The following is a 72,089-nucleotide window of genomic DNA, read 5'->3' as shown; positions in this document are numbered from 1 at the left end:
ACTGTAATCTCATTACTTTAATAAGATTACTGTAATCTGATTACTTTAAAAAATATTACTGTCATCTGAATACTTTAATAAGATTACTGTAATTACAGCAGATACAGTCATGAAAAGAGCTGCATCTGGCAGGCCAACGCCTGGATTAGGGTATGGAATCTTCTGAGTACGTGACACACGGACAGCGTATGTGGCCCCAAATTAGAAGTGCAGGAAGACTTGTTGAGCTTTTTTCAGTAGTTATTTCTAAGTCATCACTGATATGTTTTCAACCCAGTAACTCTGCTGGGTCTCCTGAAAACGGTCGCTGCGTTGGTGAACGTACGTTGTATGGGATGTATTTTCATGTCAATAATGCTTTTGAGCTGTGGGGTGCTTTCACTCTGATTGGCTGATCTTTATATTATTGGCTGATATATATTATTCTTTTCATTATTTATCAATAATATAATATGTATTATTTATAGTAATAACAATAAATATATATTATTATTCTTTTTGTTTTTCTTGGCACCTTGATTATTTCCTGAGACCCGCAGCTGATTCTGTGAGGCAATGGCAGTGGTTCAGTAATACTTCTTTGTATGGAAACACACTTCAGTGTGTGAGAAGTTTTATAAGATTACTGTAATCTGATTACTTTTAAAAATACTACTGTAATCTGATTACTTTTAAAATAATTACTGTAATCTGATTACTTTGATAAGATTACTGTAATCTGATTACTTTAATACAGATTACTGTAATCTGATTACTTTTAAAAGATTACTGTAATCTGATTACTTTAACAAGATTACTGTAATCTGATTACTTTTAAAAAATGACTGTAATCCGATTACTTTTTTAAGATTACTGTAATCTGATAATCTGATCGTTAAAATGTCATTGGAATTTTTCCTTACTGGCCGAGTTAAGAAGTTTCAGCCTAGATTTATCTGCGAGCCAGATACAGTCATGAAAAGAGCTGCATCTGGCAGGCCAACGCCTGGATTAGGGTATGGAAACATCTGAGTACGTGACACACGGACAGCGTATGTGGCCACAAATTAGAAGTGCAGGAAGACTTGTTGAGCTTTTTTCAGTAGTTATTTCTAAGTCATTACTGATATGTTTTCAACCCAGTAACTCTGCTGGGTTTCCTGTCGATGCGTTGGCCGGGAACCTAACTCCAGTCAACTGCTTGGAAGGCAGCTATGCTCACCACTATACCACCAACACTGTGGTGCAACACATCTGGCCCATCTGGAGTGAGACCGACAGCTAAGTGCTTCAGGGTCAGCTGCGGTTACATCATCCGGCCCATACTTCACACCAGAGGTCCATCAAGCAACTTCGTGTGACTCTGTGGCGCAATGGTAGCGCGTCTGGCTTCAGATCAGAAGGTTGTGAGTTAAAATCAGATTGGTGCCTTGATTATTTCCTGAGACCCGCAGCTGATTCTTTGATGCAGTGGTTCAGTAATACTTCTTTGTATGGAAACACACTTTCAGTGTGTGAGAAGTTTTATAAGATTACTGTAATCTGATTACTTTAAAAAAGATTACTGTAATCTCATTACTTTTTAAAGATTACTGTAATCTGATTACTTTAAAAAAGATTACTGTAATCTGTTTACTTTTAAAAAGATTACTGTAATCTGATTACTTTTTAAAAATTACTGTAATCCGATTACTTTTTTAAGATTACTGTAATCTGATAATCTGATCGTTAAAATGTCATTGGAATTTTTCCTTACTGGCCGAGTTAAGAAGTTTCAGCCTAGATTTATCTGCGAGCCAGATACAGTCATGAAAAGAGCTGCATTTGGCAGGCCAACGCCTGGATTAGGGTATGGAAACATCTGAGTACGTGACACACGGACAGCGTATGTGGCCACAAATTAGAAGTGCAGGAAGACTTGTTGGACTTTTTTCAGTAGTTATTTCTAAGTAGTCACTGATATGTTTTCAACCCAGTAACTCTGCTGGGTCTCCTGTCGCTGCATTGGACGGGAATCGAACTCCAGTCAACTGCTTGGAAGGCAGCTATGCTCACCACTCTACCACCAACACTGTGGTGCTACACATCTGGCCCATCTGGAGTGAGACCGACAGCTAAGTGCTTCAGGGTCAGCTGCGGTTACATCATCCGGCCCATACTTCACACCAGAGGTCCATCAAGCAACTTCGTGTGACTCTGTGGTGCAATGGTAGCGCGTCTGACTTCAGATCAGAAGGGTGTGAGTTCAAATCAGACTGGTGCCTTGATTATTTCCTAAGACCCGCAGCTGATTCTTTAATGCAGTGGTTCAGTAATACTTCTTTGTATGGAAACACACTTCAGTGTGTGAGAAGTTTTATAAGATTACTGTAATCTGATTACTTTAAAAATACTACTGTAATCTGATTACTTTTAAAAAGATTACTGTAATCTCATTACTTTTGAAAGATTACTGTAATCTCATTACTTTAATAAGATTACTGTAATCTGATTACTTTAAAAAATATTACTGTCATCTGAATACTTTAATAAGATTACTGTAATTACAGCAGATACAGTCATGAAAAGAGCTGCATCTGGCAGGCCAACGCCTGGATTAGGGTATGGAATCTTCTGAGTACGTGACACACATGGACAGCGTATGTGGCCACAAATTAGAAGTGCAGGAAGACTTGTTGAGCTTTTTTCAGTAGTTATTTCTAAGTCATCACTGATATGTTTTCAACCCAGTAACTCTGCTGGGTCTCCTGAAAACGGTCGCTGCGTTGGTGAACGTACGTTGTATGGGATGTATTTTCATGTCAATAATGCTTTTGAGCTGTGGGGTGCTTTCACTCTGATTGGCTGATCTTTATATTATTGGCTGATATATATTATTCTTTTCATTATTTATCAATAATATAATATGTATTATTTATAGTAATAACAATAAATATATATTATTATTCTTTTTATTTTTCTTGGCACCTTGATTATTTCCTGAGACCCGCAGCTGATTCTGTGAGGCAATGGCAGTGGTTCAGAAATACTTCTTTGTATGGAAACACACTTCAGTGTGTGAGAAGTTTTATAAAATTACTGTAATCTGATTACTTTTAAAAATACTACTGTAATCTGATTACTTTTAAAAAGATTACTGTAATCTGATTACTTTTAAAATAATTACTGTAATCTGATTACTTTGATAAGATTACTGTAATCTGATTACTTTAAAACAGATTACTGTAATCTGATTACTTTTTAAAGATTACTGTAATCTGATTACTTTAACAAGATTACTGTAATCTGATTACTTTTTAAAAATGACTGTAATCCGATTACTTTTTTAAGATTACTGTAATCTGATAATCTGATCGTTAAAATGTCATTGGAATTTTTCCTTACTGGCCGAGTTAAGAAGTTTCAGCCTAGATTTATCTGCGAGCCAGATACAGTCATGAAAAGAGCTGCATCTGGCCGGCCAACGCCTGGATTAGGGTATGGAAACATCTGAGTACGTGACACACGGACAGCGTATGTGGCCACAAATTAGAAGTGCAGGAAGACTTGTTGAGCTTTTTTCAGTAGTTATTTCTAAGTCATTACTGATATGTTTTCAACCCAGTAACTCTGCTGGGTTTCCTGTCGCTGCGTTGGCCGGGAATCGAACTCCAGTCAACTGTAATCTGATTACTTTAAAAATACTACTGTAATCTGATTACTTTTAAAAAGATTACTGTAATCTCATTACTTTTGAAAGATTACTGTAATCTCATTACTTTAATAAGATTACTGTAATCTGATTACTTTAAAAAATATTACTGTCATCTGAATACTTTAATAAGATTACTGTAATTACAGCAGATACAGTCATGAAAAGAGCTGCATCTGGCAGGCCAACGCCTGGATTAGGGTATGGAATCTTCTGAGTACGTGACACACGGACAGCGTATGTGGCCCCAAATTAGAAGTGCAGGAAGACTTGTTGAGCTTTTTTCAGTAGTTATTTCTAAGTCATCACTGATATGTTTTCAACCCAGTAACTCTGCTGGGTCTCCTGAAAACGGTCGCTGCGTTGGTGAACGTACGTTGTATGGGATGTATTTTCATGTCAATAATGCTTTTGAGCTGTGGGGTGCTTTCACTCTGATTGGCTGATCTTTATATTATTGGCTGATATATATTATTCTTTTCATTATTTATCAATAATATAATATGTATTATTTATAGTAATAACAATAAATATATATTATTATTCTTTTTGTTTTTCTTGGCACCTTGATTATTTCCTGAGACCCGCAGCTGATTCTGTGAGGCAATGGCAGTGGTTCAGTAATACTTCTTTGTATGGAAACACACTTCAGTGTGTGAGAAGTTTTATAAGATTACTGTAATCTGATTACTTTTAAAAATACTACTGTAATCTGATTACTTTTAAAATAATTACTGTAATCTGATTACTTTGATAAGATTACTGTAATCTGATTACTTTAATACAGATTACTGTAATCTGATTACTTTTAAAAGATTACTGTAATCTGATTACTTTAACAAGATTACTGTAATCTGATTACTTTTAAAAAATGACTGTAATCCGATTACTTTTTTAAGATTACTGTAATCTGATAATCTGATCGTTAAAATGTCATTGGAATTTTTCCTTACTGGCCGAGTTAAGAAGTTTCAGCCTAGATTTATCTGCGAGCCAGATACAGTCATGAAAAGAGCTGCATCTGGCAGGCCAACGCCTGGATTAGGGTATGGAAACATCTGAGTACGTGACACACGGACAGCGTATGTGGCCACAAATTAGAAGTGCAGGAAGACTTGTTGAGCTTTTTTCAGTAGTTATTTCTAAGTCATTACTGATATGTTTTCAACCCAGTAACTCTGCTGGGTTTCCTGTCGATGCGTTGGCCGGGAACCTAACTCCAGTCAACTGCTTGGAAGGCAGCTATGCTCACCACTATACCACCAACACTGTGGTGCAACACATCTGGCCCATCTGGAGTGAGACCGACAGCTAAGTGCTTCAGGGTCAGCTGCGGTTACATCATCCGGCCCATACTTCACACCAGAGGTCCATCAAGCAACTTCGTGTGACTCTGTGGCGCAATGGTAGCGCGTCTGGCTTCAGATCAGAAGGTTGTGAGTTAAAATCAGATTGGTGCCTTGATTATTTCCTGAGACCCGCAGCTGATTCTTTGATGCAGTGGTTCAGTAATACTTCTTTGTATGGAAACACACTTTCAGTGTGTGAGAAGTTTTATAAGATTACTGTAATCTGATTACTTTAAAAAAGATTACTGTAATCTCATTACTTTTTAAAGATTACTGTAATCTGATTACTTTAAAAAAGATTACTGTAATCTGTTTACTTTTAAAAAGATTACTGTAATCTGATTACTTTTTAAAAATTACTGTAATCCGATTACTTTTTTAAGATTACTGTAATCTGATAATCTGATCGTTAAAATGTCATTGGAATTTTTCCTTACTGGCCGAGTTAAGAAGTTTCAGCCTAGATTTATCTGCGAGCCAGATACAGTCATGAAAAGAGCTGCATTTGGCAGGCCAACGCCTGGATTAGGGTATGGAAACATCTGAGTACGTGACACACGGACAGCGTATGTGGCCACAAATTAGAAGTGCAGGAAGACTTGTTGGACTTTTTTCAGTAGTTATTTCTAAGTAGTCACTGATATGTTTTCAACCCAGTAACTCTGCTGGGTCTCCTGTCGCTGCATTGGACGGGAATCGAACTCCAGTCAACTGCTTGGAAGGCAGCTATGCTCACCACTCTACCACCAACACTGTGGTGCTACACATCTGGCCCATCTGGAGTGAGACCGACAGCTAAGTGCTTCAGGGTCAGCTGCGGTTACATCATCCGGCCCATACTTCACACCAGAGGTCCATCAAGCAACTTCGTGTGACTCTGTGGTGCAATGGTAGCGCGTCTGACTTCAGATCAGAAGGGTGTGAGTTCAAATCAGACTGGTGCCTTGATTATTTCCTAAGACCCGCAGCTGATTCTTTAATGCAGTGGTTCAGTAATACTTCTTTGTATGGAAACACACTTCAGTGTGTGAGAAGTTTTATAAGATTACTGTAATCTGATTACTTTAAAAATACTACTGTAATCTGATTACTTTTAAAAAGATTACTGTAATCTCATTACTTTTGAAAGATTACTGTAATCTCATTACTTTAATAAGATTACTGTAATCTGATTACTTTAAAAAATATTACTGTCATCTGAATACTTTAATAAGATTACTGTAATTACAGCAGATACAGTCATGAAAAGAGCTGCATCTGGCAGGCCAACGCCTGGATTAGGGTATGGAATCTTCTGAGTACGTGACACACATGGACAGCGTATGTGGCCACAAATTAGAAGTGCAGGAAGACTTGTTGAGCTTTTTTCAGTAGTTATTTCTAAGTCATCACTGATATGTTTTCAACCCAGTAACTCTGCTGGGTCTCCTGAAAACGGTCGCTGCGTTGGTGAACGTACGTTGTATGGGATGTATTTTCATGTCAATAATGCTTTTGAGCTGTGGGGTGCTTTCACTCTGATTGGCTGATCTTTATATTATTGGCTGATATATATTATTCTTTTCATTATTTATCAATAATATAATATGTATTATTTATAGTAATAACAATAAATATATATTATTATTCTTTTTGTTTTTCTTGGCACCTTGATTATTTCCTGAGACCCGCAGCTGATTCTGTGAGGCAATGGCAGTGGTTCAGTAATACTTCTTTGTATGGAAACACACTTCAGTGTGTGAGAAGTTTTATAAGATTACTGTAATCTGATTACTTTTAAAAATACTACTGTAATCTGATTACTTTTAAAATAATTACTGTAATCTGATTACTTTGATAAGATTACTGTAATCTGATTACTTTATACAGATTACTGTAATCTGATTACTTTTAAAAGATTACTGTAATCTGATTACTTTAACAAGATTACTGTAATCTGATTACTTTTTAAAAATGACTGTAATCCGATTACTTTTTTAAGATTACTGTAATCTGATAATCTGATCGTTAAAATGTCATTGGAATTTTTCCTTACTGGCCGAGTTAAGAAGTTTCAGCCTAGATTTATCTGCGAGCCAGATACAGTCATGAAAAGAGCTGCATCTGGCAGGCCAACGCCTGGATTAGGGTATGGAAACATCTGAGTACGTGACACACGGACAGCGTATGTGGCCACAAATTAGAAGTGCAGGAAGACTTGTTGAGCTTTTTTCAGTAGTTATTTCTAAGTCATTACTGATATGTTTTCAACCCAGTAACTCTGCTGGGTTTCCTGTCGATGCGTTGGCCAGGAACCGAACTCCAGTCAACTGCTTGGAAGGCAGCTATGCTCACCACTATACCACCAACACTGTGGTGCAACACATCTGGCCCATCTGGAGTGAGACCGACAGCTAAGTGCTTCAGGGTCAGCTGCGGTTACATCATCCGGCCCATACTTCACACCAGAGGTCCATCAAGCAACTTCGTGTGACTCTGTGGCGCAATGGTAGCGCGTCTGGCTTCAGATCAGAAGGTTGTGAGTTAAAATCAGATTGGTGCCTTGATTATTTCCTGAGACCCGCAGCTGATTCTTTGATGCAGTGGTTCAGTAATACTTCTTTGTATGGAAACACACTTTCAGTGTGTGAGAAGTTTTATAAGATTACTGTAATCTGATTACTTTTAAAAAGATTACTGTAATCTCATTACTTTTTAAAGATTACTGTAATCTGATTACTTTAAAAAAGATTACTGTAATCTGTTTACTTTTAAAAAGATTACTGTAATCTGATTACTTTTTAAAAATTACTGTAATCCGATTACTTTTTTAAGATTACTGTAATCTGATAATCTGATCGTTAAAATGTCATTGGAATTTTTCCTTACTGGCCGAGTTAAGAAGTTTCAGCCTAGATTTATCTGCGAGCCAGATACAGTCATGAAAAGAGCTGCATTTGGCAGGCCAACGCCTGGATTAGGGTATGGAAACATCTGAGTACGTGACACACGGACAGCGTATGTGGCCACAAATTAGAAGTGCAGGAAGACTTGTTGAGCTTTTTTCAGTAGTTATTTCTAAGTAGTCACTGATATGTTTTCAACCCAGTAACTCTGCTGGGTCTCCTGTCGCTGCATTGGACGGGAATCGAACTCCAGTCAACTGCTTGGAAGGCAGCTATGCTCACCACTCTACCACCAACACTGTGGTGCTACACATCTGGCCCATCTGGAGTGAGACCGACAGCTAAGTGCTTCAGGGTCAGCTGCGGTTACATCATCCGGCCCATACTTCACACCAGAGGTCCATCAAGCAACTTCGTGTGACTCTGTGGTGCAATGGTAGCGCGTCTGACTTCAGATCAGAAGGTTGTGAGTTCAAATCAGACTGGTGCCTTGATTATTTCCTAAGACCCGCAGCTGATTCTTTAATGCAGTGGTTCAGTAATACTTCTTTGTATGGAAACACACTTCAGTGTGTGAGAAGTTTTATAAGATTACTGTAATCTGATTACTTTAAAAATACTACTGTAATCTGATTACTTTTAAAAAGATTACTGTAATCTCATTACTTTTGAAAGATTACTGTAATCTCATTACTTTAATAAGATTACTGTAATCTGATTACTTTAAAAAATATTACTGTCATCTGAATACTTTAATAAGATTACTGTAATTACAGCAGATACAGTCATGAAAAGAGCTGCATCTGGCAGGCCAACGCCTGGATTAGGGTATGGAATCTTCTGAGTACGTGACACACATGGACAGCGTATGTGGCCACAAATTAGAAGTGCAGGAAGACTTGTTGAGCTTTTTTCAGTAGTTATTTCTAAGTCATCACTGATATGTTTTCAACCCAGTAACTCTGCTGGGTCTCCTGAAAACGGTCGCTGCGTTGGTGAACGTACGTTGTATGGGATGTATTTTCATGTCAATAATGCTTTTGAGCTGTGGGGTGCTTTCACTCTGATTGGCTGATCTTTATATTATTGGCTGATATATATTATTCTTTTCATTATTTATCAATAATATAATATGTATTATTTATAGTAATAACAATAAATATATATTATTATTCTTTTTGTTTTTCTTGGCACCTTGATTATTTCCTGAGACCCGCAGCTGATTCTGTGAGGCAATGGCAGTGGTTCAGTAATACTTCTTTGTATGGAAACACACTTCAGTGTGTGAGAAGTTTTATAAGATTACTGTAATCTGATTACTTTTAAAAAGATTACTGTAATCTGATTACTTTGATAAGATTACTGTAATCTGATTACTTTAATACAGATTACTGTAATCTGATTACTTTTAAAAGATTACTGTAATCTGATTACTTTAACACGATTACTGTAATCTGATTACTTTTTAAAAATGACTGTAATCCGATTACTTTTTTAAGATTACTGTAATCTGATAATCTGATCGTTAAAATGTCATTGGAATTTTTCCTTACTGGCCGAGTTAAGAAGTTTCAGCCTAGATTTATCTGCAAGCCAGATACAGTCATGAAAAGAGCTGCATCTGGCAGGCCAACGCCTGGATTAGGGTATGGAAACATCTGAGTACGTGACACACGGACAGCGTATGTGGCCACAAATTAGAAGTGCAGGAAGACTTGTTGAGCTTTTTTCAGTAGTTATTTCTAAGTCATCACTGATATGTTTTCAACCCAGTAACTCTGTTGGGTCTCCTGTCGCTGCGTTGGCCGGGAATCGAACTCCAGTCAACTGCTTGGAAGGCAGCTATGCTCACCACTATACCACCAACGCTGTGGTGCAACACATCTGGCCCATCTGGAGTGAGACCGACAGCTAAGTGCTTCAGGGTCAGCTGCGGTTACATCATCCGGCCCATACTTCACACCAGAGGTCCATCAAGCAACTTCGTGTGACTCTGTGGTGCAATGGTAGCGCGTCTGACTTCAGATCAGAAGGTTGTGAGTTCAAATCAGACTGGTGCCTTGATTATTTCCTAAGACCCGCAGCTGATTCTTTGATGCAGTGGTTCAGTAATACTTCTTTGTATGGAAACACACTTCAGTGTGTGAGAAGTTTTATAAGATTACTGTAATCTGATTACTTTAAAAATACTACTGTAATCTGATTACTTTTAAAAAGATTACTGTAATCTCATTACTTTTGAAAGATTACTGTAATCTCATTACTTTAATAAGATTACTGTAATCTGATTACTTTAAAAAATATTACTGTAATCTGAATACTTTAATAAGATTACTGTAATTACAGCAGATACAGTCATGAAAAGAGCTGCATCTGGCAGGCCAACGCCTGGATTAGGGTATGGAATCTTCTGAGTACGTGACACACATGGACAGCGTATGTGGCCACAAATTAGAAGTGCAGGAAGACTTGTTGAGCTTTTTTCAGTAGTTATTTCTAAGTCATCACTGATATGTTTTCAACCCAGTAACTCTGCTGGGTCTCCTGAAAACGGTCGCTGCGTTGGTGAACGTACGTTGTATGGGATGTATTTTCATGTCAATAATGCTTTTGAGCTGTGGGGTGCTTTCACTCTGATTGGCTGATCTTTATATTATTGGCTGATATATATTATTCTTTTCATTATTTATCAATAATATAATATGTATTATTTATAGTAATAACAATAAATATATATTATTATTCTTTTTGTTTTTCTTGGCACCTTGATTATTTCCTGAGACCCGCAGCTGATTCTGTGAGGCAATGGCAGTGGTTCAGAAATACTTCTTTGTATGGAAACACACTTCAGTGTGTGAGAAGTTTTATAAGATTACTGTAATCTGATTACTTTTAAAAATACTACTGTAATCTGATTACTTTTAAAATAATTACTGTAATCTGATTACTTTGATAAGATTACTGTAATCTGATTACTTTAATACAGATTACTGTAATCTGATTACTTTTAAAAGATTACTGTAATCTGATTACTTTAACAAGATTACTGTAATCTGATTACTTTTTAAAAATGACTGTAATCCGATTACTTTTTTAAGATTACTGTAATCTGATAATCTGATCGTTAAAATGTCATTGGAATTTTTCCTTACTGGCCGAGTTAAGAAGTTTCAGCCTAGATTTATCTGCGAGCCAGATACAGTCATGAAAAGAGCTGCATCTGGCAGGCCAACGCCTGGATTAGGGTATGGAAACATCTGAGTACGTGACACACGGACAGCGTATGTGGCCACAAATTAGAAGTGCAGGAAGACTTGTTGAGCTTTTTTCAGTAGTTATTTCTAAGTCATTACTGATATGTTTTCAACCCAGTAACTCTGCTGGGTTTCCTGTCGATGCGTTGGCCGGGAACCGAACTCCAGTCAACTGCTTGGAAGGCAGCTATGCTCACCACTATACCACCAACACTGTGGTGCAACACATCTGGCCCATCTGGAGTGAGACCGACAGCTAAGTGCTTCAGGGTCAGCTGCGGTTACATCATCCGGCCCATACTTCACACCAGAGGTCCATCAAGCAACTTCGTGTGACTCTGTGGCGCAATGGTAGCGCGTCTGGCTTCAGATCAGAAGGTTGTGAGTTAAAATCAGATTGGTGCCTTGATTATTTCCTGAGACCCGCAGCTGATTCTTTGATGCAGTGGTTCAGTAATACTTCTTTGTATGGAAACACACTTTCAGTGTGTGAGAAGTTTTATAAGATTACTGTAATCTGATTACTTTTAAAAAGATTACTGTAATCTCATTACTTTTTAAAGATTACTGTAATCTGATTACTTTAAAAAAGATTACTGTAATCTGTTTACTTTTAAAAAGATTACTGTAATCTGATTACTTTTTAAAAATTACTGTAATCCGATTACTTTTTAAAGATTACTGTAATCTGATAATCTGATCGTTAAAATGTCATTGGAATTTTTCCTTACTGGCCGAGTTAAGAAGTTTCAGCCTAGATTTATCTGCGAGCCAGATACAGTCATGAAAAGAGCTGCATTTGGCAGGCCAACGCCTGGATTTGGGTATGGAAACATCTGAGTACGTGACACACGGACAGCGTATGTGGCCACAAATTAGAAGTGCAGGAAGACTTGTTGAGCTTTTTTCAGTAGTTATTTCTAAGTAGTCACTGATATGTTTTCAACCCAGTAACTCTGCTGGGTCTCCTGTCGCTGCATTGGACGGGAATCGAACTCCAGTCAACTGCTTGGAAGGCAGATATGCTCACCACTCTACCACCAACACTGTGGTGCTACACATCTGGCCCATCTGGAGTGAGACCGACAGCTAAGTGCTTCAGGGTCAGCTGCGGTTACATCATCCGGCCCATACTTCACACCAGAGGTCCATCAAGCAACTTCGTGTGACTCTGTGGTGCAATGGTAGCGCGTCTGACTTCAGATCAGAAGGGTGTGAGTTCAAATCAGACTGGTGCCTTGATTATTTCCTAAGACCCGCAGCTGATTCTTTAATGCAGTGGTTCAGTAATACTTCTTTGTATGGAAACACACTTCAGTGTGTGAGAAGTTTTATAAGATTACTGTAATCTGATTACTTTAAAAATACTACTGTAATCTGATTACTTTTAAAAAGATTACTGTAATCTCATTACTTTTGAAAGATTACTGTAATCTCATTACTTTAATAAGATTACTGTAATCTGATTACTTTAAAAAATATTACTGTCATCTGAATACTTTAATAAGATTACTGTAATTACAGCAGATACAGTCATGAAAAGAGCTGCATCTGGCAGGCCAACGCCTGGATTAGGGTATGGAATCTTCTGAGTACGTGACACACATGGACAGCGTATGTGGCCACAAATTAGAAGTGCAGGAAGACTTGTTGAGCTTTTTTCAGTAGTTATTTCTAAGTCATCACTGATATGTTTTCAACCCAGTAACTCTGCTGGGTCTCCTGAAAACGGTCGCTGCGTTGGTGAACGTACGTTGTATGGGATGTATTTTCATGTCAATAATGCTTTTGAGCTGTGGGGTGCTTTCACTCTGATTGGCTGATCTTTATATTATTGGCTGATATATATTATTCTTTTCATTATTTATCAATAATATAATATGTATTATTTATAGTAATAACAATAAATATATATTATTATTCTTTTTGTTTTTCTTGGCACCTTGATTATTTCCTGAGACCCGCAGCTGATTCTGTGAGGCAATGGCAGTGGTTCAGTAATACTTCTTTGTATGGAAACACACTTCAGTGTGTGAGAAGTTTTATAAGATTACTGTAATCTGATTACTTTTAAAAAGATTACTGTAATCTGATTACTTTGATAAGATTACTGTAATCTGATTACTTTAATACAGATTACTGTAATCTGATTACTTTTAAAAGATTACTGTAATCTGATTACTTTAACACGATTACTGTAATCTGATTACTTTTTAAAAATGACTGTAATCCGATTACTTTTTTAAGATTACTGTAATCTGATAATCTGATCGTTAAAATGTCATTGGAATTTTTCCTTACTGGCCGAGTTAAGAAGTTTCAGCCTAGATTTATCTGCAAGCCAGATACAGTCATGAAAAGAGCTGCATCTGGCAGGCCAACGCCTGGATTAGGGTATGGAAACATCTGAGTACGTGACACACGGACAGCGTATGTGGCCACAAATTAGAAGTGCAGGAAGACTTGTTGAGCTTTTTTCAGTAGTTATTTCTAAGTAGTCACTGATATGTTTTCAACCCAGTAACTCTGCTGGGTCTCCTGTCGCTGCATTGGACGGGAATCGAACTCCAGTCAACTGCTTGGAAGGCAGATATGCTCACCACTCTACCACCAACACTGTGGTGCTACACATCTGGCCCATCTGGAGTGAGACCGACAGCTAAGTGCTTCAGGGTCAGCTGCGGTTACATCATCCGGCCCATACTTCACACCAGAGGTCCATCAAGCAACTTCGTGTGACTCTGTGGTGCAATGGTAGCGCGTCTGGCTTCAGATCAGAAGGTTGTGAGTTAAAATCAGATTGGTGCCTTGATTATTTCCTGAGACCCGCAGCTGATTCTTTAATGCAGTGGTTCAGTAATACTTCTTTGTATGGAAACACACTTCAGTGTGTGAGAAGTTTTATAAGATTACTGTAATCTGATTACTTTAAAAATACTACTGTAATCTGATTACTTTTAAAAAGATTACTGTAATCTCATTACTTTTGAAAGATTACTGTAATCTCATTACTTTAATAAGATTACTGTAATCTGATTACTTTAAAAAATATTACTGTCATCTGAATACTTTAATAAGATTACTGTAATTACAGCAGATACAGTCATGAAAAGAGCTGCATCTGGCAGGCCAACGCCTGGATTAGGGTATGGAAACTTCTGAGTACGTGACACACGGACAGCGTATGGTGGCCACAAATTAGAAGTGCAGGAAGACTTGTTGAGCTTTTTTCAGTAGTTATTTCTAAGTCATCACTGATATGTTTTCAACCCAGTAACTCTGCTGGGTCTCCTGAAAACGGTCGCTGCGTTGGTGAACGTACGTTGTATGGGATGTATTTTCATGTCAATAATGCTTTTGAGCTGTGGGGTGCTTTCACTCTGATTGGCTGATCTTTATATTATTGGCTGATATATATTATTCTTTTCATTATTTATCAATAATATAATATGTATTATTTATAGTAATAACAATAAATATATATTATTATTCTTTTTATTTTTCTTGTATACACACACAATTTTTCTTGTTTCAATATTTTTTTTAATAAAATCTTGTTTATTTAACAATGTTTGTACCAGTCATACTTATTCCAGTCCATCGGTTGTAACATTAAATATTTAATATTCAAGCCTAATTAGTGGTTGTTTCATAGATCTGGTACATGGCTCAGTCCTGCTCATCTTAAAATCTCCATGGTTCTGATACATATCCTTTCAAAATAACTAAACTTGGTAATAAAGATAAAAAGTACTTTGGAAAAGATGACATTTCACAAAACAGGTAAGTGCTGACAGTGCTTAGAGTCCAATAATGGTAAAAAATCAAATGGTAACTTGTTGATCTATTTGCAAATGCAGAACAACCAACCTTGTAAAGTTAGCATCACTCACCTAAGTAACCTAAGCTACACGAACTTTTCCCTCTAAAAATGTATTATTATTATTCAAGAGTAATCAAAACACTTTCAATTGTTTCAGCTCAAAATTATTGACACGAAAATACATCCCATACAACGTACGTTTACTTCGATATTTACTCACACGAAACTATGACAGTTTGCCGTTTGGTTGGAACCGTTGGAACCACGTGACAGCCCTAGTGGCGACAACTCTGTATATACTCTATAGCTCTATATACAGACTGACCATTGACCATACTCTGATTGGCCGATCTTTTGGTGCGGTCTGTACTCTCACTCTGATTAGCCAATCTTTAGCTGCGCTCTGATTGGTCGGTCTGTACTCTCACTCTGATTGGCCGATATTTAGCTGTGCACTGATTGGTCGGTCTGTACTCTCACTCACTCTCACTCTGATTGCCAGTCCTCTCTATCTGATTGGCCAATCTTTAGCTAATTTCTGATTGGTCGTTCTGTACTCTCGATTTTTAGCTGCATTCTCATTGGACGGTCTATATTCTCACTCTGATTGGCCAATCTTTAGCTGCGCTCTTATTGGTCGTTCTGTAATCTCTCTCTGATTGACTGATCTTTATATTATTGGCTTATATATATTATTCTTTCGATTATTTAAGCTCTTTTCAGTAGCTATTTCTTAGTCATCACTGATATGTTTTCAACCAAGTAACTCTGCTGGGTCTCCTGTCGCTGCGTTGGCCGGGAATCGAACTCTAGTCAACTGCTTGGAAGGCAGCTATGCTCACCACTATACCACCAACACTGTGGTGCAACACATCTGGCCCATCTGGAGTGAGACCGAGCGCGTCTGACTTTAGATCAGAAGGTTGTGAGTTCAAATCGGATTGGTGCCTTGATTATATCCTGAGACCCGCAGCTGATTCTGTGAGGCAGTGGTTCAGTAATACTTCTTAGTATGGAAACACACTTCAGTGTGTGAGAAGTATAATAAGATTACTGTAATCTGATTACTTTTAAAAACATTATGTAATCTGATTACTTTAAAAAAGATTACTGTAATCTGATTACTTTTCAAAGATTACTGTAATCTGATTACTTTAAAAAAGATTACTGTAATCTGATTACTTTTAAAATATTAATGTAATCTGATTACTTTTAAAATATTACTGTAATCTGATTACTTTTAAAATATTACTGTAATCTGATTACTTTTTAAAAAAAATTACTGTAATGAAACACTTTTGATAGTGGCTGATGTTGCGTAGGTTAACATCTGTCTGCTGATGAACATCTGGTGAAAGAATATTTAGCGCAGCCACCAACATCTTCCTGCTTAGCCAAATGGCTTAAGCCACAAACCTTCTCACACACAGAAGTGTGTTTCCATACAAAGAAGAGTTATTGAACCACTGCCATTGCGTCACAGAATCAGCTGCAGGTCTCAGGAAATAATCAAGGAGCCAATCTTCCCATGACCTAAACTCTCTGCTGCAGAGACCCTTTCTTACTTTCCATCTACCCAGTTCAGTGTAACTGCAAACTTCAGCATCATCTCAGAGCCTCGGGTAGGAAACACATCTTCTACAGGGGGTGCAACTAACTACTTTCTGAGGGGTGTGCAGACACATGACTGGCACGCCCCATTCTTAAATCCCCACATCCTTTTCCAAAACCCCTTAAAGGCTCGAACCAGCTTAAATTTTTTTTAAAAAAATTTAAAAATGACTGTAATCATGTAGCTCTGAGGATTTCCCCTGTTTTTCTGTCTCCTCTTTAGCGCTTTGTTTTTTATTTTTTACCTTTTTCTCCCACTGTAGTTTTCCTGCTGTTCTATTTATTTTTAATGTATTTTGTCAGAACATGAAATGACCTATATTAGCACACAGTGCAACACATTACAATGAAGGGTCAAATATATATAATTACAATGTTTCCCTTGCTCTACTCCCTACAAAGATATAGCTTAAGTTAGCATTCGTTAGCATATCAGTGTCTTACGTCATCATACCTGTTCCTATGCCATGATGCACACTGTGTTTACTTAGCAACAGTTAGTGGAAAGTGCTAATCCATGAACATTTGAAACACTCTGAATGGTGTCATGCAAAAGGTTGCAATGTCATTGTACTTTTCTACTTTCCTGACCACTTAATCCTCTACTGCACTCCTAAATTGTTAGAATTAGGAGGTAAAAGTACGAAGGCAGGGATAGAATCTATGCTCATGGTTGGGTCTATATATTACAACATACCTGGTTGAACTGTTACAAAAATCAACACGGGTACATCTTACATATTTCTGGATTCATGCACTGTGACTCCTGTCATGTCATGTGAACATTGCCCATCAGAAAGCAAAGAACCAGTTTAGGGAAACGTTTACCATCTCACAAGAGGCAGCCTGCTGCAGTAGCTCTGAGCATTGTTGGGTAACTGGCACTTTTATTTACATCTGCCATAATGCATAACCATGGCAACAGGAACGTTTTTTTTGCACATAGAGCAGCTAATTGAGCTTTCCAAATCCCAAGAAAAGAGAATATGTCGAGGATGCAGAGTAGGGAAAAAAAGAGGAGGAAGTTTAAACCATTTCTTTCTTGTGAAGTGTGAATAATGTTTAATCAGCACCAGCTCTAACACATCTCTACACAGCTTTAAGACTATACGGGCAGACAAATACAGGGATTTAACAGTAAAGGGGGGGGAATTACAGTGCTTGTAAATGACAGGTGGTTTAATCCTGGACACTGAGTTGGAGTGTCTCTGCACCCAAGATGATGAACTGTTGGCTGTGAGTTACTCTCCATGTTGTTCACTGAGAGTTCATCTGTGTTTCCTGATGACAAAAAGTGAGTGTATTCATCAGCCAAGTTCTTATCAAACTACAAAAAATACTCTGAGGGTTTCTAACACACCTCTTTCTGCTACATTTTTATTTGATGTTTTATTTTGTTATCCATCTATGATAATAGCATACATTTAATGGTTAATTTACACAGGGGGTGTATGATTTCTTGTTGTGGATTAGTGAAGTAAGTGTACAAATGTCCTATGTCACATTTTCTGCTGAGATTTTACCCCGTTCTCTTCCACTCTCCCTCCTCCTACTGTTCTCACCTCTCTCATCCTGCTACTGAGCTCTTTGAACTCAGGTATCTGCGTCGCATTCCTAACATGACCGCAAGGTCGGAAAAAGAAGAAAGAGAAAACTTTTTCAGCTGTTTCTATGGTGACCCTCAGCTCAAAGGTTCCAGGGAAGGGTCAAACTGAGATGGGGGTGATTCAACATATCCTCTCAGGCTTCAAAGCTCTTCCTGTGTTTTCTGCTTTGCAGGAGTTGATGTTGATGGCTTCATTTTCTCACTACATCTGTTTTTTTCTTTTTTACACACACATCAACACACTGGTGGGCCAAGCGAAGGAAGATTTTACTTTATTCTGTCCTTCTACAGGGATGTCAAACTCCGGTCCTCGAGGGCCGCTGTCCAGCAGGTTTTAGATGTTTCACTGCTTCAACCTGAATCAGATCAATGCATCATTAGCAGACTTGTGCAGAACTTAACAATCTTTCGAAGAGATCCATTTAATCTGAATCAGGTGTGTTGAAGCAGGGAAACATCTAAAACCTGCAGGACAGCGGCCCTCGAGGACCGGACTTTGACATATGTGTTCTATCAGGTCTTTGCCCTTAACATGACATGAATGAAGACTTTAATGCATTTTTTAAACCTATCTGATGATACTATGAGTTAACAAGAACTCGTTTGACTCGTATCTAACTCCTTTATGGCTGAATAAAGAAGTTCAGACACAGGCTATGTTTACATGCACAGCAGTTTTCAAATATTTAAGACCTCATTCATAACAGAAACTATAATGTTAACAGCACATTTTGATCATCTTCTCATATTGCATTTTGCAGACATGTTTGAACATTAATTCCAATATTATGTTTCACCAGAGTTTTCAGAACAAGAAAAAACAATCTTATAGGTAGTGGTTTAATGTCCCACTACTTTTCATCTTGTTCAGGGAGTCATGACATTTCTTTTAGATGAATTACAAACAAGTGACTCTATATTTCAGGTTAACTTTCTTTCTTTAAACGAGCAGCAACGTGTGCATGTGTGGTCTTGACCCACAGCACACTGTCTGTGGCTGAATGTGTGTGTGGCTCTCATGTTGTGAAACATGGATTATTTCTTTGTTAGACAGATCTGCAGTTTTTTTTCTTTGCACTGAAGTGTGTAGGGGCCACTGTTTGAAAAGCTCCCTTCAGAGTTTGTTATTGCAGGTTTATGGTGAGTGCCATGTTTATTTATGCTGGTTGCTGTATTTTTGATTTATTCCAGGCTGAAGATGTTTATTTGGGGCCTCCTTTTTTTCTTCGGGGTTATAAAAGCTCGTTTTCTTGATGGTTGCACATGGCAAACATTCTGCAGTGGCAGAGAAAAATGAAGAAAGGCTTTTCTCGCTCAACAAAAGCCTGCATTGACAAAGACAATAAATTTCTTATTAACTTATTTTGATGTTTCATCAGTGTAATTCATTTACAGATTTCAGGTTGTGGGAGTAAAATCAGCTGGTGAGTGGAAAAGTCTGTTCTGCAAGTAGTTTAAACCGTTCAGTTCCTATTTGGGGGAATTTTCTGTTGTTCTTCCTTCAAAATGTTATAGTTTTGTGAGATTTTTTGGGTTGTCTAAATTGTTTTAGGTCTGGGGGAAAACATTTCACTCTTGTGTGTTGATGTTCTCTTGTTCTCTATTGTAAACTAGTTATTGTAAGTTAACGACCACTTAGGTGTAAAATATCACACTTAGAGAACTGTTTTTCTTTTTTAAGTTGGTCTAATAAGGTCTTAAAATAACAAGTTATCCAAGAACTTTTTTCTACCGAGATGCCAAAAATCGTTAAATGTACTCCTTTGCTCTTCACTCTCTAAAATTGTACAAAACAAAAATAATATAAATAAGCTTCATCTTAAACAATATGGCTTTTTGAGTTTAGTTCATCCTCTACTCATTCTATGTTAACTAATGTTAACTAGTACTGCCTTGCAGCAAAGTGCAGTACTGACAGCATTACACTGGGGGGAGCCATTGACACAAATTTGACTTGGTAACTCAGCATTGCACCATACATGACAGGAAGCAGTAAACAATAAAAATGTGTGGTAACAAAGGGTTATTTATTAAATTCAACACATATTTTAAAAAAAAGAAAAAAAAGCTTTTTCATCGTCACTTTTTAGAACCGCGTTACTTTAAAATATGGTATCTGCAGAGAGTTCAGTGTTTAATAAGAGCCCTCTAGGGTTTGAATGAAAATTTTTACCAGCTGTTAGCAGAGGGGAGGAGGTGAAATATCAGGTCTCACATTTCATGACAAAATCCCCTCTTTTTTTTTTGTTTACAACTGTTTTGTCCTTGAAACTCATAATGCAGACAAAAGTGTTTGGGGTGCTCAACATATATCAAGCAGTCATAACATTAAAACCACTGCCAGATGACGTGAGTGACAGTTCTTATTAAAATGCAGTTATCTGTTTGGAAAACCTGCTTTCTGGTATTTGTGTGGATATTACTTTCACACTTGTCAAGCTGCCAAAACATTTATGCAGAGCAGTCAACCCCATTTCCTCCTATAAGGCAACAGTAGCCTCCCCAGTCAGGAAAGTGTTGGATAAAACTGTTCCCAAAGGGCCCAAACTCCATAGATACCAGTCTGATGGGATGAAGACTCCACTCCACAACCCACAGAGCTATTTCTAACATGATGGAGTGAAACACTGCAGGGTGTCCTAAAATGCCTTGACTGGTCAGAGCTTTTTTTTTGTGGCATGAGGATCACCCACTGAATATTAGGCAGGTGATCATAAAGGTTTGGGTGATCAGTGTGAATTTTAACAAAGTTATCTTATAGCATTACTTAATTTATTCCAGAACTGATAATGAACCAGGTCCATAAGCTGCAAACTGTGCCTGTTAAATGAGATTTAAGAATACTTTCTGTGACGTGCGTGTAATTCAGAGAGAGAGGTGCTCCAAAAACAAAACATATAGACCATGAGATTCCTGTTTATCCATTAGATTATGTTTCAGACAAATTGTCTTGCTGTCATCCATTTTTGAACAGCGATCTTTAGATCCAAAATGCAATTTCAAAGCATTTTCATGTCATGTCTGGCTCTTTTTCTTCAACCCTGAGACGTCGTTCGACTTTGACCATCTCCATACCGTGGCCCTTGGTGACTGTGTCCTGGCTCCTTCGGTTCATCTGATGGAGGATGAGCAAGAACAAAGCTGAGACGATGAGAGCCACTCCGGACATGAGAAAACCCGTCCCATAATTGTCCATCTTGTCAATGAAGAATCCTAAAAGGAGAAGCACAGCTGTTAATAATACTGGTCAGTTTCAACCTTTAGAAGTCTCTAAGGCTTTTATATGAGGTGGATTTTATAATCCACAGGTTAAAGAGAATGTTCTGGAAGTATTAGAGAACTAAGTAGGTTTCTCCAAATCCACCATGCCAGAAACAAAGGACTCCTTTGGATTTATAGACACTGAACAAAAAGAGATTGGTTATCAGAAAGTGCATGTAGTGCACATCCTTAAGCCTGGAGACTGAGATTCCCTTCCCATATGGGCCAACTAATCCATTACCTTGTTGTTCAGTGTCAGAAAAGAAAAGCAGTCTGTTACACCTCGAAATACTCTCATTCTGCTTTTTTTTTTGCTCAACTCAACATATCAGTCTTCTTGGATATCCATAAATGGCATCACATGAACTATCCAAACTACAAGTGTGAGAAAATGTAATTTTCCACAAAGTTGGAGCAGTGTCCCCAGCCGATTTGATAGCTGAATGTGGCTAGAGGCAGTGCACTTTCTGCATCAATGCTAATTCAAGCTGGGTGTTTTCAGGCTGTATTTACTGTTATTATTTAGACTTTGGTATAAATGTGGGTCTTCTAATCAAGTTCCAATACACACTGGTTTGTTAGACTTGTTTGTTAGTGGTGAGGGAGCAGTGTGTTGAAAACATATTAGATATTATTTTTACAGGAATAGATTAAAGGAGATTATTGTAAATGTATTTTCCCCTGTCGTCAACATGTATGAGACACTTTCAAGCCAGAATAAGTTGTCTAATTACTCTGCTCTAGCATGGGTGGTAATAAATTAAATGTCAAGACACCTTCACTTAGAATTAAGTGCACAGATAAGCCTATAAATAATCTATTTAACTTTATATAATTTGATATGCCTGCATTGTGTTTGCTGATTGTTTGTGCCAAGAAAAATTTAAAGAAAGTTTTCTTCTTTACTATTTTCCCATAATGTTGCTCTAATTTTCTGTTGGACATGATATATGCAAATGTCAAAAGTAACAGAATCCAGAGTCAGCTGGGAGGAAACTCGGGTTTAACAGGAAAAAATAAAGAAGTAAACAGCCATGAAATTAACTATTTCATAAAGAGTGTCATGATGTCATAACATTTAGTATGTGAACATTAAATTAGGATCCTGTGGAACGAACAGTTAACAAAAGCCATCATTAATTGAAAGGTGGTGCTGTATGTCAGTGGTATCAGAATCTCATTTTGCTTGAATGAGGCTCACTGGGCTGCAGTTACTAGACTGAATGATGCATAAGCACTTCTATTGTGTGAGATTTAATGTGTTGGAGAACACCACCAGGAAAATGATGATATACACTGTAAACTTGAGATTTTTCCACAGCTCTGCAAGTGAAGATTTTAGCAGGGAGTAAATGCAAGCTGCTGCATACTGAGCTGCTATGTTTCTTTCTGGCTTGCACTAGAGTGGAGGACCACAAGGGATTCTACAGTAACGTCTCAAAGCGGAGTTCAATTTCTGTTTGATATGCACATTAGGATGACTGTTTTTGCAGTTGACTCTCAAAGCTCACCAGCTATGGGGGGCCCAAGCAGGCCTCCGCTGCTACGTATTAGCATGAAAAACCCCAGTGCGCTCCCGAACCTTTCGACGCCCACAATCTCAGGCAGCACTGTGATATGGATGGCAACTGTTGCTCCGTACACCAACCCATGAGCTGCACTAAAAGCAACCAGTTCTGAGAATGAGGAGGCCAGCGGGCACAGAAGCAGCACAGTACCGAGCAGAATCACTGTAGCTGTCAGCTGCTGCACCTGGTAGGAGGAGAAAGAGTAAATAGGCATTCCATCAGCTATTGCCTACACACACACTTGTACAGAGCCCATGCTTTGACATTTTATTCTTTTTTTTTTTCGCTTGGAGTTGCATTCGCTGAGAGTAATATAACTCATAAGGCAACATGAATCTGAAACCTGCTGCCGGTTAGCTTATCTGTAAAGACTGAACCTGCAGGGAAGAGGGTGGCCTATAAATAAAATATCTGCCCAGCATGCAGTGGATTATTTCTTAGAGTTTTATAGTCCCAGAGGCTGGACATTAATTTGAGTTTACCAGGAAACTCAACAGCCAGGCTCCAGGAGGTTGCTGCTGCCCAACAAAAAATTGTCTCTGTATGTATACAAGTCTATGTGAGATGAAACGCTTGATCAAATTGAATTTTCAGTTGACCTGAACTATCAATAACCCTAAAATAAGTAATGTTATGTTTCTGTTAAATATTTAGAAGAATCTTTTCAATCATTGCTCTATCACTACACAGAACTTACTGTCTCCACAAGTCTCAGGTTTGCTACCCAGCCAAAGAAGACCCTTCCAAAGAGGTCCAGCACTGCAGAGATGGACATAAGTGCAGCTGCCTGGTACTCCTCGATCCCCTTACTGCGAGCATATGGCACCAGGAACAGAGATGGGGCAAAGAAACCGAGTGCAGCAAACACCCCAAACATAGAGTAGACCATGAATGGGGCATTTGTGATGAGGGTATAATCTACATACTGAAGGATTTTGGTCCTTAGTTTTGTCCTCCTTGTATAATCTTTGGTCAAATTAGGGTTCTCCTCGTGGTCTTCATGAAATGTCTCCATTGGGTCCTGATCACACCCTCCAGATGTGTTCAGTTCTTTGTCCACTTGAAAGCTTGGTTTGATCTCATCCAAGTCCTCTTTTGGGAGAAGTTGCAGGGACAAGCCTTCCTCCTCTGCTTTGACCTCACTGATAACCTCTCTTGTGGTTTTTAGGGGCCTAAGCAGCATACCACACACACACAGGTTAAGCTGCAGTCCCCCCAAGATTAGCATAGCACCCCTCCAGGAGAAGCTGTCGATCAAAAACTGGAAGAGGGGTGTAAGGACAAAAGTGAGGATGCATTCTCCAGAACTGGCCAAGGCGTTTGCCAGAGGACGCCTCCTCTCAAAGTACATGCCCACCATGGTGACTGTGGGGGTCCAGGTCAATGCATACCCAAAACCTGTAAGAAAGGGTGCAAGTGCAGAATATATTTTTGTGTGCATGTTTTGAGCTTGCTTTGTATGTGCGCATGTTTGAATGGAATCACTTACCATTTAGAAAGCCTACTGTTAAGTAGAGTTCGATGAGGTTACGTGCAAAAGCCCCCAACACGACTCCTACGCTACATATCAGGGCACCCATGATCACTACAGAACGATGGCTGTAGCGAGCGCTCAGTGCAGATGCTATCGGAGCTGCAGACAGAGAAATAAATGGGACAAATGATTCTGTTCAGCATATATCAGTTCAGAAAAGAAAAGGTGAAAGTAAATAAGTGTTAGTTTAGACGTTATTCAATGTTTTTTTTTAAAAAACTTATTTTTAAGTTGTTCAGAACTTTAAGAAGTATGAGTTTGTGCTGAGTCAATTGTAAGATTTAACATCAAAGTAAAAAGAGATGACACCTTTTTAAGAAATAAACATAATTTGCAACTAATGTGGCTGAAAGTGAGAGCTTTAATGGATGCCATGATGCTCTACTGTGTAAGCTCTTCATTTAAAAGGGGAACTCCGGTATTTTTAAACCTTATTTCTGGCATGAAATACGATCATCTACTCACCGAGAACAGTTTGGTGAAAGTCGGCGTCCTTCAGAAGATATTTAGATAACTGGAGATCCATATAACGGAGAGAACGGGGCTTAGAGGATGCAGCCTCTAAATAAGGCATTATCTGTCTTTATTTCACCGCGCCCCCTGCAGCACAGTTTATTCACTCCGTGCTCTGTGACAGTCAGCTAACTTCACACGTAGTTTGCTACTGCTAGTTTTGTGCAACACGGCAGGATATTTATCAGATTTTGATGACATGGACGACAACTTTGAGTACGATGGACGTTCTTACCGGAGTGAATGAGCTGTGCTGCAGCGGCGGGCGTCGATGACATCATCCCTGTAGACGAGTGTGTAGAAAGCCCTCTATAAGCCCCCCGATAGCCGCCAATAACAACAACACAGCAGCTATGAGCTAACAGAGCTATAGCACACGTTCATTCATTCATTCTTCTTAAAGTATTGGTGAAATAAAGACAGATAATGCCTTATTTAGAGGCTGCATCCTCTAAGCCCCGTTCACTCCGTTATATGGATCTTCAGTTATCTAAATATCTTCTGAAGGACGCCGACTTTCACCAAACTGTTTTCGGTGAGCAGATGAACGTATTTCATGCCAGAAATAAGGTTTAAAAATACCGGAGTTCCCCTTTAAGTGTCATGGCGACATGAAGTAGAAAACAGAACTGCTGATATTTACCTACAACATGAATGGTAGCCACTGCAATAGAGGTGATCCATGATGTTCCTGCTGCTGTGGTTTCAAAGTATTGGTGTATCTCAACATAAAATACACCAAAGGCTTTAATCACCCCAAAAGTCAGACCAAAGACATTGAAGCAAGAGAGCAGGATGAACCAGCCATAGCCCCCATCAGGGACTGAAGCTGGGTACACGGCTACCCTTCTGTTGCGAGTCTTCGCTGGAGAGTCCATGTTGACTTGCACTGGCCTCTGCAACACTCAAATATCTGTAGAGAAACATAAGGATGCTATCTTTTTGACATTTTGTACAGCAGTCACCTGTTCTATTGATATTAAGACCCAGTCCCCCTTTTGCCCCCATCACCTGGCCCTAACCTTCCATTTTCCTGTTGTAGAGTGTCTGTTTCTTTAAAGATCAAATGGGGGAATGGTCATCTAGCTCCCCAAATGGTGTGTGGGAGGCCATCAGGAGGGATAACTGACAACTACAGCTTGATTGCCAAAAGAAACAGGACACCTTTTTCTACGTGTCAGCCTGCAAAACAGGAGTAGGAGCCAAGTAGGGCCAAGGGGTGGAACTGGGATTGATGCCACGTCTGTTTTTAGTCGCCTGGCATTTACAAAGTATTATATAAGGGGAAGAGTTCATGTTAATGCCATAGTAAAAGCATACAGTCATACTTTGAGTATGTACTCAAATCTATCAAAGTAAAAGGTTTTCAGAAGTATTCAACTTCAGCCATCACTTATGAACAATTTAAAAAATGTGGCTGTGTATTTATCTGCAAATCTTCACCCAGCCTTTACACTTATTCTTCTCTTATTTCTTTGTTGTTTGTGATATTTGTGGGCTGCAGTGTTTGAGCAGTGGCTGTGTAGCTTCCAAGCAATAACTGCATGCTGGATAGGACTATAAAAGATAGTGCTCAAGTTACATCCCCGTCTCTACTCTCTGCTCTGTTATGGAGTTACTCTGTGTTTATTATACGATCAAACTGAAGAAATATGAAACTGAGGTGATCACTTTACAGAAGGCTCCCTGTGTTTTAAGCAGAAAGACGAATAGACTTTACAGCTGGGTTCCACAGAGAATCTTGACCGAAACACATAACAAATAATAAACCCTAGGAAAGTTATTGGTTGTTTAAAGATTTATCACATCACCCAAACACAACATTGGTGCTTACAGAAGGCTACAGATTTTTCTCCTTCCACAAGTACTCTATCACCTCAAAGCTGAAAAGGTTTTACCAATCAGAACACACCAGTCCTATCTGAGTTTGGCCAATCTGTTCAAACAGGAAGAAGAAAGTTGCTGTGACTCACTTAACTTAGGCTGTAGGCATAGACTATCACCAAGGTCAAACTTTAAGTCCATAACCTCTGTCTAACTTCTTTAGACCCCTTTACCTGCTCTAAATGGTACAGCTGCACAACTAGCTTTGCTTGTTTAGTTTTCTGCTCTCTTGTGTCATTATCCCTCCTTTTTGTACCTCATACAAACTCTAATTGCTGCTTCAGCTTGAAAATCCAACTATTTCTTCTGTTGTTCAAAGGTTAAACTACCTCAGCTAAGCACCACAGTACCTCCTCGGCTGGGAGAAGGCTGGCCACAGCTCTCAATCGGCTCCTTCTTCAAAGCTGCTTTCACCTAGTCTTTAAGCTTCTTATCTGCTACTTATAATGCTCTGCAAGTTTCAGGAGCTGCTCTTTCGTGCACTACTCCAAGGCAGACTCCAAGGGACCCAACTAAAACTATACAATGAAACTATGTAATTAACAACTGAAGCCAAAACTGAGGTGACAGGAAGCAAGAAACCCCCTCGTCATGCTAATACAAGAAAAACTAAATCCCTAACTCACCCCTGGTCTTTGTGCTGTGGAGTGAATATGGCAACCAGGCAACTGCAAACTGGGAACCTCTCATGGCCACTGAGGTGCTCCCATGCTAATAGACCTACTTATTAACATCAGCCAGAAGTTAAATACCACAAGTCCTTGAGGGGGACATGCAACAAAGCCTAATGGAGATAAGGTACCCATGCTCAATTTACATCATAGCTAAAACCCAAGTTCAGGCCATTATCATTTAAATCAATCAGCTAATCCACTAACAAAAGGGAACAAAGACCTCCGTCTACCAGGAGAAATAACTGGGATACACAAACCTGTATTTTCCACCCACTAAGTTGATTTACAAAATACAGAATCTGAACATTACAGCCAAACAAACCCAAAACAAATCAAGTTAGATAGTTGCTGTGTTTATACCAAAAAGAAACAAGCCCATTCAAACTGGCCACCAACTGGGCTCAAGCAAGCTATTTACTGAAAACATTAGCACAACCCCCCCGCTTACCAAAGGCTGGCTTATTGTCAGAGAGGGGAGAGAAGATGGGTTTAAATGCCAATCCAAAGTTAGATCCTGACAGTATATAAGACTGTAAATCATATTAACGGATCATATTAACTGAAAATGAATGTAAAATCCATGTATGAGTGGCAAACAAATCAAAACCTGGAAGCCTTTTGCTCCTAAGAGTGAGAGGGACAGAATGGTTGGGGTTGGCTTAAGCTCTTTGTGAAGGCCTAGACATAACAATCCCAACTCGACCCAGCACAGATCAGAAATGGGGAAGGGACACATGACAGCGACTGGTGTACGCAATGCCAGTTCAGTAGGTAATGATTTTTCAGATGATTGTAGAGGCCATTAAATGTCAAGTGATTTATTAAATCCCAAAGTCATGTAGGAATTTAAACGATTCAAAAGAACATGGGATGAATTCACAGGTAACGCATAGTAATTATTACTGGAGAGTTTAACAAGTTGGTATTGTTTTGAAGTTATTATGAAACACCCAGAAGAGTAATGTTTGGTTAAAAGTATTTTTAGATACCAGGGAGATTGCCCCTCTTTCTCAAAAAGCCCGGTCCTCTCTGAAAGGTCCTTTCCAACGACCTGAGCGGGCACCACCCTCTATTCTGCAAGAGTTCTGCCAAGGTGTTTACTGAACTTCATAATCATGGGAAGAGAAACAGAAAGTAAGAAATTAGACCCCTTGAGTCAGTCTTTGTCAGGATATGGCAAATTTTGAAATACTTTACTTGTACTCTTTTTAAATCACTTATTTTGGCCATATCCACATACGTGACTTAAATATCAGAACTGATTTCATGGAGACTTTAAGATGTCTGCATCTTTAGATTTACTACTACCTTAGGTTGTAGTTAGCCTTAGACTTTCAATTTAAACCATTGTCCCAAACAATATTGACTAATCAGTAAAGTAATACTTAGTTTTTGCTTTTTTATGACTGTGTATAGTTTTACTCATGACCTATTCCCCAATCATTTGCAGTATATTACAGCTGAATCTCAAGCAGACAGGAAACTTGCAAAGCACTGAGATCTGGCGACTTGGATTAATCTTGTTAAAGTTAAACCATCTTCATTTACCATGGGGTAGATCATTTACTGTATGAGCAAAGGTCTTTCCCAGACATCTCAAATATCATTTGAGACATTTGAAGAGTCGACACAAGTCTAGCCACGTCAATTTAAAAAATAATTATTATCAGAAGCTAATTGTCATCCCTTTTGACCACAGTCAGTGAGAGCAGATTATATTTACTATGCCTGATCAGATTTAGCTCAGTCCCGTTTTCTGTTGCTGGAAAATGCGTCACACACATAACTATAATGAAGCCACACTTTGTGCACAGGATCCTGTTTACACAGAGGACTTTCAGGCATTTGAATTATGGGGATTACACACCTTCTCTCTGTTTAAAGGTCTCAACTTAAGCTTATACTATGCCTTCAAAAACATATAGTGCCAGTCAGGGTGACTCACAACAAAATTCACAACAAGTCATGCATGTCTTATCATACATCCGTGTATATCAAATTTCCTCTTTACCTTTCGGGGTCAGTCTGAAACCATCATGCTCCTCCTACAGGCCAGCAGCTCTCTGGACTTGATGCGGTCTGATGTGCAGCTTGTTACATGCATCGGGGGCAGTGGTGATCACACAGCAAAAGATGCAACATGTCCTAACAGGCGACAACAAATAGTGTTCAAAAGATCCTCGAGTAAAACGCTGATGTGACATGTGAGCAGCTACCCTAGTCTGACCTTTGAAACCTATTTTCTCTGGATTCCTTAGTGTGTCGACATGTTGAACACAATGACACAAACAGGGCAAAGTTTCGCTGAAGTTAAGCGTCTGCACATGTGAGTGTGATTCAGGGCCAACGCCAAGCGCAAAGAACAGATTTGAACAGAGATGTTGTCTTATCTTGTATTTGACACGATGAGTTCCCACACTAAATATAGCCTGATTGGAGTCTCAGTGAGGAAACTAACCTCTACGACACTAAGAGCAATTCTATAAAAGCTGACATAACAGCACTGGCAACATAAACTGAGGTATCTCTGTGTCAGAAGCTTCTGTTCAAATTCTTTCAATGTTTTCACTAACTTAAACCCATTCACATTGTATTGTACACACACATATATTCACATTGTAAAAGCCGATATGAATATAATCCCCTTCACAACTTCCCCGACCCTGAGAAAGAGTCCAGTTCCCAATTACTGGCAGCCAGACATGAATGTGCCGACTTATCCTTTCCTGGTCATGCTGCCCTCCCAGAAGCAACCCATCTGCACTCCTCAAAAAAGCATCAAGAGGACGTAAGCTACAACCTTTTTAATATATGAAATGCCACTAAATCTGCATGCCTGGATTCGTCTGCTCTGTTACAACTGACAGCTGTAACCGTCAAAATGGAAAGCACAAGCGTGATCTTCACTGATACAAGACTTCTGACAAGTAGAAGGTCCAATTATCACACAACCCGTTGGTGGAAATAGTTTAAAGAGTTAATGAAACTGCTACTTATAGTACTACAGCCTGCCCATAAACATTTACTATTTAATCATCACCGTAACATCCTCTTTTATGAGCTTTACAGATTACTAAAGAAGTCAAGTGCCAAGTTTTTCTGTGGTAATCAGTTACTTAAGATAGGCATGTTTACAGCAGTAAGTGCACAGGGTTTGGGCTAAGTTTGAATGGAATCCTTAGTCAGCAGTCTGCAGCAAAAACAGCTCATGGTGTTCCCTACGTAAGCCCCTCGTTCTCTATGGTCAATTGATCACACCACAGCTCCTGGAACTGTCAGCATTTTCGCCAAATTGATGTAAGATGCATATGTCTGTAGTGTATTGTTTGTTAAGTTTAACATATATCCTACTAGTACCCCTGGTTTCAGCATTGTTCCAAATAGGATGTTTTAGAAATTCAACTGAGCTACTGCTGTACTGGTCACATTAGTGAGGCTGCTTACACAATCTGTGGAGAATCAGGTCCTAACATTGCCCATGGCTGCCCTTTTACACATTTACCAGACAGCAGGAGACTGTCCATGTGATAAGTGGGAATACTGTGGTATGACACCTGCATACAGCACATAGGAGGAAAGATATACATCAGTAAATTGGTCCATTAAAAGGAAAAAATGTACACTAGCTGTTTTCCTTCTGCAGTTCTCTACTGTGATAGAACTTCTGTTGCACTCCTAATGACGTTTCCACTCCTGTCGCAACATAACAATGTGATGATGTTGACAGATGTTACTACTGCGTACAAAAAAATATTGTGGAGTGAGTTTAGATGGGTTTGGTAAGTGGTGCTAAACCCCTTTCAAGCATAAGATTGCTGGTTCAAACACCTGCAAAAACTTCCAGTCTTTTCGGTTTTGCTCCTGCCAGCTCATAATTATAGTTAGGAGTTAAAAGTGCACGCCTAGGGTCCAAATAATACATGTTTAGATGTTCAAATATACATGGATACATGATACTAAGCTATGCACCTTTCATCATGTATCTTTTACAGAAAGAGTTTTTATTGTTTTTGTTTGATGCTATAAAATCAAATCCATTTAACCAGCAAAATGTCTCACATGCCACAGTTGCCCCCCCCATACCTAACAGTTGGAGAGCTGTTTGTCCTTCGAGAAAATGGTTTACCTTTTTCTCTCCTCTAAACTTTATTTTGTTCATTTTGGCCACAAAGGTTCATAAGGTTCCTGAACAAATACAAATAATCTGCTCAGTCTTCAGTTTCTCCAGTAATGGGATTATATGATGACTTTAACTTTTCTAGGCAACAAAAGTGTTTTTTGGGGTGCTTTGTTCAATACGGAGGCATTTTGGATTTGCAGTCATCAAAAGTGGCTTTCGGGAGAAAATAACAATGGTGGGTGGCGAGGAACCTGCTCCTTCATCGGGTGGATCTGTTTACCACCTGAGGAGCAGCACGTACAAAAGAGCTGCAAGCCTGGATCATTCAGAGATATCTGACCCATTCTTTGGCAAAAGGAATGAAAACAAGAGGTGGCATTTTTTCCGGTGAGTCTTGGGGGTAAATGGGCTGGTTTAATGTAGCACTTTCCTAGTTTTGCCGACCCCCCCTCAAAGCATTTCACAGTAGCTACAAGCAAAATTCACCCATTCAGACCCACATTTACACAGCCCTTCTTATTATGGAGCCCATTTCTTTTCCAGTATGCAGATGGAAGAAGCTGGGAATCAAACTACTGATGTTCTGATTGGTGGACCAAGCTTCCCTCCCAAGCCGCTGTCTCCCCCACCGGTGTTTCCAATAACCGGGGACATGCTGTTAACCTTGAAAACATTTTGCATATATCTTATTTTAAATGACAGTGCTGAGGTGACTCATTAGTCTACATTTGCATACTTTTAATAGAAATTTCCCTAAACTTTGACATTTTGGAATTACATATCTCCTAATTTTACAATAGGATTGCTTAGATGCTCAGTTTTAGTGATATCAAACTTCTGCTTGCCTCTGTATGCTGATGAAGGTCACCGTGTAGCAGCTCAGATTAGGTATCAGAGCCATGAGAAAACGACAGAGGGTGAATAAAAGAATAAATCTTCTTTCTCTGCATCTGTCAAACACCCAGGGAATAATTTAGACTACTGTCGAAACCCTGGATATTTTCATGTTGCATAATAAAAGAAGAGTGCGCTTCAAGGTGCATCTTCCTTGTCACTGATCCGTCTCTACCGTGTAAATGTGAACATGATCTAGTTCTCTGCCAGATCCATCTCTTCCTCATCTCATAAGGTTTCAAAAAGAAAACAAGGCAATAGCAAAAAGGCTTAACTCAAGGCTCTGAATCACAGCGCTACCCGCTTCTCACACAATGCAGCTGTGACACATGTTCAGTTTGTGTTTCAGTTATGCTAAGATTAGTTGCTTCCCCACCTCTGAAATTCTGCCGGGACTACCTGGTGGGATTTGAAGTCCTAAACAGACATGAAATAAGTTTAATGGCACCCTGCTGAATGGGGAAAGAAAATCAAAATAAATTTCTTTTCACTGACAACAAATTAGCAGACAGCTGAATAAATACTGGCCTCTAGCTGTGTGAGCGTGAACCGGTGGGGTGCCAAATTTGCATTTACAACCAGACATATTTGTAGATGAAACAAGCACAAAACAACAGCAGTGGTCCACATAACAAACACAACTTCTCTGAATACTAATTTGTCTTGATTGTGTCCAGCAGCCACATGCCCCACAGGCATCATATAAGCTAACATGACAGTCTATGTGTGCGCACGTGTGTGTGATGCAATTAGACACTTGATTGTGTGACGAGCCAAGGTCATTGTAAAAGGACAATGAGGTGGTAATCATACAGGGAGCGAGTCAGCTGGCATTGGCTGCTCTCAGACTGGTTGTGGAGCCAAATGTTTGGTAAATCACTGTTTATTACAACTGATCTTTGTTTAGTTTTCTGTGCCAAAAGACATCTCTTATTTCAGATCATGACAGACACAAAGATTCATCACATCGAGGATTTCATTAGCAATTCAATTAATTCTGGTGGGTTTTTTTTATTTTTCTCAGCCATCTCTAAATGACTTGAATAAAACTAAATATTCTTGGCTTTAATCAGAGGAAATGTGTTAAATCCATAATACATATATTGATGTGTAACATGACGGAAAATGATTTGTCTCTGATCCTTTCATTAAAAGACCTATAAAGCTGTGAACTCTGCATGACTGGTTCATGGACTGAGGGAGGTAAAAAGATGTTTTATGAGCTCATTCATAGGCCAGTCAGGTTCTGTAAAACTGCCCCATGACACCATTTCCACTCCATTTTTCCCCTTTTCAAAGTCCTAGTCAATAATCATTAAGGATTCAGCCTTGCTTAAACACCAAATCACTCACACCCTCCCACACACCTGTGCACCCTTATAACTTACACCCATTTCCACACTCAGCCCCCCAAACTGTCTTGTTTTTAGCTGAATATGGGATACTGTAGTGAATGAGGAGGGGAGCGGCACAGTGGGGGTTGGAGCAGGCTCTCACCAGAGAGTTGCAAACAGCCTTGCCTGAAATCCTGCAAACGCACATGAACTCAATCCAAATTGGACCAGGGGTAAAAGCTTTGACCTTTGACCTCTGATGTGGATAACTGCTGATTCATGGCACACAAACAAGCGCATTGCTAACCATTCCTCCTTCTTTTTAGCAAGAATCAATTCAAGAATCACTTGAATGGTCAGAATGAGTGTAGGAGATTATTTAGGAGGCTATGTTAGAAAAAGTTTGTTGAATCAGAACAAAGTTTCTGTAACACAATATTTTCAATTTATTCTATGCTTCTTCTTCCCAGTTTACTGGGTGGAAACATTATAATCCGAGCAGGTGAAATCCTCGATGGAACTGAATCCTAGTCCGGATGAAGGCAGGCACATTTTAGCTGTATCTGGGATTGAAAACTTCTTCTTGTCTCTCTGTGGTCAGGAGCGATTCCATTCCATGATAGAAATGGTCCGAACTCTTCTGATCAGGGCTCTGAGGCACTGAATCAAAGTTTTAAATTCTGCCTGCCTTCCTTCAGGAATTTTATCCCTACTACCTGAGCAGGGATAAAATTGCTGCTTTCACCCAGCAGTTGTACTTTAACTTATTCAAAGAGTGGTACCGTGTGAACTCTTTTAAGTATCTCCTTATTATTGGTTGGTTGTTTTATAATCTGTTTATAATCTATTTGATGCACTCTCTCCTTCCACAACCATTTTTTCCAGCCCCACATCCTGTATTCTGCCCTCCACCTCTCATCTGCCTCCTTTGAATGCCTTTCTGTGGCACACTCCCAGAAAGCACAGGTGTGTGGAGGCTTCCCCAGATGTTATTGATGCTGACTGGAGAAAGCCAAACAGCTGACTGTGCTTTGGTCATCCACAGGTCGTGCAAAACCTTTTCTAAAATGAGAACATCAGACACATCAGAGCACTTCTAAAGCTCACTGAAACATCATATGTATGGTCTTTGGTTTGATAGCATGTCCTGTTAGGAACCTTTTTTCTGCAAGGTCCCTCTGGTGGCTCAAAACGATCGATGCATTTAAAATGTGTCTTTGTTAAAGCTCTTTAAGCACATGCTGTCGGTGTGTTTACATACAGAAATCTTGGCACTGCTTTGATTATGTTCACATAACTGTGTGTGAAACACTTCCAAACAGCAGCGGCGCAGCAGAAACTAGCTTGTTAGCAAATAGTGACAGATTTCAACAGACATTGACATTAACTGCAGAACTTACAGATGTTGATATTGTTGAAAGGCAGATTCCTTTGTCACACACTCAAAGACGCATTTTCTAGGTAGCAGCAAACTGAGATAAATGAATGTTTCAATGCTCTGAAACAAACAGGAGAACAGCACCAGTGGGTCCATGCCAGCCTTGTTTGCCTCCCAAAAATTGCTTGTTTTATCAGATCATTTAAATCATAACCAGAGATATTTGTTATCCTTTGGAAAACTGTGACAACCATGTAGCCATTCAAGCTCCAGTGTGTCTATCGCCTGCTGAAGTAGTCTCTTGGTTTTCTCTTTCTTTTGGTCTCCTAGAGAAAGGAAGTTGTCTCCAGGGAAGTGTATAGGCGTCACAATCCAAGAGGGAGGAAATGCCGCGGCCTAATGAGCGGGATCAGCTGGTGTTAGTGTGTTTTTTTTTAAATTGCTAAATCTAAAAATAGAAAAACAGCTCCAGAGTTTTTGTATCTCCTCACAGAATAGTTAAAGGGGAGATTATGCTAAGAGAAATCTGTCAGCAGTAAACTGTCAGTGGCTTTATTTAACCAAAAGGATGATGCATGGCTCCATCTGTCCAGACTATGTTGAAATATCTCATTATGCAGAGCTAAATTTGACCTTGTGCTACAAGAATGTCAAAGGATCATTAAAAAAATCAGACTTCCTCCTGTGGAAACCTATATATCATATGTCATAGATCATGGCATTTTAGACAATAGCTGTTAAAACATCACAGTAACAGTCCAAATTACTATATGTAAAACGTCACTAACATGGATAAAATGATGACTTAATAATGGACAATAATCTAGAACAGGTATTTGGACTTTTTCTGAGATAGCTACAGTCTCAGCGAAATTTTCTGTCAACTTCTATGCAGGACAGCCAAACACACACAAGTGATAACAAAGACATTCAGACATTTGTCATTGGTACTTTGTCAAGGAACCGATTTGCATCAACTGAGCACCTTTGGAGCTGTTAAATGACAATACAAAAAAACAACAACTTTCAGGCCAGTGATGACAATTTTCCTTTGAATTTTCCCCTAAAATTGAGCTCAATTTTCCAACCTTCTAAAAATCCCAATTTTCCACAACCAGTGCCACCACATCACCTTAAACATCTATCTTTTTAAATTCCCCTTCCCTTTCTTCTATGGAAGAGACAGTTTATCCTCAGTGTTTCTCTCATTCCCTGCAAACCATTGTGATGATTTTGCCAAAGCAAGAAACATTTAAACGTTTAAAGAAGCCAGTATATCTGAAACGTCAAAAGAGTACCTACAGTATATGACATCAAAACGACCCAGAAGCGCTTCCAAATGTATTGTTCTCCATGTTTGAAGGTGCTAAGCTGGGATTGAAACAGGGCTCCATTTTTACTACTGTCTTTTATTCCTTTTTTGCAGAAAAGAGAGCCCCAAAAACTGCAGTAATTCTTGTCCTGGGGGAGTTTTAAAACCATTACATGCCATTTCCATCATATAATTTGAATCTCCTGAGTTTCAAACTTTGTCTGTAATTTCTTCTCCAGTGAGCCTCATTCCTAATAGCCATCATTCATAATTGAGGCAGACCTCAGAATCTCCCCTACAAAGGACATGTGTGTTTATTATGGATTTTGTTACGGTATCTTGAGAAGTCATAATGTTTTGCCTCTCTGTGTGTCTGTGCTTATCTCATATGGTGTTTGCTATATTTGTACTGGTGTGACTGTGTGCTTTTAGCCAATATGAGCTGTTAAAGAGCAACAGATCATCAGAGTGAAGTGGACATTACTTATTAGGATAATTATAAGTCTGAGCACATAATTCATCCCATTATGGAGCTGACAAATGCACTTGGAATAAGATGGCAGATAGAGATTCTATTTTTTTCTGTCAGACCCCTTTATCTCTCTGATATTTAATCAATGTGGTCTCCCCATCTCTCCTAATTTCTGTTGCCAAAAATGTGATCTGTCTTTTTGTTGTACATTTATTTAAAAGCTACTCACTAACTTTGACATTTCAAATGACATGCCCTTATTCTTGACATTCACATTTTTTGCTATTTAGTAAATTAGTTCTACAATAGTGTCCCAACAATTGGACAGCTGTCTTCACTTTTCCATTTTATTTCTTCAAATAAAGGGGAGATTACGTGGCAGGAATCCTTATAGACTCGTTCAACGGAATAATTTCCACATTTTCAGTCTGAGCCATGCACTCTCCTTCTCTGTGGTGGGATGTGGATTTATCAGGGATTCCTGATATTTGCCGTCTGAGTGGTTTAATTGGATTCAAGTCTTATCAGAAACCTTGTAAGGTGCTGCCACTGTGATGCAAACACTGATCATATCTCTTGACAGGGAATGAAGTCAAAAGGGCATATGTGAAAACTTAGAAGCAAATCGCTGCAAGGAGGCATTACCCAACACAACCCTGAACACATGACATGAAAGGACATAATCATTACCCAATCTCAGTGTTCAGAAAATGTGTGGTTATTTGATTTTCATTTTAAAATTCAAAAATTAAAATTCAAAATATTTTTCTTTGTCAGGGTCAAGAAGGGATAAACAAAACTTTAAAAACTGTTTGATTTTCATTTCCTGTGTCTAAAAACAAAAGATAAAATTGTTGAAAGACAGAAACAAAAAAGCGCCCCTTTTTTCATATATTGTGCAACCGGGAGTTGCCATTTTCAAAATAAGAGCACATCTGAGGATGGTGTTGTGTTTCTGGCAAGAGGGCCAAAATATATGACTTCTACCTGTGGTTTCCCGAGCCCAGGATTAAATGTCTTTGGAACCTTACTCTGACGTTGCTATTGCCTTGTTTTCTTTTTGAAACCTTATGAGATGAGGAAGAGATGGATCTCATAGCTGCTGTTATGTGGCTACTTGCGGCTATAGGAGAGCTAACGGAGGGATTTCTACACAGGCACTCTACTGGGCCCACTTCATCCACACGCCCCCCTGCAGCTCAGTTTATTCACTCCGTGCTCTGTGACAGTCGGCTAACTTCACACAGAGTTTGCTGCTGATAGTTTTGTGCAACATGGCAGGATATTTATCAGATTCTGACAACGTGAACGACGACTTTGAGTAAGATGGACGTTCTTACCGGAGTAAATGAGCTGTGCTGCAGCCATGCGTGTCTGTTCATTCATTCTTCTTAAAGTATTGGTGAAATAAAGACAGATAATGCCTTATTTAGAGGCTGCATCATCCCTGCCCCATTAACTCCATTATATGGATATATGCTGATCGCGAGTTTTCTAAATAGCTCCCGAAGGATGCTGACTTTCACCAAACTGTTCTCGGTGAGTATATGAACGTATTTCATGCCAGAAATAAGGTCTAGGTTTAAAAATAAAGAGTTCCCCATTAACAGAAAAGACATAATAGATAGATAGTGGTACTTCTAAGGCGGTTTTGGTAATGATAGTCTAACTTTTTGTTTGAAAGATTAGAAAGGTTCAAAAAGCAACTTTATAACATTTTTTTTTGGGCAGGCTTATAGGCATACTTATAATATGTTTTGTCCCAAACATAAAAGCCATTGAATACACAGAATTAATGGCTCGAAGATAAGCAATTAGCACTGATTTTAAAGTGAAAAAAATGTTTTATTTAATAAGCTAATAATAAGAAAGATAAACATAAGTTTAAGTAAAAAAAACAAAACAATGCATTTCAATGATTGGATAAATGAGAGTAACATGAATACATAACATACCTCAGTATCCTTCTCTTTGTGTCATGCAATTCCTGGAAATCCCTTTGTGGTACAGCAAGAATCTTTTGTGCATTTTGTTTCCAGTACTGTGACCCTTGGGAGTGGTGGTAGAAAACAGGAAAAAAATATCTTTATACATATTACATAAGTGGCTCTGTGTGTGTGTCTGTGCAAAATAAATTAATATAATCTACCTGTTGTTCCCTCTGACTCCAAAATTGCATTTCCCTGCGCATCAGTTAATATTATGGTGTCATGACTTCCAATGACATCTTGCAATTTTCCAACGATACCCTGAAGGGAAGCTTTGCACTCCATAAAACGGACAACCACCATTCTGCTGGGACTCAGTCTTTCACCAACCAGCTCAGCAAGGTACACTGTTCTGTGAGAATATCATCCAAATAAGTGTTATAGCACTATATGAGGCATTCATATAGTAGAGAATACCCTTTTATATCTCAACAATAAGTAGAAAATACAGTACATTTTCTGAGGAACAATGTTTAAACATCTTTAAAGTGTTCAACTATTTTAACTATTTTAATATGAATGAGACAAAGAATGGCAACCGGAGTGGAAATGATCAGATCAAATCTTATCTCGCTCTTGTGCAACAAAATTAATTAATTCTAAATTCCGGTTTGCAGAACTAGCAGTACTAGTTGCTGGTGATCGCATGAACGAAAAACGGTGGCCTGTGATATTTGAAGCTGATGTGGTGACCTCGTCCTCACCATGAACCTCACAGTGAGCTCTGGGAGTCAGGTCGAATGAGCTGAAAACACCTGATGCTCCAGGAAACAAAACCACGTTTGCCTCATCAGTCATGTATAGACTTCCGGTTGAGACCTGTGGGAAAAAAAATCACAAGTAAAATAACCCTTTAAATTACGTTAGTAACAAATATAATGCATTAAAGTGCTAAACCATAGAGAGGCGGATTTCAAGAATGCGATCTCCATGACAACAACTAAGCTAACAAGTCTTCACAGCCTGTTAGCGCAGAGTAATGTTAGCTAGTAGCTAACAATTCCCTGATTACAAGTCGTTATTTTTAGTTTTTACCTGAAATATGCGTCTTAGTTTTTCTGCAGTCACGTCCTCTTCCCTGAGACACACTCTTTTATTGTTTCCAAAAGCAACGTACTGATCCATGTCATGAGAAACTTTCACAGCAGCGCAGAAATTCCTTATCACCGTCCTCAGTGCGCTCTTACTTTGAAAACGGCAACTTCCGGTCGCACAATATATGAAAAAACTTTTGTTTCTGTCTTTCAACGATTTTATCTTTTGTTTTTAGAAACAGGAAATTTTATGTTTTGCATGTTTGTTATAGATCAAATTAGGGATTCTTATTTTATCTCGCTGTTTAAATGGATGCATTAACAAGTTACTGGATAGGAATTATAGTTTGTATCAGTTTCAATAGTTTCTGAGTCGAAGAGTTCACATGCTTTTCTCCATGTGTATAGATAACTTTTCTAAATACAGGGTACTTCATAATATAATGAATTTTGTAATTATTTTAAGAGCACATCGTCAGCATGGGAAAGCCTGTGAAATGTGTCCAAAAAGCAAGATTTTAGATGATCTGTAGGAATGACATATTTCTTTCACTGTTATGGAAAAGCAGGAAATTACAGCAGCTCATTCGGGTTGTAATGGAAAACAGTTTACAGATATTTAGCAGACAGAAGTGGACTAATCTTTTTTAGAGGGTCTGATAGACACAGACATTTCAAATTGTAAAACAATGGGGGAAAAAAGCATCCACAAATCTGACATCGAGAACGATACATTCAAATCACTTCTGTATCAATACCCAGGTTTCATTTCACTGATTTGGAAAATCTGAAACAAACCAGAAATATTTTTTATTGATCAATTTCAAACAAATAAAAAAGGCTGGGTGGTGTACCCAGAGGGTGTGCCGCCATATCCGCCTTTAGATTATTTTTGTATTTCCTTTCCTTTTTTATTACTGTATTTAGTCATTTTTTTAGGTATTTCAAAAATGTTCCTAATCTATCCCATTCGAACTGGGTACAGCATTTTTTTTAGTAAAATAAATCTTTCATAGTAACAATGCCTCAGATGACAGTTTGAAATCTTTTGGAGCGAAGCCACGAACGTGCGTCGGTACCAATAATGTTTCTGCGTTTTCCTGTCAGTCTTAAACTTGCTCTGCCGCTTGATTCTTTGGCTGCCTGTGGAACAATCTCATAAATGTTAGTTTAAATTCAGCATACTCGCTGCAGGTGATGATTCTTTTGTTCCTAGTGTTACATCTGCACCCTGAACATACATCTATAATGCATCACTTCTGGAAATGATTTTATGTACATAAAGAAAGTACGGTGAGAACATGCAAACTCCACACAGAAAGACCCCAGATAAGATTTGAAGCCAACTGAGCAGATTTAGACTAAAGGCTAACCAACATCGCCTTAACATCCTGATATACAATCGCCACATTAGGTTTTGTAAAAATGTTTAAATGTTTTGATGTAACCAAAAACGAACATTTCAATGGTAAAATCTATCCTCATCTTCTTTTTTTCAGCCTTTTAAACTCTTCTATGCTACAGCGATACAAAATTGACTGAACACAGTTTTACAATTAACTGTCTCATGTACTGAGGCTTTGATATCACCTCAGCTGCTCATCCTGAGGCTGCATCTGAACACAAGGGGGCTGTGCAGGAAGCGAAAGCATCTGTGCTACATCCAGCATCGATGCTGTTATCATGATCCGATCAAGTTACCATGACAACTGTGTGCTGCTCAACTATTGAGCCCCTTTTTCAAATTCATATTTTCCTTTTTAAGACTGGAATATTGCACGTCCACTCAAAAGACTACACAATAAGTGAAAAAACTGCCCCGCCGCACTTGACCTTTCCAGCACATACATATACACATGTTCTCCGTCCTCTCTTAATCCTTTATCAATTCATTGTTGAAGAACATTGAAAGTCAAGAGCTGGCTTCTGCAGCAGCACACTCTTCAGCTCAGACAACCCAGCACTATACTGTAGCTACTGAGCTGCCATCAGTTGAATATAGGATGAAAGTAAAGCTGGGTATGAATTTCGGATAGCCTCCTTTCGTCTATCTGCTTCTCACATCTTCCAGGGTCTCTTATTGTTGCAGACAGGTGGATCTCTAGAGAGTAATACAAGACAAAAATCCAATGAGATCAGTCAGATCACTAACTGAATTTGAACTTTGTGTGGATGTGGCTGTACTCTACATTAAGATATGCAGTACGCACGTAGAATTTTATGGGAATAATTTATCACATCTGAAGATATGCTTAAAGTGATGCTCTAAAGTTTGGGATCCCTCACAAGTTTTTTTTCTATTTCAATTTCTACATAATTATAACCTTCCTGTATTGAAATATATCAGGGCACAAAAAAGGGATATTTCAGAAGACCTCAGACAGAGTTCTTGGTGCTCATCTCTCTGAAAAAGTCTCTGAGACCAAGTGATTCATCCTCAGATAGACTGTATTCAGATTCAGTTAAAAACCACTGTTATTGTCCCCAGGAGTGTTTCACCAACAAAGATAATGGAATACACAAGGTGTTTAATACTCTACAAGGTCAAAAAGGAACCTGGGGTAACTTCTAACCAACTGAGGAGCATTTCCCACATTAGCAAATGTTAATGTTCATGAGTCCAACGTAACCCCTGGTTATTGGACATATCAGGGGTTACACCAACATTAAAAGGACACTGAATAACAATGCTGTGCATGGCAGACTTTCACCAAGAAGCCAGATTAAGCATGATTGTTCCAATTAGTTGATGTGCAGCAGTTTCAGTGTCTGACTCCCAACTGCTTCGCTCTTTTAGAGGCTGTAGAAAACAGGAATTTCCATTCATACTGAAATGGTTTTGAAAAAGTAAGATCACAAAAATTCTCCTCCAAGCCAGCTGGAGTCAGGGATGATACCACAGGGGCCTGGAGGGCAAACAACACAAATTTAAGAAACATTAAAATATCCAATGAAGGCTGCTTGTAAACTTGAATTCATTCAGAGGTAATTCATATGTGTTGCCCCCTCCTTTTCTCACAAAATAATCTTAAACTAAATGATGTTCATAAGAGAGCAGAGTTGTATACCTAATAAGAAATAGAACTGTGTTTTTTATTCATTCAGTTTGATTTATGTAAAGCCAAATCACAACAAAGATACAGTCCAATTTAAGCCAATTAGAATCCAATTCATTGTAATACAATCTTAATCCAATCAAATCCAATTTGTTAGATTACAAATAAGAGGCCAATAAGAGTTAATAAATACAGAGCCAATTAAAAAGAAAGGAGTCTAACTAACAACAGATTGCACTGAAACTTCACTTTGATCCAATTTCCCATCCTCAGCATGCACCTCGTGACTGTGGAAAAGAAAAAAAAATCACTTTTAACAGGAAGAAACCTCTGGCAGAACCAGAACCAGGAAGGACAGCCATCTGCCTCGACCTGCTGAGGTTTGAGAGGACAGAGTCGAAAGGACAACAAACACCATAACACCAGGCCGGGGATCCCTGCTGAGAGAGAGAAACACGACTTAATGACAACAATAATGTTGTATTTACATGGAGAGTAAAGTGAGCAGAGTGAGGAGAAGTGCATCATGGGAGGTCCCCCTGCAGTCTAAGCTTGTGTGAATCACCTACTGTGAGCAAGATTAATATGAGTAGCCTACCCAGCTGATATTTCTGTCACCTCAGATCAGTTAAGTGTTGTAACCACCATGATCAAATTCAGCTGGAAAAAGTTTAGTTTGAAACATCTAACCTGCATCCCGCTGAGTCACAAAACTAATTACAACATAAATCCAAAACTGAAGGATAAATTCAAGAGTTTAATCATTTCCACTCAAACTCCTCAATAAATTTCGATGATAAATGATTTACTTTACCCCTGTTAATTGAGTATCCTGGAATTGCAGCCTTTGGAAAGATGTGTATTTAAGGCACTTGCGTGAAAGCTCTCCTTGAACAAATGAGTGTGACATTATGAAGCTATAAATCCTCATGACTGGGTTTCACTTGGGAAAAAAATGATGCATCTCGTTCACAAATTACAGGAAAGCCTGAACTCCACTAGTAAGAGTTGGTAAATGTTTTTCAGCTGGAATAAAACTGGGATAATTAATGCTAATGTTGGTAAAGACTGATGATGTGTACACCAAATTGAACTATTAGACACACAAGCTGATTCAGTGCCTCCCTCTTGCATTAACTCACTTCTCAGATTTTTGCAGACACACTTCAACAGCTAAAGAAGAGGTTGTTTCTGGAGACCTCATTGAGATGCATCCCTCGTCTCTTCTCTTTCTCTTAGGATTTTGTCAGCAGGCTGATCACATATGTCGTTGCTAACAAAGACATCTGCACTGAACATAAATTGCAGGGCTCTTATAATTTCACTCCATAAGGGTAACATCCTTGTGGTTTTTTGACGTTTCTTGTCTTTATTTTTCTTTCCAACTGGTTTTTGGTTCTCAATTTTCTTTGCCTCCTTCTCTTTGTCTGTTTTTTCTTATTCTAACCTAATTTGCATGACTACACAGCGGAAACAGTATAAACAAATCATTGTAAAGGATGTCAAATACTACTGCACAACAGTATTAGACATAATACATTTCATATGTAATTTATTCCAAAAGTAAAAACATGTAAACAGATCAATCAAAAGTTCTAAAGTGTTTTTCTTTCTCTCTCTTTCTGCTTTCCTCGCATGCAGACAAATACACACCTACTCATAGTTGAGATACAAGTTTAAGTGGGAGTATTTCTTCCTCTTACAGAATCTAAATGTTGAAGAGGTCACAATATGTATTCATTGTTCACATATTGTGGGTGTTTGGACGTCTTTTGAGAGAGCAACTGAGATTAATAAGGCGATGAAAATTAACTTAACTTGCAAATGTGTGTCTCGCTGTTGATAAAATAAGAAAAAAGGTGAAGAGAGGTCTTTTGATAGAGTGGAGAGATGATGAAGAACTCTTAGTGGAAATCAGATGGCGTCCCTCTTAGGACTGTGAGTGTAATATACTGTGAACAGCTTTGCTTTCTGGGGATGATTTCAGATTCACCAGCAGGGGGATCTGCATAAACAGAACACTACTGTGGTTCTCAAGGACACACGTTGTGACATCTGGAAGCAAAGTCATGCATTTTCCTCATATTACGTGCACATCTTACTGTAAGTTGAAATAGACGTTATCTGTTTGATGATATAGAAGTTAGCATGCAGCACTCTGCACTGGAAGCTGTATTATCAGCATTGAGTCACAACACATATGGGGTCATTAAACCAACATTTGTGATAGAACTTGCTGCACAAAAAGTATCGTGATGCAATATTTGCACCTCAAATAACTTTAAGTCTTAATACAGTATAAGTAAAAAGGGTGTTTTTGGTCTATACTGCAAACTAGTTTATTTTGCTCTAAATTTGGTGTTTTAACAGGGGTAGATATTTACTCACTCTTGGGACATAGAATGTTTAAAGTAATGGATACAGTCATCCACTGTGAGATGAAGCGCCATAAAGTGCAGCACTAGTGAAGGCCGCTAAGTGCTGGCTAAAACCAGCTGTGGTTCTAAGACTCCTATCCAAAAGCAAGAATCCCAGCCGGGGCCTTTCTGTGTGGAGTTTGCATGTTCTCCTCATGTATGTGTGGGTTCTCTTGGGGTAGTCCAGCTTCCTCCCGCCAGGCTTTCTTAAAATCATGGCAATAAACTACACGTGCAGCGTTAACACATTGAGAGTGATATGTGGCATTTAATGATGACGAGCCTCGTAATACACCTTATTCACACAGCTGCAGGTTGTCTGCATTACAGAATGTAGCTGCTGATCTAGAAAGTTAACCAAGTTAACAAAGTAATGGCATAAAAATACTGTCTTTCCTTCAAAAAAGTAACCCCTGGACGTCTGTACATTAGTTTCATCACGTAAGCTATTAGCATTTACTAGCGCTAAACAGCAAATAAGAACAAAAAGGTTTAAGAAATAAGACAAATTGAATTAGTAAAAGAAAAAAGAAGCAACTTTTTTTTTTTTCAAATACTTACATTTCCCTTTTCTAAAGTTAAGACATGGAGAACTGGACCTGATCTCTAACTGTGAGGCACAATTTCTTCTCAAGTCCAGCGTTGAACTGGGCCAGATTGGTTAAGCAGTCCATGAAAAGTGATCTTTTGTTAAATCTCACTGAAATATTGCCTTCATATATGTAGGATTTACCCACTGGGCTCTTATATCCTTTATGGGTGGGGATGATGTAAGCTGCATGTTGTTCACAACAGCTGACAACAAAACATTTCTGTGCAAAGCTGGCTTTATCATTCTTGCACGATGAATGCGAGCACGTGGGGCCAAACAAAGGAGGTGGGGTCAACTTGACAAGTGACATAACTTGCCACTAAAAATTTGAATGTGTCACTTAATAAGAAATTTTCATATCAAAAGGCCACAAAGCAAAGTGACGTGTTTGTGGGGTTTTTTCCCAGAGTTTTTCAGACATGCAAATCTGTATAATCACAAATAGAAAAGGTGATTTTTGCATATGTTCTCCATGAGGCATGGTGCAGAAAGAAAAAGGCTGACTGGATCTGCAGCAGCTCCCCACATGTCTTCCATTTAGAGTTGGAAGATATTTATAGATTTTTAAAAAACAGATTATTTGTTAATTGATCAAACAACAGATTTATCAGGGTTTTTTTCTTTCATTTTAACAGCAAGCAAGAAAGTAATGTGTTGAAATTAATATAATCAGTTAAATAGAGCAGAAGAACACAAATGGCTCCAGGCATTTACTATTTATTTTATTTGGGATTTGAATGACACCCGGTACAGCTCAAAAATGCATATTGGTATTGACATTATGTCAAACTGTATGACAGCATTTACATAATTCATGGCACTGAAAAACAGAATTGAGTAGCATTTTATATAGGATTCTATAGTGATCATTATTTCATAATAATGAGTTCATTATATAGACATCTAAATACAACATCCTAGGTAGTAAGTAGGGGATAGTGAGTGAGAATGTGAACTTGGACACAGCACATACTTATTACCTGATGTGCATCTTTGTTACAGATTCATTACAATCCTTAAAACTGTTTTCACAGTCATGAGCCATGTGAGCTATGATCATCCCTGTAGAATATCTCACACTTTAACTATGGAGTATACATATGGATAAGGACTTTACTCTGTTTAATCCATCATATCTTATCATGCAAAGTTGCATGGCCTCATTCAGATTGATAGACAGCATTCTGTGCCATATGTTGCTGCAGAAGCTATAGCTCCCACTGTGCCAACGAATCCCATTAGCTCCAGCCAGTGAAATGGGACGCCATATTGTATGATGTTTGGACTGCAGTGACTGGGATTTTAAGGGCAAAATAACAACAAAAGCAACTAGATGAAGCTTTGTTTCAGAGATCTTGTGCCTGTGCAGGTTTTAATCCAAACTTTAATCTAGATTACATCCACATCTGTTGTGTCTCTGCATCCCATCACATCCTTTTGCACCCACATGGTGTGACAGCCCCCCATCTCAAACAAATGAAGATGACCAGTCTGGAGGGAACCTCAGGATTTAACCTAGTGGGAGTGGATTGGTCTGTCCAAGACCCTAACATGCATTATTAAGGAGAGCATTAAACCACAGATTTGTGGAGAGAGGTGTAATGTTGAACAGAAAAACATTGGTGATGTAAGAAGGGGATTGTCTATAGTTATTTGTGTCTTTCTGAAACAGCTGTTTCTGTTCCTTTCAGGACTCTGATTGAGCATCCATGAGCCAAGTAGATTAGACCTTCGGAACAATCCCAAAACATAACACCCAGAAAATGGATTTCTCTCAAATTAATAGGAGAGTTTTTTTATTTGGAACATTACAAAGCACATTTCATGATTGTTAATGCTCACTCTCACGCTTTCACTCACACACCCACCTTCTCTAAGACAAATTCTCCTTTTTTAATCTTTCTCTTTAGTTCTTCGTTGATTAGAACAAAACAATAGGGATCATTCTGTACTATATTAACACAATTTATTTTAAGTTTATTATATAGAATGGATAAATCACTTCTTTATCAAGTCTAAGCATTCAAAGATACGTGAGAAAGAGTTGGACATACGTTATATATGAGTCAAACTATTGGTTTGTTTATATTTCTTTTATGAACATGGCTTCAAGCTTCTCAAAAATAAATTAAGAGGTGCACTTCTTTGCATTCATGGCAGAAACGTAGAGTATAGACACATTTTTATCATACTGTAGGCAACATATTTAAAAAGTAATGAGAATTAAACTAAAAGTTGCACTCGGACTTGGAAGTATTTTCACAGTGGAAGGAAAAGCAACTTTGGATTTAATATTGCATGTTTATGGAAGCAGCCTATTACTAATATTGCTGCAGAGGCTCTCTGGTCTGACAAAGATGACCATCCACTTTAAAGGGTTGTATGCCCTTCAGTTTCAGTACATTCTACAGTGTACATACTCATAGGAGACACCCTGAAGAGCAAAAGAAATGCCTTTTGTGTTGTCATTTTATATTCAACACAACGCAAGTGGCTTCAGAGATGAATAAGTAAAATCTTTCTGTGAATTTCTTCTGTGCAGTACTTTCATCAGATGCAACACTAACATATCTTCCTGGAAGTTTAGGATTGAGTCACTCAGAGCAAATGCTCAAAAAGCTGCTGCTGGAAGGCTGTTATTATTTCCTGCAGCTTCACCAACTTTTCCAAGCAGAGTCAAAGACTCTAATGAGCACTCCCTGTCCTTCTCTAGATGTATTCCAAGTCCAGATGGAGCTGAATCCTCCTTTCCTCCTTCACCTCCCGCCTCCAGCAGTTCTGCTGTGGCAGCAGCAGCTACAGCAGCAGCCTCGCACTCCTCTTTAAACAAACGGTCATGCTCCATCTTCAGCTCTTGGTAGGAGCGGGAAAACATGTGGAAGATGGAGGTAGCTGGGAAGGCCATGATGAGGATCCCACTGAGGATGCTGCTCAGTGCTACAACTTGTCCTGGAATGGACCTCGGTACCATGTCGCCATACCCTACAGTTGTCATGGATATAATGGCCCACCAGTAGGAGGCGGGAATGCTGCTGAAATCATGGGTGCCCGTGAGCTCACTCTCAGCTAAGTGCACCAGAGGAGAGAACAGGGTAACGGCCACACACAGGAAAAGCAAAAGGAGGCCAAACTCTCGGGTGCTGCGCCTGACCGTTAGCCCCAGTGTCTGTAGGCCAAGAGAGTGGCGAGCCAGCCGCATCACATAGAGAATCCTAAGTGCCCGCAGGATCCTCAGCACCAGACCCAGCTTGTCCAAATAGCCCTTACCTCCTCCTGGCCTCTCATGCTCCAAGGCTGGATCCTCCTCTGTCACCACAAGTGAGACATAGTACGGCAGGATGGCCATAGCATCAATGACGTTAAGCGGCCCACGGATGAAGTCCAGCTTACTGGGGGCCTGAATGAACCGCAGGATAAACTCCAGGGAGAACCAGGCCACACACACCGTCTCTATGATGAACATGTTGTAGCATTTAGAGGAACATTCGCCCTGAGGTAGGATGAAAAGGAGAGCAGTTTTGGAGGAGAGACAGGGGGGAGGCAGAGAGATTAAGGATGAGGGAGCAGGGATTGACAGAAAGCAAGACAGATGGTGAGGGAAGCATGGGAAGATTGGAGAAGACAAAAATCCTGAGGTCAGATAATCACCCATGGTAATCATTAATAAATCATGAGTTACAGTCACTCAGTATGCTAAAGCTACTGCGACTGTGCTGATAGATAATACTGTGACACAATCCATCAATTATTTCATTTGGGAAGACTTCAAAGATGAATGTTATGCTCTGTGGGAGCTGTGACAAAACATAATTAGGCCTGCCCTCTAACTACAGTATCAAGGAAGAGTAAGAGAACAATAAAACCTCTATGTGAGAATACAGAGGAGATTCTGGAGCACAAAACACTGCAATGACCTCTTCTTCAAAGCTGTGTCATCGCAGCGATATCCGACACCCCCCCTCCTTTTTATTTTTATAGAACAGCCTTTATTTTACCCTCTCACAGTTCAAATAAGTAGATGTCTCTTATATGTAAGTTTGATGTCTACATTTCAGTCTTACCAGCTGTGTTTTAGATTAAAACTTTATTATGCTCACATTAATTAACACTTAGTTAGTTATGGTCAAAAGAACCCACACAGTTTAGTGAATGGGGATTGGTAAATTGAGGTCTAATAACACATCCACTCACCTAAACAACGTCTCTTGTGGCTCTTTACCTGCATCACACTGTTTCTATGAATGAGCATTTACTGTAAGAACTGCTGTCACTCTTTTTCTTTCAGAAGGACAGTTTCTTTAGGAACCACCAGGCTCATATCTGGATTTCCTGGCTGCAGAAACTGGTAAAAATGTTTGTAAAAGGAAACTTCTATGCTCCAGGCCTTAATGTGTCCCTTCTGTGACAAAAAAGGGTGGAAGGCACCCAGTAGACATCCATATTTAGTATAGTTTGCAGGTTTTTATTCTTTGTGATTTTAATTTTGCACAAGCTACTTCTTTAAAAATATAACATGCTGCAACATGATAGCTTTATTATGATGGACAGTGTTTATTCACTCCCTCTGCTTCCTCTTTCACTGACCTCACCTTATTTTCTCCACTTTTCTCAGTGTACACTCTACATTTATCTTTGAGCACTGTGTCGCCTCTACTTCTTTTCTGTCTCATTCATCTTTTCCCCCTGCAATCTTCTCCTTTCTCCGCCATCCTCTATCTCCACCTTCTCATCACTCATTCTGTTTCCTCTTCCATCACCTTCTCCAGACCCCCTTCCCCTCTCATTCTTTATTCTCTTACACTGCTCTCTTTCTGCATTAAATCCTGCATTTATTCAGTGTGCCTCTAAGAGAAACACGTCTCCCTCTATAGTTTCTTCATGCATTTGCAGCCTTGACACAAGCGACCCATTCCTTCTGCTCTCATTTATCACTATTGTCCTCTCTGCCTCTTCCACTGATCTTCATCCCACCGTGACTCTTTGCCTTTTACATCCTGCAGAATGAAGCATGTCTGTATAATTTGTGGTGTTATTGTAATGGTTTGACTTTAGAATATGTGCCTTTGTGCATTCATTATCAAACCACTTTATCTGCTTCCATTATAGCAGGATACAGGACAACAGATGGAGATTCAAAATATTCATTATGACAACCTATTAATGCATATAGACTCCCCACTAATAAGAGTCCTTGTGTCATATTTGAATGCTTTGGGTACCCCTTCAGCCTGAATTATCATCATACACGGCAGTGATCTACAGCTGCATCTTCTTTAGCCAAAGATCTTTAATGATTAACAAATTCCACGTTCAGCATTCACATCCTTTATGAGAGATTTTTGTTGCACTTTTGTATTACATCTCACATTATCAGTAGCTGTTTGGTTAGGTTTCTGCACCACAAATGGGTTAGGATTAGGACAATGTCCTCGTTTAGATTCAAATTGGGTTAAAACTTCACAAACAGAGGACATATGAGGGCAATTTCAAGACTTTCAAATGCACATCAAAGAACAGTAATTAAGTAAATGCATGTGACAAATTAGGTGAGAACAGGTTGGTAGTTTAGATCCTTTACAAGAGGGTGAAGAAAGAAGCTGGTTGAGAATCTGAAAACATGTTGTTACTCTTAAAATAAGTGTTTATAACAGTTTCTGATCGAGTGGTCAAAGTCAGCAACTGATCAGTGAGGAGAAAGCAAGTCCCTTCACTGTCACTCTAAAGAAATGTATTCTCCACCTAAACCTATACACCTGTGGTAATCATGGTTTTCTGCTTAGTTTCTTCATGTTTCAGCTTCTTTTTCAAAGCAGATTGTTCTTGCATTATGTAATATGTATAGAATAGGTATGGCATCCCATTTCTCAAATGTGCACCCATAAAATAGCATTTACAACCACTCATTCCTCCACTTTTTTCTTCTTCAATGGCCTCCTCTCATGTTTCTGTTCTCCCACATGGAAGGAACAATTGAGCAAATCAAATGGTTCATTCAAAGGTAAAATACATAGTAATTAGATAGGTAGCATAAGGGGGACCCCTACAGGAGGTAGTATCTTTCATGCAGGGGGTCCGGATTCAAACCCTGGTCACCCACATGAAAGGTGGCAATCTCACCACTACAATATCCAGGTGTTTTTTTCCCATATTAAACTGATTCCCACTTGCAGGCACAGATAAGCAGCTCAGTGGCTGTCTGTGCAGTAGCCCCCAAAGTGAAACCTGGGACCGTAACGCCTTCATCTGAACAGATTTCTCTAGAGGTGTGAACGACTGACTTGGGGATATTTGTTCCTCTACCAGAGGACATTTAGAAAGGACAAAGATAGACTTGATAGTTTAAAGGTTTTCCTGCTGAGATGCAGCACTTCGATAAATCATTCTTAAATATTAGCCTTTACACCTTCCCTCCTCAACTGTAGCTGCATTCCTCATCTTTTCCCTCTGAGTTGTCCCGCCTGTATTGCTGTCCAGTATTAATCTTGAAGACACTCTCTCCACAGAGTGTATATATTAAGTCTGCCACATACACTTTCCCTCTGTCATTTATTGCCCTCCACCTCACTCTGTGCTCTCTTATAGTGACATTAGGCCCATCAGAGCTTTGTGATATTACTCTCACCCTCTGCAGAATAGGCCATTGGTTACAGCTGCAAGCTTTCCACCTCTGAATCTCTCTTTTTAAAACACTTCCACACAGAATGACCTCCCACAATACCAACTCTGTCTCTGACCTTATCTCCTCTGTATGATTCCCTGAGGAGCTCATGAAAGTGACAGCACATTTCAGCACAGACACTGTTCACCCCAACACGGCTCTCACATTATCGTTGGTTTTAATTGCAAATGGGACATGTGGAGCCGCTGTATAATTTTCACAGCCTTTCCTTTTCTTTTTTTTAGCGTACTAAAAAATGTTTTTTAGCAAACTTTCAGCCTCAAACCAAGAAAATCCATCTGCCGAAGCTTTGAAAGCTTTTGGTTAACTAGTTTCAACATGTTTTTTATCTTACAAAAAGGGTGAAAGGACAAGAAAATCACAATACTTCACTTACTGTAATGTTTACTTATGGCTATAATCAAATCTACAATATTTGGACACGAAGGATAACACAAACTGCAATTAAATCATCCATAATTTAACCAAAATGTGCTAAAAGAAACCCATTACACAGCAAAAAGCTAATTAAATATGATTAAACTAACAGCCGCTGTTTTAATAACCTGTTTTAATTAAAACTATAATAAATTAGGCTGGTTAGAAATCATGAGCAATGGATTTTAGCAAACCAGTAACTCGCCATCTGGACACAGCTGAACAACAACAGAAAGTTGGGTTTTAGTAGATATTTGAGTTAGTTTTTTACTTTTATCTAGCTACATTGACAGATGGGGATATAACACATTTGATGGAGCAAATCTGAAAATTAAATGGACTTTGGGTTTGTTTGTACTGTAGTAAAAATCCTGTTTTATTTTTTCTTCCCTGTGTGTTATGTCTGTTTTTTTTGTTATTCTGTGTATATTTTTAATGTTTGACCTGTGTTGCAATAGTGAATTAGTCCCTATGAATTAATAGTTACTACGGCGACAACATTATCAACAGTATAATTGATACTTTTCCCCCTATCAGTTGTCAGGTTGTCTGTTTTTTGTCTTCTAATTTGGTTCTTTCTTCTGTGTGAACTTTTATCAAAAGCAACTTACCAATAAGGGACAAAATTCAAGCTTCTATACAAGGAGAAGCCCTGCTATGACCTTCAGCTACTCTCTTTTAAAGAATGCAAATAAAGGAGGTTCAAGAATGCAACATAAATGTGCTAGATGCATTAGTTTGTTAAGGGAAGAACTGTTCCCAGACTCCTTCTTTTAGCCTCTGAGAACAGTCTGGGCTGACACTGACAGGAGTGTATGGATGGCAACATCATTTCTCATTCCCAAGAGTGGCGCAGTGGTCCAGAAGGAGGTCAGGCGGCCTTTGGAAGCAACTGAAGTTCAGAGAAAAGTGGAGTGACACATGCCCTTTTTGGGTGATTGAACATGACATCTGTCGCTCCTGAGCCACATGCAGAGGTTTTTCTGTGTATGCGAGAGGAGCACTACAGTAAAGTAAAGGTAAAGTGGACAGCGAAATGGTACCAACTCGTCATAAATCACGATACCCAGCTTTTGGGGAGGGAGATGAAGAAGCAATTTCTTGATACTGTATTGATCTTTTGCTTGGATATCTTGGATCTAATGCGCAGGTCATTTGAATGAATAACACTTTGTCTCTGGCTCAGACTTTGATTTGATTTGATTTTGATCAAAATATTTGAGGATATAAAGTCAGTTTGCCATATTGCAGCCTTCAAAGATGATCCCCAGCTTTGCAGGTTAATATTTGGCTTTGTCTCTGCAACAGAATTGAACGGTTTTCATTTATCTCTCTGATTAATCTTATTTCTTTGGGTTCTTTGGACTTATTTCATTGGGTAATAGTGATAATATTAAATGTGTTACATCATCAGTGTGTTGATGTTAGTTAAAAATCAAATGGTGCGTATTGTTTTAATCCACCCTGTAGAATTTATAAGATGAATGTGATGTAATATCGGCTGGATTTGTACATTTTATGAAAATAACAAAAAACAGGGCTGCATTTTATTAATTCTATTTGCTTTTAATTCAAAATAAATGTAAAAAAAAGTCATCCAATTATAAGATAACTAACTACTGGCTGTATCTCACTGTTTTGGCATTGACTGAATTTTACATTCTTGTGCACATCCCTACTACAGTGGCTGCTGGATGCATCAATAGCAGGGTCACTGTGTTCCATGGGTTTGAAGTGTAAATGTGTCTCTTTATTGATGGACAAGGCTTCCGCTGCTCTGAATTTTAAATTGCTTTTGTTCTTATGGATCAGATAAAGCTTCATTTTCACTGCCTTCGGTTGGTAATTAGGGCAGCACTTTATGCAAGTGTCATATCGCTCTATGAATGATCGGCACATGTGCATGTGTGCTTTCCTAACTGCTGCGTGATTATTAGACCACTACCTAAAGCTGGACTATCATTATTAGGAAAGCTTCATGGTGGCAGGCCTGACTTTTGATTTTATTCTATAGGTATTTCACAGTATTTCTCTATAAAGCTAAAGCAGACTTCCTCTTTCATGATTTCATTCTCCAATCCGGCAAGATCAAGAGGTTCGGTTGAAACTGGGACAAGAGAAGGGAAAAGAATCTGCCCATCAATGAGCTTTACTTTGCGTGAAACCTTCAACAAACTTTGCACCATAGAACACCTTTTTCCTTTTACTGCTGCACTGACCTTGCTCCTAATATTTAAAGCTTACAGCTCTAAGGAAGAAGTAGTAAAATGATGAGAGATGGAGAGGAATGCAAGGATGACAAAGAGAAAGACGTGGAAGAAAAATAGGGGATATGGTTGAACTTTACACTGTTGTACTCAACCTGAAACACTGCACATAAAGCCCTGTGTTCACCAGTCAGAGATTGCATTAAGTGACACCTCCACCGATCATGTTGCTGTTCTCTTGTTACTTGATTGCAGCACATACACATGGTGGCCTGAAGAATGGACCGTGTTGTTAATGCACCTATTAGATTGCAAGAATTCCTGATATATTTTATGGTGTAATGGCAGCCACTTAGTCTTCAAACCAAATCAAACCGTTGTTGACTGACTCTAATGACACTTTGCTCCACCACAATGTGGAGGTGATTGTGACAGTGGAGCTGCACGGTTTTATTTTTAAATGGGGCCAATATACAGCAAAATCAAGCATGCTCACGCACAAACATCGTAATGGAGAAAAATGAAGAATATGAAGGAGAGTGGGTGGCTAAGTAGTGCATAGAGGTCGGGGAGAAAGGGAGTACAAGATAACTTGATGAGGAGAAGATGTGGTGACATCTGAAGCACGGGGATCCCTTCACACCTCATACATCTCTATTCTCCATCTGTCAGGATACTACATGCACAAATGCACGTGCACACAGAGTCAAACAGAAACGCATAAATAGACAATGAGGTTCTCGCTTTCCAACTTCTTCGGCTCTCTCATCCAGGATTGTTTTAGCGAAATTTGATATTGTTACAAGTTCTTACAAAACAGGAAATGTAAAACATTTGTGTGAGCATTTCTGTCTGACTTCAGTATTATGGGATGGACTGCAGTAATCCATGTGAAGGGGGAACTTTCTGATTCACATGAGCTGAACAGGCAGCGGCGGACACCTGCTGCTGTGTTTATAACCTCAGCAGCAGAGCAGCTGTTGTGATTGTATTTAAATTAGTATAATTTGTACATTGCTGTCACAACTGTTTTTCTCTCCAGCCTTTAGTTTTTGTCTTTCCAGTGTGTTTGTTGTTCCCTTACTTGTGTCATTCCCCACCTGTACGACAGGTGTCCGCTCTGTCAGCAGATTCCTGTTCAGTGTACCAGTGCTTCATCATTAATTAGCACTGCTGTGCCTCCACAACTGCTTTACCTGTTGCTCTACATATCTACCATTATCTATCAGCTACCCACTTAATCCTGTTTAATCAACATCATAAAATGTGGGAAAAGCTCCTGAAATTCAAAGTCTACTCTGTGAATGTTCTGGACAGGCAGCAGCTTAATCACCAGTGGTTGCACAAAAATATACAATAAAAGTAACAATAAACACTAAATTAGCAAATGTGATAGAGAATAAGAGAATCTACAATTTAATCTATATCAAATAAAGGCTACAACACGTCTAACAGCCAAAGCTGACATGGTTTACACTGCACCATCAAATCTAAAGTCTGGAAAATCATTTGGATTTCAGAAGAAAAGTGAATAAGTCTCAGCAGCATCAATTAAATGAACAGCTTTAGCACTACAAACCTGAACACTCATCTCCTGAGACATCATGAATGCTTGGATGCTAATACAGCTAGCACAAGCAAGCCCAGCAACACAAGATAAAGTCAAGATAAAGGTTGAGGGAAACGTCTCTCTGGAAGCATAAAAATGTGATTCTCAAGAATAACCAAGAACACAAAGACAGAGACATATTGAATGTTTTTTCCAGCCACATTCTAGTCACAACCTGACAAGGTCAAAGGGAGCTACAACATCTGATGGCCAATTTACTGTTATATATATAAACTAACTAAAGTTTTATAAACTGAGAGTGTAGTTGAGTGAAGCCTTGATGATAAATAGGGCGATAGTGTGGTGAAACCTGTATTTCAGCAATTATGTTCCAGAAGTGCATATCGAAGAGAAGAACAAAGTCAAACAAGAACTCTAATGCCTTTTTCCTGTACTATCTATTACCCAAAATGCTTCTGCTTTGATAAACATGTCTGTTTGAAGGCTGTTTGGTTACCACCATCACCTCACAGCGAAAGAGCTCCAGGTTCAACCCCTGGCTTTTGCATGTTCTCCCTGTGTATGTGTGGGTTCTCTGGCTTCCTCCCACCGTTAAAAAACATGCATGTTAGGTTAATTGGTGTTGCTAAAACTGTCTTTAGTTGTGTGGCCCTGTGATGGACTGGCGACCTCTTGCCCGATGACTGCTGGGATAAGCGACCTGATCAACAGATTAAGCAGGTATAGAAAATGGATGGATGATTATTTATGTTAAACATATATCAAAAGCTGTATCAGAATGCATAGAGTTGTACTAAACTGTTGTATTGTATGCATTCAGTTCTGTGCCCTGTGCGAGAGGCTTGTAAAAATATATAGTTGAGTTTTTGGAGTAGGTCATATCCTGCGATAGTTAAATAAAATTTAGTGACAACTTGGAGTAATAAGAACTGTTTAATAATACATGTCTATTCATCCTTGTTCCTTATCACCTTCATTTTTCCACTTTATTTTCAAATAAGGTCTTTTGAAGCTACTCCAGTCACAACTCTGTGAATCTGAATGTCTAAGTGTTAGTGAATCTTTAAAAAATAAAAAATAAGCTTTAATCCAATGGGTTTTTCACCATCTGTTGTTTTTCTCTGCTTCTCCATAGTCCCATTTAATTCTCTTTACTACAGAGCCACCAGCTCCACTCAAGTTTTACATTCCTTGACTAATAGTCATTTTAACTGCTATTTTGTTCTGACTCCTGTCTATGCTTGCGTCATGTTTGCTTAATGAGGCTGAAATTATGCAGAGAAGAGAGATAAAATCGCAAAAGAACGCATCTTTAATTTTATGCTCCTGTCAAACACTCAAAAGAAGTTTGTGATTAATGATGTCTCCAGGTTTTGGCTAATAATCAAGAAGACAGTAAACTGAATCACTTGGGGCCTTGCTGCTATGTCTTTGCACCTTAAGGAAATTATCATGAATCACACAGTACTCAATATATGTTTGTATTGTTTATATTTTGAGTACTGAACATAGATATTGGCTATATTTTTTGGAAAAATTTGTTCACGCTGCCATGTCCAGACAGTCAAAATGCTGGAAACCAAACCACAACTCCCCCCCAGGGACAGTCATTTTTATTTAAAAAATGGCTTTGTTGATTCACATAATGGAATTCTACACAGTTCAGAAGTAGAATATGTATAACCAGTAATTCTTCTGAGATTTTATCGCAGCCCATTACTTTAATCTCTTCCAAATGGATTCTCAATGGAACTGGTCACTGGTGTGAAATTACACTATTTTTAGTTTCTGGCAGCTGGAGATATGATGAGTCCACCCGGCAGTAAAATAAAAGCTGAAATCTACTGTCTTCTATTTTCTCACCTGCTGTAAATTCTATAAGAACCTGTCATTTATCCTCTACTCTAGCTGTTCAACAACTACACACTCTAAATTAGATAAGTTTGCCACCATGTTACTATTGCAGATGGCCGTGGTTGATCCAATAATATCGTAGTGTGTCGTTAACGTATTCCAAAGCTGGTGATAATTAAAGTATGACCCCATCAGCTGTAAAAAGGCTCATAAAGGCCTTTAGTGTTGCAGGTAAATTATGTTGTTATTGAGTCACTGTAACTCTGATGAAGTCCACATAGATTAAATCTTTTAACTGACTCAATGTAATTACACACTGCTACATAAAATAACTTTATCTCAGTGACGTAAGCATTTTCAATGTCAAAAGCAGTTTACAACACGTTAAATTGTCCTTAGCTGTAACAAACTATTATCAACTCTTCGGGTTTTCATGTATTTTTAAGAAAGCACTCATTGGATTGCTTCTTATGCTTTGTCTAATCTAGAGAAACACACACAAAAATGTGTATGAAATATGACTTTGAGGTAAATAGGCTGAAAATGCATCTACATTTGATGGGAGAGTGTGTGTTGCTGATATGTTTCCCCTCTTATGCACTCATTTCCTATCATTTTGTCTCAGACGGTCTTTAAAATCAGAGGAGCTCCCCTGGGAAGAAGGCAAATGTGAAGGATGAGAAAAAGGTGGCTTCATGGCTGGTTTACTTTATATATTCTTACTGTTTTCTTGACCTAGGCTTCTTTTTTCCCAGCTAACCCTTTAACACAGAAGACATCTATCTTACTTTTTTTCCTCCTTTTCTCTCTATTTTTGCGTCTCTGAATAGAATAAGAAATAATGAACTTGTCTGCCCTCTCTATAATCACAAGCCCAGGCAGGTTCTGTGGTTCAATAAGATTATTGACAATTCTCTACTTGAGAACAAGTGGATAGTCCATCAGAAAACCCACAGCTTGATGCTGAAGTCACACAGACAATGACTTTGCTGTCTTTCTCTCCTCTAGATACTTGTGATTGATGCACTGGGACACAGTTATTGAACAGCAAATCTCATCTCAATTTATGGCATTAAGGACATTAAATGGCCACTTCACTTAAACCCCAGGCCAGAATGAGAGTGAATTAGGAAAAAAGAGAAAAACCTGGTGAGGTTGTTTGAAACTAAGTCATCCTGTGAGGACATTAAAGATATAAATCCAAGGGACGCCTGATGAGATTAAAACACTTGGACGTTTATGTGGAAAATTAGATAAACTGAATGCAAAATTAAAAGTTAAATTTGGCAATACTGCATGTGCAAATAAAATCTGTGCCTATGGTGGGTGGTTGAAATGTTTAACTATGACAAGCAGCTTAATATAAACTCAGGCCAGTGCTGCTTTTCCAACTGCATGTGCACAGTTTTTTTTACCAAACTCCTGCCACAGATCAGACTCTTAGATGTTATAGTGGTCACAGATGGGTTTGTACAGCCTTCACAAGAGTAAAAACATTAAATCAACTCTGCAAGCCTTTTTTTTCACTGTTTACATTGGAAGTTGTCTGGAATTGTCATATCTTCTACCTTCTGTGTGACATTAATGGTCTGATTATGCTGGATGGATTGTTGATTAAGCCAGCGAACAGTGACTTCAGCAATGTGTCACAGATGGTAAAGGTGTGCTAGACTTCACAAACATAATTAAATAGTTTTAACTATCTGTGGTACCATTGTTTTTACTATGGGTTGCTGGTAGTGACCGCTAGGCTTGAGCTTGAATGCAGAGGTAATGCTCAAATTGTTGAAGCACACCTTGCTGTCACTATATTACATTCTAGCCAAAAATATAGACTTAACCTTAAAGTTGCATGATTTGCTGGAGCATAATACATGCACCCTGTCTTTAAAGTGCATTGAGAATTATAAGATATTATAAGATATGCACAATTGTGATTTTATTCATAACTACATCTTTGTCAGATAAACCTTCTGCTTAAGTAGATTTGACTTTAAAACAGGTTCGCTCAAATAGTATTAGTGCCTGTCTGCAGTTCTGATCCCAGAGCTATTGGCTCATAGGGATATATAGATATGGACAGGGATCGTGTGAAGACAACAACACCAAATGGGAGCTGGAAGGGAGGGAATAAAAAAGTTTATCTCATGGTTTAACAAGCAGAGTCTTTAACTTGACCTATTATCCTTTTAAATTCCCTGTCCGAAGCATTTCTCTTCATCCCTCATTCTCTAGCTATTGCTTACTCTGTCTCTCCTTTTGCACCCATTCCCCAAACAGGTGCAGGTAGAGGAGCAGAATGAATGACGAATAGACAAAGGAGCTTTGGTTGATTCCCCCACAAAGCACAGCAAAGACACAACCAGTGGGCATGTGAATTAAAGATGACAGGAATCCTGCTGCTCCTGTCTGGGCTTGCAAGCTGAAGCCGGACACTGTGGCAGGAGTTCAGTAGCTGAACGCAGGAGAATAGTTGGAAACCGAGGAGCATGCGGAGAGAAAACATGAAAGCAGCAGATGGATTTGTTTTCTTGGGGATGGAGCTGCCATTCTCTTTCCAACAATGAACATGAACACGCAAAGAGATGCTTGGGTGAAAAGACACATCTATATTGTCTCAATAAATGTCCTAAAAACGCTGTGTGTGTGAGACACAAACAAGCATACCAAATATATCCTTTTAACTGATTAATCTGTAGCATGAGACAGAGACACACAGACAGTCGTGGCCACACTCACAACTGTGCAAAGCTTCACCAAACTCTTTGAAATACTACTGTACCCAGAATAAATGCAGTAAAAGAACGCTTGATTTTCTTCAACTGCTGTAGGTCACGCCACAACATGCGGTTGGACCTTCCAACTCCAGCCACATCCAGTTCAGCCGGCCATGTTGTAGCATCACATGTGGATGGCTAACAAACCCCAGCCACAGCCAGTTCAGCCGGCCATGTTGTAGCATCACATGTGGATGGCTAACAAACCCCAGCCACAGCCAGTTCAGCCGGCCATGTTGTAGCATGACATGTGGATGGCTAACAAACTCCAGCCGGCCATGTTGTAGCATCACATGTGGATGGCTAACAAACTCCAGCCACATCCAGTTCAGCCGGCCATGTTGTAGCATCACATGTGGATGGCTAACAAACCTCAGCCACATCCAGTTCAGTCGGCCATGTTGTAGCATCACATGTGGATGGCTAACAAACTCCAGCCACATCCAGTTCAGCCGGCCATGTTGTAGCATCACATGTGGATGGCTAACAAACCTCAGCCACATCCAGTTCAGTCGGCCATGTTGTAGCATCACATGTGGATGGCTAACAAACCCCAGCCACATCCAGTTCAGCCAACCATGTTGTAGCATCACATGTGGATGGCTAACAAACCCCAGCCACATCCAGTTCAGCCGACCATGTTGTAGCATCACATGTGGATGGCTAACAAACCCCAGCCACATCCAGTTCAGCCGGCCATGTTGTAGCATCACATGTGGATGGCTAACAAACGCCAGCCACATCCAGTTCAGCCGGCCATGTTGTAGCATCACATGTGGATGACTAACAAACCCCAGCTACATCCAGTTCAGCCGACCATGTTGTAGCATCACATGTGGATGGCTAACAAACCCCAGCCACATCCAGTTCAGCCGACCATGTTGTAGCATCACATGTGGATGGCTAACAAACCCCAGCCACATCCAGTTCAGCCGGCCATGTTGTAGCATCACATGTGGATGGCTAACAAACGCCAGCCACATCCAGTTCAGCCGGCCATGTTGTAGCATCACATGTGGATGGCTAACAAACTCCAGTCACATCCAGTTCAGCCGGCCATGTTGTAGCATCACATGTGGATGGCTAACAAACCCCAGCAACATCCAGTTCAGCCGGCCATGTTGTAGCATCACATGTGGATGGCTAACAAACCCCAGCCACAGCCAGTTCAGCCGGCCATGTTGTAGCATCACATGTGGATGGCTAACAAACCCCAGCCACATCCAGTTTAGCCGGCCATGTTGTAGCATCACATGTGGATGGCTAACAAACCCCAGCCACAGCCAGTTCAGCCGGCCATGTTGTAGCATCACATGTGGATGACTAACAAACCCCAGCCATATCCAGTTCAGCCGGCCATGTTGTAGCATCACATGTGGATGGCTAACAAACCCCAGCCACAGCCAGTTCAGCCGGCCATGTTGTAGCATCACATGTGGATGGCTAACAAACCCCAGCCACAGCCAGTTCAGCCGGCCATGTTGTAGCATCACATGTGGATGGCTAACAAACCCCAGCCACAGCCAGTTCAGCCGGCCATGTTGTAGCATCACATGTGGATGGCTAACAAACCCCAGCCACATCAAAATCAGCCATCTTGTACTCGAGAAGCTGCTCCTTCAAGCATGCAACTCGTCCAAGAAATACCACAAAGCTAACGTACTGAAGAAGCTCTCTGAGGCATAGCTTTTATTCATGTCTACTCAGTTTTGTGTAGGAAAGAACACGTTTATGATGTTTTTGTCATTTCAAATAGAAATCGATTACGATTCTTTTAAATCACTGAAAAACTGTTGTTTCCTGTCATGTCAAAATACTGTCATGCAAAACGCACCTTGAGTAAATCTTTTTGTTATTTATCAGCTGGAAGACCGATGATTACAGCTAGTTATTCATTTGTAATCCTTTTTTAATCTTATTATATGTGTTTTTTTAAAGACCATTGTACACTGGCCTGTTTGTATTAAACTTGAAGTTTGTAATATTAACTGCTGTGATAACACTGCCTCATATGGATGAAACAACAATAACTTAGCTATAGCTAACCTATGCTTGTTGAGTTGGACATCCATATAGGGTGACAAACTATTGTTTTTAACATGCACAATATTTAACTTAATGTTAATCAACTTAACAGAGGATTAAAAGCAGGCATATTTGACTTTAGGTTGTGAAATTATTATGTTATTTGAAGTCACACAGTCAGCTAATGTTAGTTTCTTAGCAATAATACCAGATGATACGAGCAGCACAATTTCCACATACAAACATGCCACCATTCAATGTATTCGTTATCATGGAGGACATTAACATCTATAAAAATACTGATAACAAGAGAAAATGGGGTTACAAAGCAAAGACTCGCCAATACAATGAGACGTGTTGGTTTTAGACTTCTTTCTCCTTTCTATGTTGGATTTTTAGCATGAGCAGCTACTTGTTTTCTAGAGTTTCACTGTCTCTGTCAGTGGTGCTGTGTTCATCTGAGAGAATATAAAGAAGAAAACCTGCTTTCTAATTATACAGAAAATGCAACCATGCTGCTGAACATCATAAGGTACAATCCATACACTATGTCTCTGCTTCTGCTATTGTTTTGAACCTCGTCACAGCACAGAGAACAAGAGTAATCACAGACTACATAGTTTTAATGTGACAAACAGACAAAGAAACCATACCAACCACATAACCTCTTTGGTGGAGGTATACATCTACAAAGGCATCTGATTACAACATGTTTTGTGCCTAAAGGTTAATTCTTGCAGATGTCATCACATTTTTGTGATCACAATATCCAAATGATGAGCATTACTCAATCCAGCAGGTTTACAAGCACCCAGGGGACTCCAGTCCTGTACCAAAGCTCTTCCATCTGTGCTCCTATGACTGTCACTAAGTACTGGAAAGTACTGGACTTTATATGGCACAGATCTTAGAATCCTGTCTTAAGCTTTTACAACTCATCAAGCATTCTGCAACTGCTGCTCTCATCCGCCTTGCAAAATTCTTCAGTATGACACTCAGCTGCACTAGATCCTTTGGCCGCCTGTCACTGCTTAAGTCAAAATCAATACATGGATAATACCATTGATGAATTCTGAAGAATCTGATGCTGAACATGCTCATTTATTTAAAATAATTCTTCTATTTATCTAAGAGGTTATTTAACCAAGGTTTAAATACATTTACCTTTATGTTTCATAAAAGATACTGAGTGTGAAATACCTTTCTTACACAGATTCTAAGGATTTTACTTGTTGTGTATTTAATGTAATGTGGCCTATGAAATAAGTGCCGTGTGATGTCCCCTCAGATAATAACAAAACAAAGGAGGGCTTAGTCAAAAATAGCCATGGACCAAAAGAGAAAAGAGAAAATCTTAAACGATGAGGTCAGGGTGATGAAAGAGGAGACTGAAGAAACCAACCTCTATTCAGTTGGCTAAATAATGAGGTGACAAAGCCAACTGACATTTAAAAGAAATGTCTGACTCGAAAGCATAAAAGGAAAAAGAACAGCCATACATAACACCTTGCATCTGGTAATTAATTCCCTGCACTTTCAATCAATAATTTCCCTCCATTATCAATAAAGCTAATGCAAAGTTCAAAACGTGCTTGGATGCAGACACTTCAAAAACTGCAGTCAAGTCAAGTCTAGACTTTGCATGCAGATAAGCTCATTTTCAGACTAAAGTACGAAGTATTTTATAGATAAACAGTATAAAGTCATACCCACGATTGATAGTTTAGGAGTTCTGTGTATAAAAAAGAGTATTCCATCTGCAGCAAGCCTTTGTTGTTTAGGTAAAAGTTCACAGAGCCTGCATCCTCATTCTGAATCGCACTTTAAACAAAGATGAACAACCTTGTTCAAAATGCAGGAGTTAACAGACAAGGAACGCTGATGTAAATAAAGGAAAGGATGCTGCAGTTAGATTCTGTGTGTGTATTATTCAAAGAGCTGCATCGGTTACAGAGAAATGACTTCATTACTTTTGGAGGATGCGACTGGCAGTGCGTGTTTGTGTGTTTTTATGCCTGCAGATTCTACAACTCTGTGTCTACTGGCGTACATTTGTGTGAGTGTCTTTTTGGTAAGATACAGTATGCCCATTTCATTATTCAGATACTGGACAGGCCTCAGTGAGCAGCTCCTGCTTCATTATCCCATGCTGCTATGGGCAGACACAGATCACAGAACACACACAAACACAGCAACCTCCTGCAGTGATATTTAACATACTGTGATGACAGGCAGTTTTTTTCTTTTACATATTTGACTTTTTGCAGCTTTTTGGCATCTGCCTTTTATGAGAAGATTAATGTGACGCTTTCTAACTTTCAAACTAAGACATATTGTTCAGTACAGATACATAGTGATCAATGTTAGGTTTCAGGGTAACAAAGTTAGACGGTGCCCACAATAATCGAGCCTCTGCTGTATTGTTATGGTTTAGAAGCAGGTTTTGTTACATCACGATAACTGCGTATTTGAACTGTAAGAAAAGGCAGCTCTAATCAGTCACACTGCTCAAAATAAACAGCCCTGATGGACAGAGCTGTCATAGACATCTTACAATTAAACTCTGAAATACAGACCTTTTTTCAGTTTCAGCTTCATAACTGATATTTTGAAGTAGTTTGACTTGTTCAGAGCCCTCTGCTGCTTAAAGCTAAATTCACAACAGGTCTATACACTTCGATCACTCACCCTGTCCTCCTCCTCTCTGAGGTCTGGCATGGTGCTGATACACAAGCTAACGACAGTTACCGCTACCATGATTACAGACATGCAGGCGAAGATCTTCCCTGGTAAGCCAGACTGTGGATTCTCCACCATATCTCTTAGCCAGTTCATCACTTTTCTGTACTTTGTTTCTTCCACTGGCATCCGCTGCATGGCGTTTCTCTGCCTACGCTCCTCCTCGCGCCTCTCTTTATCGTTTACTTCCTCAATGCGCGTGTACATCTTCCTCTTACAGCAGCGTTCCATGTATGCCATCTCCACGCCCCAATAGTTCAGCTCATCGTGCAGGGAGAGGATGCACATCTCTCGCAGAAGCCGGAGTTTCCCTGCAGCCAGGAAGTTGAGGATGACCCTAAAAGCAGATGGTGATCGATCAAAGAAGAATTCCTTGTGGGCCTCATCGTAGTCGTCACAGACGCTGGCAATGTCCTCCAGCGACCGGCAGCCACAGAGACGGCCAAGTCTTGTGAGGGGGAATTGTGCCAGTGTGCTCCAGGGGAAAGTGTAGCGGTTTCCCCCGACATTGATCACTGCCAACAAGGCATGGTCAATGGACACGAGGTCCTCCGGCCGACGGATGAACTGAGCTCTCTGGTAGTATGCACCCTAGAGGGTGGAAAACAAACAGTTGAAAACACTGACAGCTGACGAGAAAATCAGTTGTAGAATTAGTTATTCGCATATATAATTCAGTTTTTTCGGTTAAGAGACCGCTTTAATCTTACCTTGATGGTCTCAGTCTCAGGGATCTCAGTGAAGATGTGGTCAAGGCTGCTGTCATCACTGACGGACAGATTACTGAAGTCATGGTTGGCGTTACTGATGATAGGCATGGCAGCATTTGGAAAGCACACTGCTCCGGAGTCAGCAGCTCAGACCAGGTAACAAAGACAGAATGTGCAGACACAGCTTTCAGCAGACCTTTTTGTATTGCAGCACAGAGCTTCTTGTGTTCAAACTGATTAAAATCCTTCCTGTTACTTGCATCTCCTGTGGACAAACTAAGAAAAAAACGGCTGTGGCTTTCAGTCTTTTTTTGGGTGTGAGACTTTACGGCTTTGGCTTCTCAAAAAGAGAGCAAAAAACTCAGAAAAAAACAGAAGTAAAGAATAACACAAAACCTGTAGACACAACTGAACGTGTTTTAGCTTTGACGTTGTTGCCAGCAGTCCAAAATAGATAAGGTTTGCACATCAAGATTCAACACCAGCTCACAGGGTAACTCTGGTCTGAAGCCAGAGTCTAGAGAAGAAAAGCTGGGATAAACAGACTGAGTTAGGATTGATCTGTGGCTGATAGCTGCAGAGAATGAGCTGAGTGAGTCAGGGAGCCAAATGTGTAGCACTGAGGTGTCCAGGGACTGAGGGGGATCCTCTATGTTGCCTCAACAGGATTAGGGAGGGCCTAGGCATGTGGTGGCATCATACAGGCACTGGAAAAGAAATGGAGAGAAAAATTAGTGAATTCAGACAAAGGCAGGTGACTTTATACAGTTAAAAAATTTAAAACAAATAGGACAGACAGGTTGTAAGAAAACAAAAGGAGTTGAGGAAGAAAGAGAAAAGGCATATTTGAATGGGCCTACTGGGTTGTAAGCTTCTAATTCCTCTCACTTCCTGAGAAACAAGACTGTCACATAAGCTCTAGGGTCAATCATAGTAGTCAATGCAGAACCTAAATGAATCTACACTTAAATCAATATCCAATGAGGACAGTCTGACTTGCTTAGTTTGAGCGTGAGCTGGACATTTTTAGGAACAATAACTGGAAAGAACATTTGGGTTGCATGGTGTTTTTCACACCATGGCTTTATGGGCAGCGAGCCTAGCAACAGACACTGAAGCACAAGGTCCAAAATATTCTTCTTGGCAACATGACTATCCTGAAACTTTTTGGCAGTTGTCTGTTGTTACAGTTGCCCAGAATGGATCACTATTTATGAAAGTCCTAAATAGTTGTGGGTCCTATGGTGGTATTATTTGCCATTTCACTGACTAAAAACTAATTTTCTTTTTCTTAGGCTGTCTGTTGTATGCAGGAAACCTGCTTGTAGACATATTTGTATTATAATTAACCTGTAAAACTGTGTATAATCTATTGCAGATGTTAACTTTTAAACCCACGCAACATGCTCCAAAAAGTTTAGTTAACAATGTGTGGGAATATAAGGGGAAGTAGTGTTAATAGTTCATTCCTAGGTCTAGATTTATCTCATTCCTTGGCTCTGAGACTTTATTTTTCAAGTAAGGACCCTTATCTTTCTCCATTCACCTCTTAATACCTTCCCTTGACTACCAGATCAGACCATTCAGACCAACTCTTTAGGTGAACAAAAGGTTAATTGATAGTCGCAGTGGCATTACACGTAAGAGAGGTAGTACCGCTTAAGATGGTGCTTACATTTAAACATTAATACACGGCATAATATACCTTCACATTCTCTTTTGCACTTTGGCAAAACATTAAATAATATTAAATGTTAAAATAGTCATAAGAAAATACCTAAATGATCCTGTGATGTTATGTAACTCATTGCATTGACTCAAAAATACAACATGTACCTACATTTGGGCACTTCTGTCCATCCAGTTTTTGGGATGAATATAAAGGTTTTCCACTGTGGATTTCTTACACATGGAACAACTTAGATATGACAGAATCTCAGTCTCAAATCTACATTTTTCCAAACATTTCTAAGAAATGTAGGACAATACCGTTCATCCTGCTCAAATACAACACTTATTTGCCCCTGCAACCCCTGATTCACAAACCTGATGGATAGCACAGATTGGTGTCTTTTGACAACCAAATCTCAGGACAAATCATGAAAATTCTAAATATTTATTTAATTTATTTAGTTTTCCATGTCCATGTAAATTAAAAAGTCTGTTCACCAGGTCTAGTTTTCTATCAGTATCATTCTTGTGCGATAGGGTTGCCTGTTAAACTCATCCCACTTACAGTTTAGAGGAACAGAGTAACACTAAACACCTCACTAAAATCACAATATTATCAACAGTATTAAGATTATATTGCTCAGTATCTAACATCCACAGGCATATTGAATAAGTGACTGAACAGAGCAGACGGTTTGAAGCATTTGAACGTATCCGCATGCATCATTAATTTAGATTCAGGAGGATAAGATCCTGCAGGGGAGGAACCAATGAATCATCTCTGTCTCTTAGCTGGTATTTCATTTCCAACTCAGAGGAAAAGGAGCACATGATCAACTAGTTATCAATCGATCCAAATTCCCAATGGAAGTGTCTTTTTTTCATAGAGGAAACTTAAGTAGAGGATGTGTTTTTAAAAGCTCAATAATGTTATGAAGTCATCCTGAATTCTTCTGGTTCTGGACACTAATAACACATGGCAGAGGAATAATATCAGACAATATAAAAAGAGAATTCTGATTGTTTAGTTACATGAGTATTTGACAATTAACCATCCAATAAATAGCTTATACCCACTTTGTATTGTGAGGGGGGCACTCAGGTTGGAGAGGTCCCATTATGAGAGTGGGATGCACCTTGGGCAGACTGTCTCTCCATCACAAAGAAACAGTTAAGTACACTCATAAACCAAACATGAGTGTTTTTTGGCTGCACCAGTTAATGATAACCTTCACGCACAGCCGACTCAGGCATTTCCTGCTGTGAATAAATACTGACGACTCCTGCACCTTTGTGCTGCCCATGTTAAATTTGTAAAGAAACCCGAACACCAAACCTGAAAATTCTGGTTTCCGATTTTTTTCTTTCTTTCTTTTCTTACAAATTATTCAGGAGTTTTACTTGAGTTATTTTGGTTATCTCTTTCTTATCACTCTGCGACTCAGAAAAACACTCAGAAAGGAGAGAACATAGACAACACTTTCACAATTTTAAGGAAAGAAACGTTCTATCCACCATTCAGGCAATGAATGATATATGAATGGATCCCTCTGTAAGAACATTCACAATAAGTGTAGTGCTAATGGATTTCAAGCTCTGAGTATTGAAAAATCTGAGTTCCTGTACATGTATACGTGAGGATTACTCATCGAAATGCAAGAAAATGAGCTGTCAGGTATGCAAAGGAACTCAAAATTACTAACTGTCATGAAGACAATTAATTCTATGCAGGACTTTTTTTACTTTTAGATGTGAATATGCAAATCAGTTGTTATATCCACTGATTTGAGAAACAGACAAAGGTATAGTAAGTATAGTAGTTTTATAAATAACATCAAAGCAGTGCAGTGGTTAAAAAAGAAAGAAAAAAGTTCCCCTGTTGAGCCTCGCCTTTATTTATAAGGTTAACCTATTTCACAGTCATATTAAGATTCAGTTAGAGAAATGTTAGCATATTCATGTTCACAATAGATCTCGCGTTTTATCGGGTCGCTGCAAGAAGAAAAACACAACAAACACATTTGCGCATTACACGCTCGCGCAAACGCGCACACGCCAACAGACTGTAGGCTACCACTTTCTTTCAAGAACTTGCAAAATAGCGCGTACACACTCTGGGAAGCGTACCGTGGAGCAATCCGACGCATTTATACCAGACCTTATATTAATCTCGGTTAAATTGAGCGTTTAATTAAAATCATGCAAGTTAATAGGATTTTTTTTTAAATATGGAGATGACGAAGGAACGCTTTTAGTCAAAACCAAATGTGGTTTGAAGATCATTTTACACATCATACTCAAAAATTGGTTTAAATCTAACAAGTATTCTACTTTCAAATGGCCGATAAGGTACAATTGCTTCCAAATAAGATAGTTAATATGTCACATTTAATCTGTAAGATTTAAACAAAGAGCATATTCCTCGTTTTAAGTATTGTGACAACACATAACTACTTCAGATCAACATGAACGTACAGAAACAACCCCTGCAGACATCATTACAACTTGTTAAGTGCAGCTTACCATCCTGAGCCCCGCACTCGTCTCTAGACGGCCGAATAAGCTCTGAGTAGAAACCCCTCTTTCGTCTCGCAAATCCCACCGTAACCCCTTCAACTCCACATCAGTGTGCCAACGACCAGTCTCTGCCACCACATGCCATACTAACAGGGACACCTTTCCGCCATCCGCATCATCCAAGCCGATGGAAGCTGTGCAGACACTCTGAACACATAGTGAGGGGAAGCGGGTAGGGGTTTGGTGCTCCGAAAGTGTCCCGTTACAGCTCGCCTTGCGGTGCTGCAGGCTGGGGAGGAGTAGGAGGAGTAGGAGGAAGCGGGGTGGGGGGGTTCGGAGGGGGAGTTGAAGTCGTGTTGTTCAACGCAGGAGACTCCGGGCAGCTTACCCAAGTTCAAGTTTGCGTAAAGGTGACGGCAGGCGCTGCAGTGACCGGGAATGGCCAATGCCAATCCTCTGCAAAAGATGACTGTAAGCGCAGAGTGAGTCCAACCGAAAAATCCGCTTTTGGATTGTTTGATTTAAATTCAAGGACATAAAGGGAATATAATCTTCCACGTTTACTACTGTGGGCGCTTCGCGCGCAACAGGGGGCGCGGTTCCCTCTCAAATTACCCTCAGTACTAGATCTGGAATCAAGCACCAAGTCCAACATGAATGATATATTAACAATCAGTCTGAGTTTCACAATAAA

The 72,089-nt window shown here is 39.2% G+C and overlaps 2 protein-coding genes across 4 annotated transcripts; both read right to left on the bottom strand.

Annotated features, from left to right (window-relative positions):
- Positions 1–20,848: 20,848 nt before the first annotated feature.
- LOC140306559 (monocarboxylate transporter 13) lies at positions 20,849–29,791 on the bottom strand. Of its 3 annotated transcripts, none has more exons than XM_072385163.1 (6): positions 29,644–29,791; positions 25,718–25,987; positions 24,517–24,660; positions 23,725–24,425; positions 22,971–23,211; positions 20,849–21,411 (listed from the first exon to the last, which is right to left on the bottom strand). In XM_072385163.1, the coding sequence occupies exons 2-6, from the start codon at positions 25,950–25,952 to the stop codon at positions 21,209–21,211; spliced, it is 1,524 nt and encodes a 507-aa protein (XP_072241264.1). In that variant the 5' UTR covers positions 25,953–25,987; positions 29,644–29,791; the 3' UTR covers positions 20,849–21,208. The 3 variants fall into 3 exon arrangements, with proteins under 3 accessions (XP_072241264.1, XP_072241266.1, XP_072241265.1); XM_072385165.1 differs by having other exon boundaries at positions 20,849–21,313; XM_072385164.1 differs by having other exon boundaries at positions 25,718–25,970.
- Positions 29,792–46,978: 17,187 nt separating this feature from the next.
- Positions 46,979–71,713, bottom strand: kcng4a (potassium voltage-gated channel, subfamily G, member 4a). The gene is made up of 4 exons (XM_072385393.1): positions 71,402–71,713; positions 67,208–67,914; positions 66,447–67,088; positions 46,979–49,719 (listed from the first exon to the last, which is right to left on the bottom strand). Exons 2-4 carry the CDS (start codon positions 67,313–67,315, stop codon positions 48,841–48,843), a joined length of 1,629 nt encoding a protein of 542 aa, XP_072241494.1. The 5' UTR covers positions 67,316–67,914; positions 71,402–71,713; the 3' UTR covers positions 46,979–48,840.
- Positions 71,714–72,089: the final 376 nt, after the last annotated feature.

This window comes from Leuresthes tenuis, unplaced genomic scaffold, assembly GCF_036924035.1.
Source record: "Leuresthes tenuis unplaced genomic scaffold, fLeuTen1.0.hap1 SCAF_5, whole genome shotgun sequence".
NCBI lineage: Eukaryota > Metazoa > Chordata > Actinopteri > Atheriniformes > Atherinopsidae > Leuresthes > Leuresthes tenuis.
Note: the sequence above shows the minus strand (reverse complement) of the source record. Positions and strands in the feature narration are given on the sequence as shown.

Excerpts from the sequence above, each read along its gene's own strand:
- LOC140306559 (XM_072385163.1), bottom strand. The coding sequence starts at position 25,952 with ATGGACTCTCCAGCGAAGACTCGCAACAGAAGGGTAGCCGTGTACCCA. Across the intron at positions 24,426-24,516 it reads AACAGTAGGCTTTCTAAATG|GTTTTGGGTATGCATTGACC; the intron begins GTAAGTGATTCC and ends CCTTTCTTACAG. Across the intron at positions 23,212-23,724 it reads ACCTGAGACTTGTGGAGACA|GTGCAGCAGCTGACAGCTAC; the intron begins GTAAGTTCTGTG and ends TCCTCCTACCAG.
- kcng4a (XM_072385393.1), bottom strand. The coding sequence starts at position 67,315 with ATGCCTATCATCAGTAACGCCAACCATGACTTCAGTAATCTGTCCGTC. Across the intron at positions 67,089-67,207 it reads CTGAGACTGAGACCATCAAG|GGTGCATACTACCAGAGAGC; the intron begins GTAAGATTAAAG and ends TCCACCCTCTAG. Across the intron at positions 49,720-66,446 it reads TCAGAGAGGAGGAGGACAGG|GGCGAATGTTCCTCTAAATG; the intron begins GTGAGTGATCGA and ends ATCCTACCTCAG.